The sequence below is a fragment of the Annulohypoxylon maeteangense genome, assembly GCF_022496945.1.
Source record: "Annulohypoxylon maeteangense strain CBS 123835 unplaced genomic scaffold GGS22scaffold_15, whole genome shotgun sequence".
Taxonomy (NCBI): Eukaryota; Fungi; Ascomycota; class Sordariomycetes; order Xylariales; family Hypoxylaceae; genus Annulohypoxylon; species Annulohypoxylon maeteangense.
The window spans coordinates 946,551-1,002,418 of record NW_025953262.1 but is presented as its reverse complement, the minus strand read 5'-3'; the positions used below and the strand labels follow the sequence as shown (position 1 = coordinate 1,002,418).

The following is a 55,868-nucleotide window of genomic DNA, read 5'->3' as shown; positions in this document are numbered from 1 at the left end:
TTATTTTTTTAATATTTTTATAAAAATAAAAAAACTTATTATATTTATTTAATAAATATTTACTTATACGTATTATAATTTATAAGCTTTTTAATCCTTAAATTACGAAACATAGTATATTTTTGTCGTACATTATATTTATATAATATACTTTTTAATACATTAATTAAATTAGCGGGTTAGCAGATTTGTTCTTATGGTCCGCTGTCCGATTAACTACCTATATACAAACAAGGGAATTATTTAATTTCAACCAACAGAATATTAGAACATAACAATTCATATGTTTAACATCCACCACCTCCGCTGTCTCCGCCTCCACTGCTGCCCCCGCTATCACCACCTCCACTATAACCTCCGCTATCGCCGCCTCCACTGTAGCCTCCGCCGCTGCTACTTCCACCACTATGTCCTCCTCCGCCTCCGCCTCCGCTTGAGCCGTGGTGCCCTCCGTGATGCCCTCCGCTGCACCCTGCGCCATATCCGTCGGTATATCCTCCGACGTATCCTCCATTATAGCTTGTCGTGCTACTGGTATAGGTTCCGCCGTAACCTCCCGAGGTCCCCCCTCCGTATCTAGTAGTTGTGGGTTTCTTCGGCTGTGGATCTAGTTTCACGATTTTGGGGATCTTAGGAGGCTCGGCCTTTGTAAGGCGATTCTTCTTTGACTGAAAGACCCGAAGTCCTGTTAGCGACGATCCACTTCCGTATATTTGGTATATAGGATTAGGAATACTCACTCCGAAACACCACATGCTGCCGGATTGTTGCACGTTTTCTTCTAGATGCTTTATTCTAGATATGTGGATATTTGGCAGATAGGTATGTATAAGAGATGAAGTTGTTTGATAATTAAAAGTGAATATTACTAGGTATCACAAGAATTGGCGACATATTTATATTTGCATCTTCACGCTAGCCTCAACCTCTCAGTCGTCATTTTAATCTCCCTCTAGTAAACTACAAGTGTTGAGGCTGTCGATGCCGAACATAGCCTTCCATCCGCCAGGGCATCAATCTACAGTGATGACGTACCAAAGCTTTCAGCTCGGTATCAGATAGCGCATAGTCATTTTGAGTTCGGTATTCCGCAAGGCTGACTTGTGAGCCGCCTTCATATATGAAATTGAAGCTGGGGAGATAGCGTGACCATATTCGCCCTGATCTAGGACGCGAGTTCACACCGAGCTGTTCGTGGAGCGCGTTCAGCCCCGGCTCCGCATTTTCCAGGTATCCTCTTACTAGTATATAATAAGTCTAACTCCTTTAACTAGACGTTGAAACTCGCTGTTGACAGGATCTATTAGCTGAAAGTGGATTAGATTGGTTGTTCGGCTCCGTTCAGCAAAGCCTCACATGCTAAGCCAAATTAGAAGAAATTTAGCGAATAGTGAAGATCACGACTTATCCTGCGCCACTCATGACAACTGGACTTCTACGCGTAGATACCTAGGTAATCACGATATTGCTGACGGCAAGAAGACATCGTGACACCATAACATTAATCCCTTTCCCATACACCCCTAGCTTAGAATCATGGTATTACGTAATCTGGATATTTATTCTATCGGCCACCATTCATTCTCATATATGATCTTTTGATTTCACATCAACTTCGTCCTTCTATAACTGCCCATATAGGTAGAGAATATTTCCTAATTGGTAGAATGCGAACTCCGATTCTCATAACTACCTCTTACATATATGATATTATACAAGTGTTCATATACACCTTATACTCATATCGCACTTTTCCACCTATATAACATCTCTATCGCATATTCGGATGCGCAATACGAATAATTATGCCTTCGAAAGGAGTCGTATTATTCTTAGACGCGAAGAAATATCGGGTAGGTATCACAGATGTGTTGGATAAAGGGTATCAGGTGACCATCGATCTGTTTTAGATCGTCCCGAATTACCGGTAACTAAACCATGCCATAAGCGTTGCATCAACTGACAGTTGGTAAACACCCTCATCCAATCAATTAATAATTCTTTAGGACTTGCAGAGCATTTACATAAAAATAACTACGGTTATACTTGTATGTATCTGCTTAAGACTAATAGACTGCTTGTCAGTTGCGACTTTATACTAAGTACCATGGGGGACGCACCCACGGGCCACCCCCCCACGGGCCACCCCATCTCCCACCAAAACACCTTATGTTTGAATACTCATATTTAAATAAAGAAAATATATACAACTATATGAGTTAAATTAATCGAAAGATCTTTGGAAGCTGAATTAGAAGATATATTGATTTAAGTATGGAGCCGTTTCAATGGCGAGAAAACCGGGATCAAAGTAATATCATGTAAAATATACCTAGTATCTCACTAATTCTTAAAATTTTAGCGCTTGAATTAGGGACCTTCCCCCCTAAAACCCTTACCCAGACCCCTAAGAATCTAATCTCCTCCGATCTTATCATTATAATTATATTTAATGTTTATAAGACTTCTTAATAGAAGTCTAAAGTCGATTAAGTAGTAGTGGTTTTTATCTTGAAGGCGAACGGGTTGTTTTAAGGGTAGGCCAGCTTTTGATCCGAGCTCTCGAAGTTCGAGGAAGAGCAATACATACCTAAGCTCATATCTAAGTAACGACGCTATCTATAATGATATAAATTATATCGTTAAATAGCTAATGCCTAGTATACTATAATAAAAAATTATCTAATCATAATAATCTTTGTACGTTGTATAGTAGGTTGAAGTCTTTGCTAAGGTGAAAATCTGGGAAAATCTAAGAAATCGCTTTTTCGTCCAGTATTTTGTAACCCCATAACTCCTCCCCATGCAGTCATATAAATTATGAAAAAATATCACCATGTAGCCCGCCTTCGAAACTACATATACGAAAAATATTGTTCAAAAACATTTAATATTGATAGATTCTGGTGTAAGTGAAAACAAAGTGTTTTGGTGAGAGATGGGGTGGCCCGTGGGGGGGTGGCCCGTGGGTACGTCCCCCATGGTAGTCTATGAAATAGCGATTTGGATTATATAGGTAGCAGTGTAAGGAGTTGCCCATCTTGGTTGAAACCTTGAACTCTATCTTCAATGTACATGACCAAGACAAGCTAATGCATTTGGATCACTCGGCATGCATCCAACAGTTAGAAGATCTCTTATGTAAGACGATCATACAGCGGGTAATACTAGAATAGAAACAATCCAGTAAATAAGTCTTATATCATCTTACCTGTTATTAATTCTATCAACTCATACCGCCCTTTCTCTTGGAAGAAATAAAGGAAAGGAAAGGAACTCGGAGCGGAATTCGGATAAATTCTTGGCAAGAGAATTGTTGACTCCCTTTAATCCAGTTGCTGGGGGGTGGGGCTTCCTTGGGGGTGTTTACTAAACCTAATATAGCCCTTGAGGCTGCCATAGGCCACGATTATTAAAGCCGTTTCCTTGCTTGATGGCTTATCTTTCCAGTGCTTTATAATCTTAACAAACCTTACAACGGTACAACCGATCTGTCCGAGATTACCTCAAAGTACCCGATAGGTACGCTAGAGACGCATGACCGTATTCCTGTCTTTCTCGACCATTTCTCGATTATTTCTCGTTATCCTTTTTGTTTTGATTGTATCGTGCTCTAATGGATCGTAGTTGATGATCAAATACGTAACCTTAGGGTATCGGTGTACTGTCTCTTGGAAATACCGAACTATCTTCCTAGGACATCCTATCTCTTAACGGTGTACCTGATGTTAGACAATTACGGATTACGGATCACAACATATTAAACCCGAATCGCAACATATCGCGACAGGTAGAAACGATGAGTAAGCTATCACTTTTCTCATAACTCTTTCATTTTTCTTTCATCGCTCTTCATCAACACGTCTAACTTTAACTTCCAGGAAACCTTACTTCGCTCCCACGGAGCCTGCTATTGTTACTTTTAGCTGTTGCGCCTTCAATCGCAGCTCCTCAACAATGGCAGCCAGCTGGACAATCCGTATTACAGCAACAACAGCCATCTAGCTCTGGCAAGAGAGGAGCTGTCGCATCCGAGAGTAAAGTTTGTAGTCAAATCGGCATAGACCTTCTTGCCCAAGGTGTAAGTAGTACTCATAAGATTTACTCATCATATCGCTCATTACTCATTATTTTTTAGGGTAATGCCGTCGATGCCTGGATTGGCACTCAATTATGTGTCGGTGTGATTGGCATGTATCATTCAGGACTTGGGGGTGGAGGCTTTGCTCTTATCAGAGACAGCAATGGCAACTATACAGTCATCGACTATCGCGAATCTGCGCCCAGTGCCGCGTCTGAAAATATGTATAAGGATAACGTAATAGGTAGCGTCTTTGGTGGGTTATCCGTAGGCGTACCGGGCGAGTTAAGAGGCCTCGAATATGCGCATAAGAAATTTGGCGCATTACCGTGGAAAGACGTTGTGTCACCTGCCGCCGATGTAGCAGAACGTGGATTCACCGTTTCGGCGGACCAAGTACGTTATATGGAGTTCGGTCTCTCAATAGCTGGCTGGAACTTCTTGACCGAGGATCCGTCATGGGCTGAGGATTTCGCCCCGAACGGTGAGGACTATCATTTAATATGAAATAATTCATATAGTTTGAGAGGATGCTAATTTCATAATTTAGGAACCTTGGTTAAGCTCGGCGACGTCATGACAAGAAAACGCTATGCGGAGTAAGTTGACAATCTATGCAGATACCCTAATATCATTAGCAATACTAACATCTTAACTTAGGACTCTTAAACAAATTGCGAAATATGGCCCCGACGTATTTTACAATGGTCCGATAGGTTCGTAACTCTTACAATCTCTAGACCCGTGTCATACTAACCCTTCTCTAGCCGAGGCAACGGTCAAGCATATCCAGAAGCACAACGGCACTATGACTCTGGACGATATGTCCAGCTATGAGGCCATCATCCGCGAACCCATCAGCATCTCCTACCGGGGCTTCACACTGGTCTCCTCCGGCACCCCCAGCAGCGGCGCCGTATGCCTCAGCACTCTCAAGACCATGGAAGGCTACAGCGCCTCCTCACCCGACACCAACCTAACCCTCCACCGCTTCGACGAATCCATGCGCTTCGCCTACGGCGCACACCAAGCCCTAGGCGACCCAGCCTTCGTGCCTCACGCACCGGACCTCGAAGCCGTAATGCTCTCCCCCTCCCACGCATCCTCGATCCGCTCACGAATCCACGACGACCGAACCCAACCCGTCGAGAACTACGATCCAGCCCACATCTACGTGCCAACCGACCACGGGACCTCGCACATCTCCACCGCCGACGGGTCCGGGATCGCCGTATCAAGCACTACAACCGTGAACCTGCTCTTCGGCAGCTTACTAATGGTCCCTGAAACCGGCGTCGTGCTAAATGACGAAATGAACGACTTCTCCATCCCAGGCTTCCACAACGAATTCGGATACGCGCCGAGCCCCGCGAACTACGTGCGCGCAGGCAAGAGGCCATTATCCTCCATCACGCCCGTCATCGTCGAGCGACCCTCCCCCAACCCCAACTCCAACACCAGCATCCTAGTAGCAGTTGCAGGCGCAGCAGGAGGCTCGCGAATCATAAGTTCGACAACGCAAGTGCTATGGCACATGCTAGAGCACTCTCTCTCGCCACACTCCGCAGTCTCCGAGCCGCGGTTCCACGACCAATTAATGCCGAACGTAGCCACGTTCGAGTACGGCTTCGACAACGCGACGATCGCGAGTATGCGGGACCGCGGACACAACGTCACTTGGGTGCGCGAGGGGTTCAGTGCCGTGCAGGCTATTCGCGTGGGTGATGATGGGGTGTTTGAGGCTGCGTCGGAGACGAGGCAGTCGGCTAGTGGGGGGTTGGTTTTATAAGGGGGGTGTTGTGATTTTGTATTGTATAAATGTAGGTATGTATGTAGGATGTCGGTGTTATACATAGGTATCGAGGGATATAGACATATATGTGTACAGGTCGCGAATACGGACCATATCATTGATATTACCTAGTTTTTCCTATTCGTAATGGCGACTGTTGAAAATATGAACCATTGATAACCTAGGACTGATCCGGGACCGATCCGAGTCTGATCTACGGATCATAGTACTATAATGAGAACTGAGCAAACGTAACGTAAGAACATAGTCACATTCACGTCGGGGATCGATGTTCATTTTGTACTTATGCGAATTTGCATATACCAGAGCGACACCTCCCCATTGATGGTATCCTTCCTACCTCTTTCTTTCACGGGTAACGCAACGCAACGCAACACAAACTCCGAGCCTGCCTCCCACCGTGTAATCCTGGGGGTATCGGATGTGGGTCTATATCTAATAAGGTAGTAGTAATTGAGAGGAATTGAACTAGCGGGGTTTGTTCACAACTTCATCGCAACAAGTTTCTCCAGCTCAGCTAGCCATTTTCTAGCGAACTCCTCTTCAGTGAATCGCCTAGAAGATAGGCGGGCTCTACGCCTGACTGAGAGTGGGTCGGGGTGCGACAGAGCTTTCTCAAAGCCTTCCGCAAACTCTGACGTCGTCGAAGCGTGGTAACCTAAGATAACTCGTTAGCTATTTCATCTAAGGAACTTGACCATAGACTGTCATACCTGTAGGTTGGCCGTCGACATCAGTGACAATGTCCAGTTTTGGTCCTCCGCTGTTATGGACGACAGAGATCAGGCCTGCCGCAAGGTATTCAACCACACCAATTCCGAAATGCTCATTCCACATTCCATTGACTCCAACAAATGCCTTGCCAAGCCATTGAAGAATCTCAGACCACGGGGCATCAAGTTGGAATATCACCTGGTCCTTGATGTGAAGTTCATTGACGAGAAGACGAAGTTTGTATACACGTCTTGAGTCGTTGTCGTCCCTAACGCTGCCTAGGAGTACTAATTTGGCAGCTTTTGCCGACTCCGTGCCAGTCTTGACAAACTCTGCGAAGGATTGCAGAATAAGTTGATGGTTTTTCTCAGGTCGAAATTGAGCGATATACACCAAATATTTTTGGCGTCTCTTCTCGCTCTCTTCGGAAATCTCGACTGCTCGTTCGATCTCATGAACAGCGCATGGCGGATATACAACGGCGATAGGGTGTTCTCTACCCCTCTGGTTTCGGCGCGGTCCCCATATCGATTGGATATGTGCTTGAGTCCAGGAAGAATTCGTCATGACAACATCGACGGAAGCACCCATCCATGAATAGATATTGGCAAAAATCTTCCAGTAGTGTCTTTTGAGGAAGCCCTTGAATCCAACCCCTTTCCCGGCATTGACACCTTGGCTACCCACCGCGGTCTTGGGGTCGAGGGATTCAAGCATATCGGTAGAGATAGTAGGATAGTGTACATAAGCAGCAGTTGGCATCTTAGGGAATAGGATCTTGCATAACCCAAGGACAAAAGCATATCCCACAGTGTCGACGAAGATATCGGGAACCAGTAGAGAGAAAGCATCCAATCCCATGAATAAGGATCCAACTGATTGTCCGAGTAAGGTCATGTGAGGCCATGTAGAAGCGAGAACCCAGTGTCGAGTTGATATGTAGATGAAGTGGATCGTAGGGGGATGAATGTCGATGCTGAAGGTGTTCTATGGCTCAGTTAGCTATTTTTACCCCAAACCTATCGACACAAAGACCTCGAACCTTGACGCGAGCGAGCATGCTCTCTTTTGTCACATCATGATCGCCTGTGTATACAACAACCTTGGCGTTGGGCCATCTTTTTTGAGTAGCACGAACTGCAGCCCATAAAACTCGCTCACCACCTCCTCCAGCATTACAGAAAGGATGGAAGAATCCGACAATACCATCCCAGTCTCGACTGCCTTTTTCTCCGTTACCAGACGATCCAACTATAGAAGCTTCAATATTTTCCCAACCCTCATCGTCGCTACTAGGATTATCGTCTTTTTCTTGCGCTTTGCTCTCTCTGAATTTGGCCTCGTTTTCGGCAGTGACACGAATGAGTAAAGAACGGCGACCTTCGGCTCCCTTCTTTAAGCACCAACCAAAACCTCTTCCGAATGTTAAAGAGAAGATGCGGAATAAGAGGGGTAGAAGGTAGTTCCACCATATTAATATCGCGAATGGGGTGCAAGCGACGGCGATGGTCGTGAAGACCAGAGTTTGGGGCTCCATACCGAAAGAGAAGGGTGTGTCGTCTTTGCAGGAAGCTGAGCAGCTCAAACCGTCAGGGGATTTAAAGAGGTTTGACATTTGCCTAAAGAGTGACGAAGAAATATTGTTAATCTACCGATTCTACCTAGTAGGTACCTAAGGTAAGTACGCGAACACTTATGCTTCTACGAACGTAAGCATACGTGTCAAGAAAAGAATACTGTATCTGGCCTTGTCAGGCTGCGCGGCAACCCGTCCAGTTGACCCATTGAATGATCCGGTGGTATGGATGGTGTAGGTCTGGAGTTCGCGCTCGTGGATGTTTAAAAGATTGGAAAGATTAAATAATTACGGCGTGTGATCTGAAAAGACAAGAACAAGGTGTTCCATTAAACATCCCACCAAGGAAGGTACGAGCTTGTGCTACGTACCCATACAGTACATATGTACCTAGGTACATACATGCGTCGTACATGCCTCATGCAGTTTCAAGGTTTCATTCAGCCACATGGGACACTGTTAAACACAGTATACTGCCACACAGTACTTATCGATAGAAGCTATAGATTATGCGGGCAGTATGAAAATATCGACCCTCAATTCAACCCACCAATTAACTAGCGACCTTCAAATTGTATACTCCCATAAGTGACCTTACAGTGTCAAGACCATATTGATAGGATACGATGCTTATTCCTTCATAAACTCATTCATACCCCTTGAGCCATACAATCCACCTGATATTCATATAGACCAACGACGGCTCAACATGGTTCATTATGAATTCACTTTACTGGTCTCATACCCTCCGAATAGCTAGGCCTCTCGGCTTACTCTCAAGGACAAGAACTCAAATTCGACTCGCGGAACTCAGTCAAGTTCCACCTCGCCACTATGGTCAACGACCTGCAGTGCGGTCCTTTAGTATTATGCCAGCCGCGGTCGCCATCGTAGACACATCCATAACCACAATTATCAATATACACGCTGCTACACATATACCATGGTTTGTGTTAATCCCCCTCTTGTCAATCGGGGCCCACGCCGTCTTCCGATTACCTTTCCTCTTATATACACAATCGATCAACCGGCATCAAGCTAAATCTTTTCTGGTTATGCGAGGATGGGGTTGGCGCATCCCACAAGCTATTCACAAGGAAAGGATCCCGAAAGATCAGATCGAGAAAGAGGAAAAGAAGAGGATGTCGATGACAGTATCCAGAATAAACCGCGCCTTAGGTACGCAGAAATGGAAGATGTGGTCTAGCGTCTTAGGTTTCCCGGGCTGGATAATCTGTCTCGAATGCATGAGGGAAATATGTGGCGGCCCAAGAGGACTTTTCGGGAGCCTTATCGTGGGAGATACCAACAACCATGCCACAGGTCATGAGGCTACAATTTCGACAGATATTGCATCTGCAGCTACTAGCCAAGGGTCTACGGTCAATCCATCAATATCTGTTGCCACGACCGAGTACGCTCAGGCGGACCTATTAGACCCCAGCATTATGTTTGAAGGTTGTCTTTGGTTTACCGACTTATCCGTTCCTGACCCATACCATATTCTCCCCGTTGCATTATCTGCCATGTTGGTCAAGAACCTGTTGCCGAAGGGCGGCATTCCGGAGCTACTTGGTCGCAATAAATCTAAGGACGCATCTACAATAGTAGGGGCGCCAAGTCCATGGCAACTTAGGCTACGTCGAGCCGCCGTCGCGATAGCTCTTTTCATAGGTCCTGGTACTGCGGATATGCCAGCCGCGCTCCATTTTTATTGGCTAACATCAGCTACAATGAGCTATGTCATCAACAAAGCGCTATCCCGCTATAATCCTATTAAGTTGAGGAAAGTGGACAGGTGCAATGGAGTTGAACCTAACATCATTCAACCGAAACGATTCGGGAAAGACGGTCCCTATACCAGAAAGAATACTGCGCAAACAGATTCAAAGCCATAAAATAGCTCAAAGACATGGACCACGAGCCATATTCATCCGATATACCACATATCATGTAGTAGATAATCTGTAAACACGTACGATTGGTTCAAATGTATGTGACAATACTGTAAAAATATAAGTTTGGCGATCGGATAGCCGAGACATTTCAGGAAACCCTTGCGCCGATGATTATATCAAAGCAGTCTTCAAAGGGGTACGGTCTTCCGTCTGGTCTTTAAAGTGGCACAGTCGAAAAATATATGTTGAAAACCTCAGAACAAAAGGATAGCCGATCGATTATAGACAGCGAATTTCCATATACCAACCCAGTCAAACGTGTGGATATATCCACAATAACTCCATAACGCCCAAAATACCGCTCACGTCCTACTCGAACTTGAAAACTCGACCTATCCAAGGAATACAGCCAGCAGAACGATAGCCATGATGATAGCTAAAACTACGAGCAGACAGCAGGCCTTGCTCCGTGCGTTCTTCTGATACCTTGCAGCACTCCTCAACTCGTAATCAGCACCCCGGGTATCATCGCGCACATTAATAGCATTGCTCTCAATCGTCTCCAATACCTCTCCTTGCTCACTAACGATTTGCGCCACCTGTTGGAACAAGACGTTGAGATCGCCAACGCCTTCCTCGATTTGACGGATCTCCTCTTCTCGCTCGGTGATCAAGGCCTCCTGGAAATCAACTTCGTCTTGTGCAGCTAGGTGGACCTGTTCCTGTTGCTGAAGCTGTAGCTGCTCGCCTTCGATTCCGGTTGGGGCACCTTCGGTTCCTTCGTGATCGAGTGCGGCTTTTGCTGCGGTAACGGAGGCTCGCTGTTTTTCGAGGGCGGTACGCTGAAGGGATTGGAATTCTCCGAGAGCTGTCTTGAACTCGCGCGACAACTTTTGCTGAGAATACTTTTGGGTAGGCTTGATGGTAGATGATAATTAGCAATGCGCAACTTAAAACGGAAGCCGACTACATCTCCAAAATACTTACCGTAGGCTCTTCCCATGTCTGAATCTTCTTGATACCTTCACCAACCTCCTTGAACTTCGTTGTAGACTCTTCAATCGTAGCGTGAACCCTCTCTCGCAATCTAGGATTATCCCGTCGTGTGCCGAGAAGACTAATATCCGACTTAAGCTTCGAGATGTTGCCCTGGATATGGAAAAGCGTGTTCATGAGTCCTTGCGACAATCGAGAGAACTCCGGATCATCCGAGTAGGCGCCATTGTTCTGGCGACGACCTCCCCCGCTGCCGGATTCTATGGAAGATAGCTGATCAAAAGACATGGTTGGAGCTAGACGGATTTCAATCGAACGAAGGGCGAGGAACAGAGAATATAGAAATTTCTAATGGATAAAAGAAAGATTGTAAAGTTGTTTGAAAGATGAAACGATCAAACGTTAAAACGACGTCGGTTGTGATACAGTAAGGTGGCTAAGAAAGCAGGAAGGTGAGGTAAAAGGTGGGTTTGATGTTCGGTACCTGGCAGTCACCTGGACCGACACTTCCCAAATACGTAACAACGGCGAGGCAACCGAATTAGGGATTCAAGTACGCTAGTCGGAGCTAGTAAGCCACAGAATGTACGAAATACATGCATGCTACCATGTAAGACCCACATCAAGTAAGGGATCCACCGTAGTGTGGCTGGTGCGTAAAGCTAGCGCACTGTGACACCTCAAGGTGGACCTTAGAATATTCTCTTCAGTGGTTTGATGCCTGTATTATTTTTTATTTACATTCGACATTTGATAGGTGACCATTTTCTACAGAGCAACCGTGCTCGAACTTGTCATTCCTTTTCCCCCAAACCCAACATCGCGCGTATTCGCATACGTGCTACATCTCCCACTTCTTACGCATAGACAATGCGCTATCTTTAATATTTCATTTCTACAGAGTTGCGAAGATGCCTCCCGCAGCTGCGCGCCGAGCGCCTTACAAAGATTTCTTACAGCCCGCCCTACAGAGACGGTTCGCCTCGACTACCGGATTCTTACTCGCAATCTCCTACATCGAAGCTCTCACTCTATCAAGGTGGAATCACAGTATGCGGATTCTTTCCTGTTCTATATGACTACTTATGCACATAGCTGACTTCATATCAAAGTATTCTGGCCATGGCTACCTATTGGTCTTCCCGGTATTCGTACCTTAGCCATCTTCGGCAGTATTCTCCCCATCATCATATTACGAATTGCCCATTCGCACATCGGTATTCGAACTTCTAATTCGCCTTTCGATACCTTCCGCCGAACTGCGATTTCCCTCGAGACTATCGAGACAATAATTACCTTCACCATCTCAGCGTGGATGTTCAGCCAGATATATCTGTTCTCCACACCTACCGACGCAAATCTCAGTTGGATCACATACTACAGCGGAGATCGCGCACGACTAAACGAGCGCGCCTTGTTCTACACCGTCAATCTCGTAATTCTAGGCTCCGTCCAAGGATTTCTACACAAATTCCTAGATTTTGATCAAATGGTTTTAGGCAAGGTGAGACCGAGACGCGAAGGACAATTGAATAACCACGAATCAGGTGGTTGGGAAAGGCTGGGAGAATGGGCTCCAGTTCTTGTCATTCGGGCTGGGACGGTCTCGATGGCTGTCGGGTTCGTCAACTACCTAGTGACTTACCACTTTGTAAGACGCTCTGCCTGGAGCTGGGCTTTGTCCTTTTTCCGGTTGTTTTATAGTCTCCCGAAGTCCAATATCCCGCCTAGCCAAGCTCCGTGGAGTATCTGGATGCTTGGCCGATCGGTCTGGGCAGGGTTCCTGCTATGTCTCTTGTGGTACTTTGGCGATATTGTTTTCAGGCTTCAGCTTGGAAAAGCGCCGCTCAAGAATAACCAACCTCTTAGTGCCGAGTCAAAAGATCCAAATGGAAGCCTACTAAATGGATTGAAGAGCAAGAAGCCTCGGGTATCGGTAAGTGTCATTTGATTCCTTCTTTGAAGATTGTTACTAATGGTTTAGGCATTCGCTCTGTGGGAATTGGCGTTAATCGCACGGGACTTTGATGATAGACGACGAAGCGTTTTTGAGGATATTGACAGAAAGGATGGTCCTATGTGGTCGCAAATCTACGTCACGTGCTTAGAGACTATTAAGTCGCTTGAGGAGAGAGTTGATAACTATGGGAAGCCACCTGCTCCCCCCGCCGCGCCAGCAGCTGCGGCTCCTCAGCCGGCGGTCCGAGTTGTCCAACCCCCGAAGACTGATAACGTCTGGGCAACAGCACCATCCCAGAATGGCCTCCGGAATTCTCTGGGCAGGGTCGCCAGAAACGTGGTGACATCTCCAGGAAAGACACCCGCCGACGTCTACTTACCCGAAGCAAAGAAAGTGGCACGAGAGGCAGCAGAGCATTTCCTTACGGAAGAGCAGAGAAACGCACTATCGCCGCAGGGAGTTTCCGGTTTAATCCAAACTATATCGCTTCGGATCATAAATCTGCCCAGAGTCGGCCAGTTATTCCAGCAGGTTTTCAGCCGCCGATTAACGACCATCGTACTTGGACAGCCGCACGGCGAACTTAGCATCTACATAAATGCGGCCTACGCCCTGTCAAAACTAGCGGTTTCTAGTCTGACAGAGGACAAGTATGGAAACGTACAGAGAGATGTCCCAGCTATCATACGAACGTTTACCACGGTCATCAAGAAGTTGGAGAGATTCAGAGATAATCTACCGGCCCACTGGACGGACCCTGTACAAAACAGAGAGTGCCCTGAAGTTGACGAATTGTTGGATGCGTTGAAGGAGGGACTGGGCGAACTTATCGCGGCGTTTGGACGGTATAGCAGCGATCTGAGACTTACCCGAGCAGATATGCGGTTGGCGGCAGAGGCGGCGGTAAGACAACAGGCTGCGATAGAGGCAGGTCAGCAAGCACCGACGGGACCTGAGATGCAGCAGGTGCATTAGTGGCGTAACTTGCAAGTCTCGGATCCCAAGAGCGCATTGATGAACGCATCAAATAGTGTGCTCAAGAGTGTAGTCGCAAAGGTGCGATCTAGATTCGCTGGGGACCAGTGAGTGTAAAATGCCTAGTAATACAGGCTGTGTTGTAGTTAGATACAGCTTATGATGCAAAGTCAGTAATGAAAATGTTCAATGGGATGAGTTATTTCGTGTCCGTGCTCTCTCTGCTCCCTAAATTATGGTTGAGTAGTATCGTAACGTCATACTTGTCCTATGGTTCAAGATAAGGACGGATAAGAAGGAGGCTTAAAGTGGCGTACAAGACGTCCAATTAAGGACGGCTTAGAAAAGCGGGGATCGGAGTGGAGAAATAATTCCTCAAATAGCATCATCTAATCTTATTATTCACGTTGACATCACCCTTACTTCCCTTTCTTCTTCATTCATTAATACAGCTTGTTTTCTTTACGGTCATAGCCCTCCATGGAACTTAGACTCGACGAGCCTTTTGGCCATGCTCACAACTTATCGATTCGCCAATAATTAATTGTCACCTAATATGAGCTTCGATTACGCGCCTTCAGATTCATCGCGGTCGCGCTATAGCCCGAGCCTTACAGTGCTATACCGCGCGGCACAAGAATGTGACAACATTCTATTTAATACCTCTTGTACTATTGTAATACCATGACGACGAACAACAACCTTGTATTCCGCATCACCTACACCTCTATTTTCTTCCTCTTATGTCTTGTTCTCATAGCTCTACTTCTTGTTGTACCTGGCGACTTCATCCGTCAAGTTTTATTTACTTCTAAACGATACATCAACTTAATCGTCCTCGCGATAGTGGTTGTCATCACCCTCCTCATTATATTGTTCATCTACGCACTGAGGCTTTATGTTACCCGGACAGTGCTAGCGTCTATACCGAAGACATGGATACCTACGGAGAAGGGCGATGCCCCCAAGGAAGTTCGCAAGATGATTGCCACTGACCTCAGCCGGAGTGCCGCCATCGCCTGGGGTGCCTACCCAAAGGTTATTACGCCGCCTACTCGAGCCCCGTCTCCTGGGGATAAAGCAGAGGAAGCAATGGCCGAAGGCAATATGAAGGATGAAAGGAAATCTCTTCAACTCTTCAGATCGAAGCCGCCCACAACTGTTGAGGAAAAGATGGGAATTTTGCTTCCATCATTAAGACCCGTATGGGGTGAGGTTGAACATGATGGTTGGGGCTCACCAAACTCGCCCGACCTGCCTAATCTCCAGTACAGCAATGTGATCTCTGAGTTGCCGAATCTCATCGAAGCGAAAGCTGTCACACAAGCACCCCCAGATCCAGACTCCATTGCCATCCCGCCGACGCTGGATGCTGACGCCGTTGCCCTTCTTCGGCGTTCTTCCTGTATGACAATGCGAGACTATGTCACTCATCTCATGAACGTCGGCGTGCTACCCAGCTCTCAAGACGCGTTCAGTTTCATTGATAACTACGAACGCGCCCGCTTTTCCACTCGCCCCCTATCTAACGCCCATTTTCGACATCTAATGCATCTCTTTGCTGAACTCTTACGTTCAATCAGGCCCCTGGACACTGGCTCCATATATCATGGTACTGAGGACGCTTATTCCGAGAGTGACGGGCATATCGACGACGACGCGCCTCACACTACCCCCACTACCCCAGCGCGAAGCAATTCGACTTCTATCAGTCTGAGAAGCGGGAGTAGCACGCGGTCACGTGCTCTTAGGCCAAACCTCGGCGGTCGCAATTCATCATCCCATACGTGGAACCAGTACCGTACCGCGCCCACAACGCCGAGGAGTAAAGCTGGCGGTAAGGGCCTTTCACATACGTCTAGTACGAATAGTGGGAGCAGCTTCGCGCAGACGAGACGTATTTATGCCGCGAGTCATACCTCGAGTTCGAGTCTTAGGTCGGCCTCCCAGACGTCTATCATACGGCTCGCGACTAGAGAGGACCGCAGCGACTTGCCTTACGTGCTGAGGATTGGTGAGGCTTACTAGCCTCTTATGGTATAGAATTCGTTGGAGTAAAGGGGTATTAAGGAAAATGATAGGTTGCATCTGACCGGCGTTAGGAATGGTTTGTATTCGAACTTTTGATATTATCTAATGTAATTTTTCATTACCAGATCTCGTTTCGTACATCGTGCATACGCGGCTTACGCATGAGCGGTGGGCTAATCGACATACACGAAGATACGAGCTTTGGTTCCCCCACCTATGCTGTGAACCCCCATATAAGAAATAACTCCTCAACCCCGGCATCTTGATCTTGATTCGATATATCCGACGCCACACCATTACTCATAATAACTCCAACTCTCAAGAAACCAGGTCCACCGTTTCATGTCTCTGGACTATATTGCCTACATCAACATTAGCGCCTTTCATGCTGTGATGTATATTTCCCACGGTACTCAATCGGGTGAGCCCATATGCAGGTCATCCCGACTTGCAGCAGCTATGATGATGACTTTTTGGTTTATGGTTACATTTAATTCCCGACTCCCGAGTGCTAGCTCGTCTTGGACAAGAAATACCATACTCGAGCTGAGTTCTAATTGGGGCGCTTAAACGTGGCTTCCCAGCACTCGGAGACATGCGAAGCCTCTCGTGAAATGGAAACAAGACATACTTTTTTCGACGCCTGATCGAATTTCTTCATAGCATCGCTCACTTCACGTCGTACCTTGGCTTTCCGAATAGCCAGGCGTGATTCAACGGTCCCATTCTGGAGAAGCGCATTGATCGAAGCATCCCCATTCTTTTCAGATGCAGTATGCTTGCGGACGCTTTGGTCAGAGAATGAGATCTGGCCAGCAGGAGCGCGAATGTCAAATCTAAGTCCAGCACCAGCGTCCGATACGACAGCGCTATGGTGTGGTAACATATGTCAGCTGGGATTTACCACAACCTGAAACTTGGTGGCGCACAGGTCGGTGAGGCGCGGCAATAACAGCTCATGATCACATGAACATATTATCCAACCTCGTCCCGACCCGACCACGACCTTCAATAAACACGATAGATATAACGAAACAGCAAGAGAAATTATGCAACACTTACTTATTCAAACTAGATTCATGTGATCGTTGAGACATAGCTATTTCGAGTCGAGGAGAGTAATTAGAATGCAGAATCATGTGTGACTAATGGGAAGAGAAGATACTGAGCTGCATACTTAAAGATCCACGGTATTTGTGCTATCGACTTCGGAAATGGTCCCTCCTTATATACATACAGGTCCGGGACGTCATCGACTTTCTCTACTGAGCATTGATTGGAATTTCAATGTGCACCCCCACACCTCATTATATATAGGTAGCTTTCAAGCTTACGTCTTTGATAGATCTATCCAGGAACGTGGAAGCTAAGTCTTGTTCGCCAATGGATGTCGATGAATCCTAGCTAATGTGAATGGGGGTTTGTCATTTCAAGACTTCGTCAGCTACAGACTTAACGGTTTTGTACCCAGTGTCACTATGCTACATCAAGGATTCTCGGAATCGGCCTCGGGGTTCTCAATCTCCCTCTCACTCACATGCATCTTGCTGATCCAATGGTCGGTACATTCCTAGGGTTTGCTTAAACCGGAGCGAGAAATACACATACGATGCCTAGTCGACGGTAGCTCTAGTCGACAGCAAATACACCTTTGTCAGCTAATCATGACGCCAGATCCGCCCCCCTTATTACCAGCGCCGGCAAAGAATGCCACACTAATAACATGAGGCCGGTTGCTGATGTGGCTCATTACACAAGCAAGGGTTTAATGGTGTGTGGGTCGATATGCCTAACTAGCTAATAGGTATATATATACCTAATGTGTAGTGTATTGGCTGATTTGTTTAGCATAAGTGGCCTTGGGATCCTAATTATTAATATGATCGAACAACATACCTGGTAAAAAGCGTACATATATACCGACCTACCTGCCTGTACATTGCATATGCATTGCCTACCTTGCATACCCTTGTCGGCAGCGTGCATCGATCAACTGTGCCTCAATTTGTGTACAGTGTGAGTGAAGCCGGTAGCTATTCCTAGGGAAGCATGTCCCTCATTGATCTGGAGATCAGGGGACTTCTCCGCGCCGTGTCACGTCAACCATATACATCAGCGTCCCATTTGAGGCAGTGGATCCTGGAACATAGATTGGCCCGGCTCACGGATATAGATTGGCCCGGCTCATGGATATCGCAGAGCCTCATCAGTATTCGAGGCTTATGTCCTAAGTTGGAAAGGCTCCAACTCAGCTCTCGAATGCACATTCACATTGTTCTCAACATATTTCGTGTACCTAAGTATACATCATATTGCCTTACTACCATTGGCCGTAAGGCTACCCATATGGTTCGCATCCAGTCAAGTCTGGTTCTCCCCCCCCCATCCCCGCCGGCATATTTCCATGTTTTTTCCTCGAACAAGTAGTATACACAACCAGTGACACTGAGACACCGTCTTAACGACATTGATTCGCATCTTATATACCTATATAGGCGCCTATCTCGCAGAAGAATCTAACTACCTACTAGTGTCCTTTGTAATTATTTACCTACCTAGGTACGGTAAGCCGTAAATGGAAATCATCTGAAACCGCCTACATCATATTACGTAGGTACTCGGTAGGTATGGAGGCACTTATGTCGACTCATATGTCCATGATAACTTAATTATAACTATCTAGCACATGCAGCTTATCGGAGAATAATGAGATAACGATGCCATTACTTGCTTACAGTATAAAAAATATCTGCCGCCGTATTTGTCCAAGCTAGGTATCTACCTATGCGTGTGACTTGAGAAAATAAAATGTCGTCTTTTCTTGTACGGCAAATTGAGTCATCAAATACCTAGTAGACAAGGTACCTAGATTAAGATGCTAAACAATTGTAAAATAGCGAAACCTTTATTATGAATGGAACATCCGAGACACTTTTCGATTACTATAGTATCATTTATATGGAATCTTGTTGAAATTCGTACAATGATGGGAAGAAAAATTGAATGGGGGGGTGAGGGGTCAGGTCGGGTTTGAGGCTTCTTCTGGGATGCGAACCATGCAGATGCCTAGCATACAGCCTGCCTGACGTTGAATTCGGGTACGATCGGACAGTACCTAACGCTGAGGCAATCTAGATGATGAAGAGTATGTTTACGTTCGATCCTATGGAATTATAGGTACCTCTCCATCGAAGATCTCTGGCAAATTTTCACCCCACTCCATCGACAAGATCCAAAGGTGATTCCGACATGACTTATTTTAGCGCTCCGTTATATTCCCCCAACAAATACAAGACAAATAGGCAAGGCAGACCGTTGGGCAGCATCGTAAACTTGGTATGATCACGCGATTCGATAGATGCCTGTAAGATGGAACGGATGGTTAGGCTGAATGTTTCACAGCGCTGGACTGTTATAATCGTATACCCAAGATCTTCGGAAGCCTACCTAGGTTAGCATGCCTATTCTTTGATGACTACCCTCGCGCCAACGTCTCAATGCCGACCTACCACCCCATATGATGCTCGTATTCCAACCCGGCAATGAATACTGCCTCATAACTTCTCGGCCGGCGGATCTGTGTTGGCTTTTCCGTGCTCACAAACCACCAATAAGGGACCATCTCGGCCATCCTCGTCTACCGATCTCATCTCTCCTCTCAAGGCGCACAGATTACGACCGGCATGTAGAATGTCGCACTTGATGTGGACGGTAGTACCAACGGGCACAGGCCGGAGATAAGTAACGTTGAGCGTCCGACTCACGCCGGAGTACTGCCAAAAACCCGGTTTTGAGATGAGATGAAGTACCATCGTCGTACATGCATCAAAAATAGTCGAAGCGCATCCACCATGCAAGTTATTGAGGCCGTTAGAATGGATGGGATGAACGGTGAATTTGAAAGTGATACTAGGATGTGGTAATGAGGATGAATATGACAAAATGGATATATATGGTGTTATAGCCGACATCCATTCCTAGGGCGAAGTTAGCACAGGTGGCTATTGTTATGACTAAACACTGTCGGAGTAGAACCACTCGATAAGGAAGTAGAAATGAGTACTCGATCTAATATGAGATAGATATTTATGAGATTGAGCTTACGTGATTCTTTGGGTCCTTGTATATCTCCGGATCCCATTCCAAAAAAGCCTTGACTTTCTCGATACCTTCGAACGACTTTGTATTTTCCAAATGAGCTAATCCGGAGGGCAATCCCTTTTCTTCGGGGGATTTAGACATTGTTTGGGAATGCCCTATGTAAGTAGTAGCCTAAGTGCTGGAGAGTAAAATCCGGCGAGAATTGTAGTCTGAATCGGAATGGGCTTGACACGAGATTGAAGTATTTGGAAGACTGAAATTCAATTGATCAATATTTTTATATCATATTGAAACCAAGGTAGATGCGTAACTGTTCCTGCAGTTATGGTAGACGAGGATAGGCACATAAAGGATACCTGGTAGCCACATGGTAGCGATCCATAGAATGGGGAAGCCCTAAATAACAGCCTAAATGAACCTCGGTTGTGGCGTTTGGGCATATGCCTAGGTACAGAGATGCATATTGGATCTGTAACGGTTACCTGCTAGTTAGTAGTAGCTCCGCTATCTGGGTAATATTTAGGTAATCATGTAACCTCCAGCTTGATTATTGATAATTGGTCTTGTAAATAGTAGAGCCTCGACATAGTCTCTGGAGGTTGGGATATCTTAATAATTAGGGCATTGAATGAGCCAGCAGAGTAGAATACCTACCTAGTAGCTAGGCTAAACAAAATAAAGAGATGCTGACCTATCCTATTAATAATGAATTGATGGGTTAACTGGCTTGCTTCGATATACTTATATCAGTAGTTGTCTGAAGTTGTCAATGGATTGTAATTTGTATTCTTGTAATTTTAATATTGTGGACGTACTAAAGTGAAATAAACGCGCATACAGAGTTGACTGTTGAAGAACGTATGATTACGTAAGCACGAACCATACCTAATAAGCAAGGAACATTGGACAAAAGACGTAGCGTGGCTTTAGCTAGGGATGTCTTGGAGCTTTGATAAATGGTGGTCAATGCGTCTAGAAGATAGCAACATTGAAAAGATGCACAGCTTCAGGGGAACTTTAACCTAGCCTCGCGTGACATTATGTTTTGATTGGTTGAGTACCGTTGGGTCGGGGCGGCAATGACCTAATTTAGCAGAAAGTACAAGGTACAGTGTACATAACAAAAGTATGGGGGTCCATACCTTTGGTACGTATTTGTCCTCTTGTTCCAAAGAAGCAGCGAGCCAGCAGCAAGCCACAAGACAGCAGACAGCAGGACCAACCTAACAGCTTTCTAAATCCATCACGTCTCGAAATCTCCCAACTTCTATCAATCTCGAAAAAAAAATACCACAATACCCCGGCGAAACCTTCAGTTAACATAATCACGCGTTCACGACAAACTAAACGAAATTGGGTCGCTAGCCAATTTAAGATATTTGTACTGCGTCGCATTTTGTTTTCCAGTCAAGTAATTCTTTGAACCATCTTGATTCTCTTCGCTCATTATTCGCCCTATTTAATCACTATTTTTTCTTCTGATTATCCACGAACGAAGCTCCTTACGTACTTCACTTATCGCGACGAATCAATCATTTCATTTCAAAAACAGAAGATATTTCTGTTACGCCTTTCGATCCTTCGTGTCCCACTCTCGAAACGTCGGGCTAATTGATTTCCCGCCATTTCGCATCTCCTTATCCCGGATACAACATCGTATCTCCCGTCAGTACTTACAACGCAAATGCGCATGTCGAAAAGCCAACCTCAGCTTAAACGGTGAAGACGGCAGTGAGGGCTGAAATACCGTCAATTTGGCGTGCCAGATATTAACTACCTCATGAGCTGGCCACAGGTCTCCGCCATGGGACCCGGTGGGAATGGATCTGGTATTCCGGGCGCCGGCGGTCAGGAAATGTCCGGAGGGGCATCCGGGAACCACTCAAATCAACCACATGCCACCGAGTATACGTTACAAGGTACGATCTTATCATGGAGAAATGCCTACACCGTGTTTCCTAGACCCCTCTTAGCTAATCTGCACGTGTTCAACAGGCGTTATGCGCTTCCTTCAAACCGAGTGGCATCGTCATGAACGAGACAGAAATGCTTGGGAAATCGAGCGTCAGGAAATGAAGGGAAGAATAGCCGCCCTCGAGGGTTCCGCCCGAAGAGCAGATGCTACACAGAAGGCACTTAAGAGATATGTTACCATTCTGGAGAAGAAAGTGAAAGACCAGGCCGCCCAGTTGAAGATTGCTGCCTCGTCTTCTGTCGCGGATCATTCTGTGAAGCAGCCTCAGAAGATCGATAGGGCTTCTTTGATACAGGAGAAGTTGAAGCGTATGTACAGAGCTGGGATACCTATGCAGGAATATGTGCGGGCTTGAAACACTAACTTCGTTTATAGCGTCTAGCGAGAAACCGAAAGAACCCGTGCCAGGCCTAGAAGGTCTTGTAGGCGAACGTGTGCAGGAAGACGACGAGCGCGAGAATCTTAGGGTCTTCCTGGATCAGTGCCAATCTGAGTTTACTTATCTAATGATCACTCCCGCTAACCCTATGCCTCCTCGAGAATCTCCGCCTTTGCCACTAATGGAAGAGGGAGACTTCGGGCTTCCTATGAATCAACAACCTCTTGATGCGGCCTTCCAGGCATTGAGGCTTAACCAGAATCATGTTAAGGACCAGGGCGCGCGTCCAGGTACAGGCAATGCTAACAACCACCATGTGCCGGCGATGCAGCAAGGTCATAACGTCAGCTTACCCCCAAAGAATGCCGACTTGCAATCGGCACCTATGGTCCGATCCGGAGAAGGTCCTGCTCCAATGTACCCGCACCCCGGCGAGTGGTCCGTCTCTGGACCACCTGCGGCTCGTATCCAGGAAGATACGAATGCAAGGCCTAACCACTCGAACGAGTCTGTGCGCTCTGAATTTAGTGAAGCTCCGTTAGAGAAGCGAGGATCAACCGATAATGACGCTTGGGACTTCGGCGAAGGCAATTTCTCTGATCCAGCATCTACGCAGCAACTGCAGCCTCTTACACATCGCCCAGATACTGACGCTTTCCCTAACGCCGAAAATCTCCCCAAGTCTCCTAACCGTGGTCCTGCTTCCCATAGACGAAAGACTTCTATGTCTCGTAGGAAGAGCGCAGACCAAGAACTTTCGCTCAACGGCGTGTCACAGAAAACGGAGAGTGGTAGTTTCAAACTCCGATATGGGCTACGTGGGCATCTCAACGCGGTTCGCGCCGTGATATTCTCAGGTGGCGGGAGCCCAGGCGAGCCAGAGATCTGCACGGCTGGTGACGACGGCTTAATCAAGCGTTTCCACATCCCGCGCGAGACGCCCGGTCATCTCGGGAACATATCCTCCGATCTCGACGTACCTGCTGATTTTACCCACCGTGGACATACGGGTGCCGTTTTATCGCTAACGTCGTGGTCTCCGTCCCCCAATTTCTCTACTGGGGGCCGTGCTCAGGGGGATGGCTGGATCTTTTCAGGCGGCCAGGATGCGACTATTCGGGTATGGGAGCGCGGCAGAGTAGATCCCAAAGCTACTCTCGACGGTCATAGTGATGCCGTCTGGGCCATTTGTGTGCTACCTGCGACTCTCGGCTCCGTTTTCGGCCAAACTAATCCGTATGGTACACCGGATCGCATTCTTGTCGTTTCTGGAGCTGCCGATGGTGCTGTCAAAATTTGGGCCGTTAGTGCGCCGCCACAGTTGACATCGCCGCAGCCGGCTCCACCTCGCCGTGGTACGGGAAGTGGAAGAGTTAGAGGCAACTCCATGAGTTCCGGATCGCAGTTTCCAAGTTCACCTCAGCCTAACATGGCCTCGAATTCGCCATTCCATTACACATTGGTGCACGACATCCGCCGATCTAATGGGTCACAAGCCTCACCGACGTGTATTACGCCACTATCAGTCAGCGGAGAAACCTTCGTTGTTAGCTATTCGGATGCTAATATCGTAGTATTCGATACAAGAACAGGCGAGGAGATCGGTTCTATGGCTAGTCTCGAGACTTATGACAATACGATTGGCACAAGCGTCAACTCTGTCGTTGCAACCACAGCGGGCCTCGACCAGAGTTCCGGACCCGGTTTAGGTGATGATGATGCGAGTGGGCCTACAGGTGGTAGTGGTACGGCTAGCAGTGGGATCGAAGGTGTTATTATATCTGGGCACGAAGACCGCTTCATAAGGTTCTTTGATGCTAATAGCGGTAAGTGTCCCCAACTGGTATAACCTCGGAATACATGTGTCTAACTTATTCAAGGCCAATGTACATACAACATGCTCGCGCATCCTGCATCGATATCGTCCCTTTCCCTTAGTCCTGACAGCCGTGAGCTCGTGTCTGCCGGTCATGACGCAAGCCTTCGATTCTGGTCTTTAGAAAAGCGAACCTGCACCCAAGAGATCACTAGCCATCGTATCATGAGAGGGGAGGGCGTGTGCTCTGTTGTCTGGAGCCAAGACGGCCGATGGGTTGTCAGCGGTGGAGGGGACGGGGTTGTAAAGGTATTTGCGCGGTAATGCTAGCCGTCTGGGGATGTTTGCGGGCAACACTTGAGGGAAAACTATGGTAATGGCATGAACCTAGCCGAGGAGTTGGTGGAATTATCCTGCGACAGAACGAATCTCATACTAGACGGATGATCCCATCCGACGCTCTCGACTACTTTTTGAGATACATCCACGAGTTTGGGGAAGTCAACTAATGCATGAAGGGGTTTACACTTGCGGTTCACGTTCGAGTCTAAGGTGGAACGGCTCGTGTATAAAAAATTATGAAATTTCAGAATAATAGGAGACGGGTGTTGTTACGTTGTACGACTTCAGAGGTCGCTGCAGATCTATACCCACTACCAATAGGGGACAGGATAGGAAATCAGTCTAGTTCACAGTTGAGGTTCCGATCGGTGGACCCGGATGGGTCTACCTAGGTAGGCATTACGGGATGGGGACGAAGTGGGAAGGGGCCGCGAAATTCTTGACGTGTAGATACCTAGGTGGTGTATGAACGCAGCTCGATACTTTGCGGAGCATAGCCCTTCCGAGGTTACGGATGTAAAAACAAAACAAAATCTTACTAAGAGACCGAGTTGCATTCTAACTCTGCATCCGACTTTGGAATATTGCGAATGAGCTTTACAACGTGATTTTTAATTAATCCGTGTTTCTCGTGGGATATAGGACCGAGTGAATCTTGTTAGAATCAATCTCGCAATTGCTCTTGATGGTTATTATCGGGTAGGGCAAGAACGTCATGACAGCCAAGCTACAGTTCCATCATACAGGCTAGTCCCACTATTCGATGCAGTGTACTATACAGCTGGTCTCTGATTGGCCAACTCTGTATCTTTAGCACTTTAGCAAATAGTGTTAACTAACCGAATTTTTGTTATCGAAGCGGCCTACAAGGTCCGCAGTGTCCGAATTGGTGTAGTGGCTAACATTTGACGCTCTCAAGATTGAAAGATCTGAAGAACCGTCAAGCCCGGGGTTCGATTCCCCGATTCGGAGTTTATTTTTGACGTTTTGTCTTCCTAGTAATTATTTTTCCCGTTTCGCTATCATGCTCAATCCTATCGCGAAGCATTGGATTTGATTAATAAGAAGTATTCTCTATATGGACCTACATAATTGTGTGGCAGATTTGGATGCTTAGGTAACTTACCTCCTTAATGTTAGGCGCATGCCGTATGTACTAGTAGAAAGCTGTACATATGAAATACGAGCATACCATCCCACAAACACTTTTACACATTCACACATATTTGGAAAATACATAGCAATGACGTAGGTATCTAATTTTTTATTTTTATATTTCGACCTCGTAACAGCTCAAGTGTACTACGTCGGTCTGTCCCCCTTTTCGATCAACCAGATCTTGTCTAGTGGCCGCAGAAGCAGCACACAATCCAGATTATCCAGATGCCGGTATCTCGTGTGCCCTAGCACCGCACCACCTTGTCCTTGTGCTATGGTAGACATACACAGGTACTATGCAAGTCTCTGTAAACGCGCAGACATTGTATATCAGGAGACCTTTGCAATTCCTTCTCTTATCTCATCTCTTCTACTCTCTCCTTTATTTCAGCTTCTATCCCAAACCACCACCCACCCATCCCTTCTCACCCATCTTGTCCATCCCATCCTTCTCGACCAACAATACCTACCGAATAGGCAGGTATTCAATATAACTCAAGTTTTTTAAATAAAAAAGTGCAAGGAGGGGGTATCATGGCATGCACGCAGATGCAGGTCCAATCTCTTCATCTAAGACAAAAAAGAAAACGCACACAAAAAAAGACCACGGTCCAAAAAAAAAAAATCAAGCAAGCAAACCAACCACCACAAGCGCGCACACATACCAGGAAGTACGTATTATAAATCAACAACACAAGAAGACGCTCCTCTATGTGTAAGATTCGGTCGATCGATCGATACTCCGCGCTGCTAAGACAAGGTATATTCTTTCAATTCCAACTCCGAGGGTATAATTCCCCCTTATCCCACTTTCCTTGATTTTACTCCTCTTTGCTCTGTTTTTATATTTCTACTCCTTCCTTCTCCTACTCTTATATCAACAACCGCTCATCCCAGTCCAAACGAAGCCTCTTCCTCCGTCGGCAATGGCGTCGACGCGCTTACGCTTCCCCTCGCACCGACGTCGTCGTCGTCGTCTAAGACGCTCAGTGCGACGATACTGCTACTCTCGCTATCCTCTCTCGGACGAGGCGCCGGGCTCGGCAGCGCTGACACGCTCTCCTCGGTAACAAGGGCCGGCGCCGAAAGACCCTTCTGTGCGCGCCAAGCGGCGCTACGTTCCTCGCGTTCCTTCATCATCTGCTTATCAGCCTCGATCGCCTTAGCGCGTCTATCCTCGACTTCTTCTCTGCGGACGACTCTCCTGAGCCCCTCGGACGCTTGGATTAGGCCATCGATGCTAATGGCGTGGTTGGTCATCTGATGGTTGATGTATGTGTACACTGAAGCTGGGGTTTCGCATTGGAGGAGCTGTCTCTCGTTGAGTTTGAGGAGTGCGAGCGCGACTTGGAATAGGAACGTGCTTCCGTCGTTGATGCAGAGAACCACGTCCCAGACGCGGAACAGGGCCTCAGCTGAGAGGCAGTCGGTGAACACGCTGAGGAACCATTGGAAGGTCAAGGCTTCGAGCTCGATACTCAGCACGTCGAGATGCTGCGATAGCTTCGGGAGGACCTGGGCGACGTATTGGCGTAGGACTTGTTGGTCGGCGCGGGATGCCATTAAGCTGTGGTCGTAGTATCCTTGCGGTAGGATACGTTCGATGAACGAGACGAAAACCCAGAAGACATCTTCGGCAGACGGCATGATAAGCAGCAAATTTGCAGCTATCAGATTCATTCCTTGGCAGTATCCAACTTCGGGATTATGTCTAGCATACGCCCGGAGCACTTCGTGTAACTTCTCAACTCCAGGGCCTTTGCGGAAGAATATGTTGTCGGTTAACGTACGGTTAATATCCATTTCAATCTGAGAGATCACAACAGCGTCGTCGGTCTCGCTAGATCGAGTAGCAAGATCGTGGTAGTAGCCCGGAGTTCGCTTAGAAAGAGCACCAGAGCATTCTGCCCAGATCTTTGGACGATTCGCCACAGGAATACCGCCAAGCACCAGGTTTCTGAATTCGTTCCATTTCGCGCGTCCAACTTTACCCTTCACTCCGAGATCCGCAATACCGATGGTCTCACCGTCGGTAAGTTTGGCCTCCGGGATCATAACGGGCGCAGTTTGGAATCGAGCTTCGGCTGCAGCTGCCGCGTTAGCTGCCGCAGCCTCACCCTCGCGTCGACGCTCGGCACGCACTTTTCGTAAAAACTCGTTCCAGCGGACGGATCTTTCTCTCTGTAGATTATCATGAACATCGTTCAATTGTTTCAATAAAAGCTTCACTGCCTCGACATCCTCGTGCACCAACGTAGCAATAGCAGACTCTCCTTCCGGCTGCGGGCTTGTCTCTCTACCTAAAGCCGAAATGGTGGTACTCGCGGATGGAACAAAGCCACGCTCGTCTGAATTTATCATGCTTGGAGACCTGGGATGCTCCGTCCCTTCGAGTACTTCTATATTCGAAGCCATTATTGAGGGAGTATGTGACAGAAGCTCTGTCGGGAAAGTTGCAATCTTAAGATAGTCCTGCCATCTCTTCGCTTTACCTTGTTCAATCGGGCCTTCGATCGATGTCGGGCTCTCTGGACGATCATCGTTCCCGGCATCACCATTAGACCCTGGCTCTTCCTCTAATAAATTGGGAGAGATGCCAGATCGTCCACCAGAAAGCATTTCGTGCCCTTTCTTCATTTGAAGAGCGACCTGAGCTGCTTCACGCTGCCTCTTCTTTCGACGCTGGTCGTAAATGAAGCCGAAGCGATCGATCAAATGTTCGCTATTGTTGTAATTATTGTATAGTTGCGACAAAGCCGGCGGCTGGCCTTCGGGAGAAAATATTGTATCCATTTCTACAGGGCCAAAGTTATCCGATCTCGTCGCTGACGAATTCTCGGGATTAGCGCCTACACTATTCCATCTCTCACGTGGCTGAGAATATTGTATACTCGGAGGTTTAGGAGTACTACGCCGCATTGACATGAGCGATTTAGGCCCTCCTTGCGTGGACACTCCGCGGTTCGAGGCACCCGTCTTGGCGCTAGCATTCGATGATGACCTCACAGAACCACCCTGGCCCGCTGAATCTGACCGTCCCCTTGTAGAATCCGAATCGCGAACTGAAGTCCCCTTCCCAGCGACTAGTTGCAAGGCCATACTTGCAAATGAAGCTGAAGGTTTCCTCGTTGTGTTCTCAGAATAAATACTCGAAGCGCGACTAGAACTTCGAGCTGAATCCACGTTGAGCGGCACGAACAAATCCTCCTGTATAGGAGGTCGGCGATCCACGGGCGTAGGTGCGTGAATGACGGTCTTTCCGATTTCCTCGTTAATGCTGCCTGCTCTGCTCGGCTTTCTGCTCGTTCCACCCCAGAGATATTCTTTCCAAGCCTTCATGGTGCCTTTACTTGTAGCATTGTCTCTTGGGACGGACAAACTACTCGCTCTAAGTGTGGCATCATTTACGTCATTCAGACCCAACACATTGTACGATAGCGAATCTTGTATCGCGTCACTCATCATACCGGAAACGTCTCCAGTAGATGGGCATTTTGACTTGTCCTGCGCCTGGAGCTCCGCTTCGACCGATCGCAACTTAGTTTCGAGATCCAAATTTGATAATCCACAGCCTAGTATGATCTTTCTCAGCGCTCTTTCCCTCTCGTCTGCTCTTCTTCGTATTTTAGCGATCTGGAGGTCGCGGTGGGCTAGGTCCTCTGCGACTTGGCGCACAAGGTGAACGGCACCATGCTTCGCAATTAAACGTTCGATATGTTCGTCGTTGGCGTGGTGAAGAGCACCCGGTATCTTCTGTGTCGTTAAAGGGGTGTCGTCAAATAGCGCATTGCGCGCCGTCTTATGGGTCTCGGATGAGATTAAAGTGTCGACAATCGAAGTCTTGATGGGAGTCTCGGATATCTTGCTCTCGATGTTATGCATTGAAGCATGGTTGGACTCGGGAGTAGCGAAGGAGTGTTCGTGGCGCGGAGACTGAGGAGAGAAGGAAGGGAATGAAGTGAGGGACTTGTCCGAAGCGGCGACAGACGAAGCCGAACTTGAAGGCTGTGAGATCAGTTTCCTAGGCTTAGATTTCGCGCGCGTCGAGTGGTTCCGAGAGATCCTAGCGGAATTTGAGGTTGTAGAGAGTTGTGAGGTCGATCGTTCCAGGGACGCATTTGACTCGGGGGAATCCATATTGTTGTCTTCCTAGGAATCATGATCTCTCTTTCAAGGCGCCTATCCCTCTCCCTTCTTCTATCACAGGTTCCCTCTTTCGCTTTGCAAGTTAGAACAAGACACGTTGGGCCATAGAAGTTTAGCACATTGGGTTTGAGCGAGAAGAGTGTGTGAGCAGATAAAAACAGGTAAGGTAGGAATTTCAAAGTAAGACTGATGATACGTTCAAAAAGTAAAATGGAGTGACGATATAATATTATGGTTATGATTTATGCAAGAAGAATGGATGATGCATGTGGTATGTGGCATGTCCAATACGTATCTAGGTACCTACCAACTATGTGCAATAATAATACACGTACATATTATTATGGATTCCAGCTAACTCCATTCATTCCAATCTCCATATTAATTATCCCCACCAACATGATGCAGTCCCTTCTTTATCGTTATCAAACATCTCGACGCGCCCATATCTAGCCGAGGATTAACCAGAATACTAGGTACCCCACCTAGCTTATGTAAGTCAGTAACTTCAAGCCCCTTTTTCCCTTCCCCTCCCTGCTGTCCTATTTTCTTTTTGACTTCAAATTCGTACCTAAATATTTTCGGAAAAGATAAATTCGCCATTATCGAATCGCGTAATACCCAAAGGAATAAACAGAATATTAAATACAACTCTTTATTACGCTCTTGTCTATCCAATGTTCTAAGAATCAATAATTGATTCAGTAGCCACTTTTGCCATCAGCCCTTGCATCCATTTTGATAGAGCAACGGAAGGTTCAAGCTGACACCCAATAGTACCATTTGCTTTTGGCGTGAGGGTCGCATGGAACTCCATTTCTTCTGTCTCTTTTCCTCGTACGTTATATGCCATTTTTACATTGAACGAGAAAAATATAGGATCCTCTTCCTTTTGACTCTCTGTCATCTTGCTTTCTTGAGCGTTACATGCTTCGCAACCATGAGGCCTTTGGTCAGTATTCTCTTGGATGTCATCGCTTTGTTGCCGATCAGCATCACCTTTTTGGCCTAATTCCTCAGGCTTCTCTGCTTCTTTCTGCTGGACGGTCTGACTCGCCGAGTTTAAATCGTTTCGCGTACGATTACCCATATTTTGAATAGGTTCTCTCCAATTTCCAGATTGTAGACGTTCCGTTCGAGAGGCGTGAGGTTGAGATTTGGCCGCTCGATTTGTTTTCTTTTTACCCTCCTGTGAAGTAGGCGTTTTAGTATATGATTGAGACTTGGGTGTATTCTCACGACGGGCCTTAGGCTTGTTCAGACGTGGCGACTGAGCCCCCTGTACTGAGGATGTGAGTGGCTTTTCAGCAGCCCGTGGCTTTCCATCAGTCGATGCCTTTTTATCAGCTAGTGGCTTCTTTTTCTGCGGTGGTAGTCGTACAATTGGCAATTCGGAAGGGTCTTCAAGCAAGGGTGACAGTGATTTAGTCGGAGAACATGTATGTGAATGAACTTGGAGCTGAGGCTCGAGTCTTGGTTCAGACATCGGTTCATTTCTACCATTCTATGGTTCCGATTCTGGCCGAGAAACATCTACAGGGGGTGTGGGTGTTGAATAACATCGAGACTTCTGTACAAGTACCTGACGCCCGGTCGGTAACGATTCTTCGTTGACCTTGCTATCGGGAAGGGTCTCGTGCGCTGCCGGGGCATCAGAAAGAAAGGATGACGCTCCAGAACTCGATACAGAAAATTCATATTCCAGAGCTGAATCACTTGTGTCATTTATGTTGCTTTCGGATTTGGGGGGTTTTCCAGCCATTTTATCTGCCTGTGGGTCCTTCTTCCGCGACTCTATGCGACCGTATACAGCGTCCATTTGTTGACCAGCCCTTAAGATCAGGTCAGGGTTTCGGGGGTTGCCTTTTACAAGCTGCAGGCGCCGGGTCGGATACCTGAACGGCAGAGCCGGTGCGTTGGAGAAAAGACTGGTGTAATGTTCTGATAGGGACCCAGCCTGCTCGAAACCTGTCTTGTCTTCTCTTTCGTTACCGCTCTCTCCAGGGTACCACAACTTGGTCTTCTGGTCGTTTTCTTTACTTGGTATCTTATCTTCGTTTACTTCGACTTGGAGAACTTGATCAGGCTGCCCGCTGTGCTGCGATGTTTGCTCGATCCATCGCCCCGTTCGCTGATGATGATCGAGCTCCTGGGTTTTGATAAGATCCGAAATAGTCGCGACTGTGGAATCAGTTTTTTGCGCCACCGAAAGCTTCTGGGCACTGTTACAGGATTCCTCGCTATGGGGGTTTCTGATTCCTCCCCCACCGTCGCTTCGGATTCTCGTCGGCACATTTGCTTTTATCGCTTCAATCTCCCTAGCCTTTTGAATCTTTCTCTGCTCAGCCTCCTGTTGTTCTATTTTTCTCTTCTCCTTCAACTCCCGTTTAGCTTGTTCCGTTTTTGCTTTTTTCTCCCACTCAGCTGCAGCGGCCTTCCTTTTCCTCTCTTTCTTCTTGGCATTCTTCTCTCTTGTCGTAACTGGCGCCACCCTTTGCACCCTTTTATTATCCTCAGGATTCGAATCTATGTCTATCTTCTTGGAAGAGTCTGGGACCATCGGCTTCATATTAACTCTCTCGTTCGTCTCCTTTGGACTTCTTGCATTTCTAAGCGTAGATTCGTCCAAAGGGCTTATGTTGTCTTGACGAGGCAGATTTGGCCGTGTCACATCGGCAGGGTTCATAGTCTGAGCATCATTATCCCGGGACAAGTTATCTTCAGTCGGGTGCATGGTACTAGGCTGAGCAGTTTCCACACCTCCTTGTATTGTAGCTTCTGTTGCCAGCGTCACATTCTCCTCTTGAAGCGCTCCCACGGCCGCCGCCACGAGCTCATCCCATGGACTTCTAGGAGTATCGTCATTTCGGTTCGTCGGCTCTTCTGCTTGGAGTGTTGCAGAGCTTGGAACAGATGCAGCACTCTCTGCTTCTGAGTGGGTTTCTTGAGGGTCTTCGATCTTTTCGTGATCTGTGTCTGCTATTGGTGATTCGATCCGGGCAGTCATTTTTGGTAGCACAGCGCTCCCAACTTTGAATTTCACGGCAGTTGCTTCATTCTTTTGCGCGGTGTCTGCTTGTGTGTTTTTGGCTCCAGATGGCTTCTTTTTGATGTCTCCCGAGACTAGTTTGCCTTGAACCTTTACGTCCGACTTCCCTGTACCTCTCAAGCTTGCAGAATGCGGATCGATACAGAATTGAGTATATTCTGATTTATTCATTGGACGATATGGGGGATCTTCCTTCTCGGTGTCTTTGGATTTCTTGTTCTTCTTTTGTGCCGCCTTCATCTTCCACCGAGGCATATTCGCTTTTTCTGTCTGAACTTGTCGCTTCTGTTGTAGCTTCTCTAGAGGCGACAGAATCTTTGCGGGCGTGTCTTTGGCTGGGCCCGAGGACTCAGTTGACGTCTTACAGGCTACGGCTTTCTGACTTGGCGCGTGATCCCGCTCTACGTGCTGGTTTTGGGAATTGGCGATCGCCGGGTCACTATGGGTCTCATATGCGGTGCTTTTTTGGTGCTGTGGCGGTTCAAGTAGATGTTCTGGAGGTACACTGTTTAAATTTCGGGTGATAGGCCTCTTTTCAGGTTTCGCAGATCCATTATTGATATGGGAGTTAGAACCACTAATATTGTTGAGTGTTTCGACACCGTTCTGCTTCATCTGGGTTATTGCCATCTTTTCGTCCTCGCCATGTTCCTTTCTACCAGATTGGAAAGGATCTTGTTGTGGCAATTGTACACTCTCGCTTTGCAGGTTCGGGGCAGCCTTTGGTGATGTTGTAGGTAGTGAGAATGATGACGATGCTGAAACGGTTGAAGACTCTGATGGCCTCCTCTTCTTGCTTTCATTCGACATGCTGTCGGTAGGCGGAGGAGTGTTGTTATTATTATCCGTCGCCGAACGACTTGATGAAGTAAAGAAGAACCGATCAAGGCTCAAGAAGTTTTTATAGTTGAAATCCGATACCGGCATCGCGTTACTTCTCGCTGGTGGGTAACTCTTAGGAATACTTCGGTTGAAAATAACGAGAGGATGTAGCTATAAAATAGCTCAAGATGCCTCCTAGACAGGGTGGGAGGTTTGTAGAAGGTATGTCTTACCAGAATCCACTAGTTAGCTATGCCAGTATCGATAGGATAGTAGATGAATAATAGTTATCTAAGGTGATGCTCTCATGGATGTCACAAGGGGCAGGGTGTCACAGCATCTGATGATTGCGAAGGAAGGGGTGAACTTGAGTTGCACATCTAGGTTGGAATTTATATTGAATGTACGCCGTAGTGTTCATATACTGTGTTAATTTATATGTTTGGCAATCACCTTTTCTCTGAAGAATACCCAGTCGATGGCGCCTTACTCTCAATTCTAAAGTTAACTATGATTTCTAACTCGAACAGCTTCTGAACTCAATTTAAGCCTAGCACAAAATACCTAAGCAGATGTCAAGCCTCATTGGCGATAAACTCCGTATTTAGCTTCAATGTTGTTTAAATGGCTGCCTAGGTAGATGTCTAACTCATTCTGCGATGAGATTTTACGGGGAGAAATTGATATTGAAGACTTAAGTATTTCATTTAATTAAACTAGGTGTGTGGCGCTGTTAGGGATCGTCTAGCCTTCTAAGGTAATCATTCTAGGCCCTTTTTACTAGCTCCATCATGCTAAAACAACGTTAACTGCACCTGCGCGAAAATAGAGAATATAGTACCTGTAGGTAGGTGCATCGTCGTAGATTTGAATCTCAACTTATCACCTTAGTAATCAAAGAAAAATTGCACCCGAGGTAGGAGTCATGAAAATATAGAAAGCTTCAGATAATTTTAAGGGGAACAAGCATAGACACGTGTACAAATTGAGAAGCCGGATGATCCGTAAGTCAAACCGCTACACGGGTGTCGCTAGTGTCGGCAATGGGTCCGTCTGTTCAAGACGGGGCAATAGATTATGTAGGTGATCAAACCCGGCGCGGCCAGGTGACGCCGATTGAGAGTTTTTGGTAAGATGATGCGTCGAAGAGGTCGAATCCGGGAAATCAAACTCGACCACAGGCAGGTAATCTCAAAGGATCTGGGATGACGTGGACTGTCAAGTCTGGTATTCTGAATATGAAGTAGGACGACGCTTAATGTAACAATCGACAATTCAAGCTTTTACAAGCTTTTCAGTGCGCCATATGGGCCATATCATAGCCTAACAACATTGATGAGTTTGTTACAAGACGGGGTTTATACTGACGTAAGTCAATGCAAAACTCGCTATCGATCTAAAATCAGTTACCTGCAGGAGTATTGTGCGCAGGTAGATCTTGATGTCCCCTATTTGTACGCCAACTAGGACGGGTAGATGGATGGGCAAAAATGGAGAAAAAAAGATCGTCGCCGTGTTCGACATATCAGCATATGTACGCTGTATATGATCAATTCATGGAAATCGCAGAATGGAGGCCGCCCTTTAAGGATTTTCCTTTGAAAACGGAATCTGCGGTTGGATCCGCAACTGGGAAAGCCAAAACGAAACTAAGCCAGTCTATTCTCCTATTCGCTGGTCCTCTAGCTTTTATCCCTGTTAGCTAAACATGCCACCTGCCCAATATCTACCAAGCTTTTTTGCCAAGGCCCAATCCTTGGCAATGTGAAATTTGGGCGCGTTTTAAAACTTTTAAGCTAAGGGAACCCGAAGATCCCCTCATCCCCTGTCCCTTGTTCCCTGTTCTCTGTTCTCTGATGCCCCCCCTGATTGAAAAACCGACTGGTCAAAACCAATGCGAGAAAACATCACAGCCTGACTGAAGCTTCTCTGGATAGCTCGGAATTGTGATCAATTTCAAATCTCACGATTCATCATCCCTTGTTCCGCCTGTTCATGCCTAATTCTTCTTACGTACTTCTCATGTAGGAGTACGAATACCCGTGAAAAAGGGGGCAATGGCAAGAATGGGAGGCCTGCTGAGTCGGTCGTATTCACCGCCACGCCTCTTTAACCTGCATGTATGATGTCGGTGTGCTAATTGAAGGCCTAGGTCGAGCAGTTAAGGAGATTCTGCATGTCAAGGATAGTGATTCACTAGCTTTATTACGTACGTACCTACCTACCTAGGTATGTATATAGTACAGTTCCGGCAAATCAGCTACGCCAGCTACCTGCTATGAGATGCCTCAGCAACTAAGCTACCCCGCATAACGGATTTCATCCCATCCCCGTCTCATCCCTACTAAGTAGAATTTAGTACCTGTAACCTGTGAGAAACGCTGCGCTGGAACGTGGGGTTGTACAATTGGAGAGTTACCGCACTCAATTCGTATGTGTAGACCGGCCTACTACTAGGAAGGTACGAGAAGGTATTTAAGGATACAATATCCTCTCCCTTTCCTAACATTTTCATCTCCGTTACGAGTCTCTTCTAGTCTTCTCTCTTTGTGCGACATATACTACTATATTACTCTATATATCGAACCTCATATTCCCGCAAAAATGGTGCATCTAGCCAAAGTACCCAACGCGGCTGAAATGGCGGAAGGCAGTTTACCCGAGGTCGTCAAGAAAATCAGTCTGCAGCTAAGTAACGACGAAGACAGCTTCACGACTAGCGTCTATGGGTCGAAGTTCGCGGCCGAGGACCTCCCCAAGCACGAAATGCCAGAGGGCGAGATGCCCAAGGAAATCGCTTACCGCATGATCAAGGATGAGCTAAGCCTAGATGGTAATCCGATGCTTAAGTAAGTTATGACGTAAACGTCTCCTGACGATGTTTCGATGCCGTCTTCTAGAATCTCCGCCTGGAAAACGAGGCGAACGTGGGCTGATAAGCTAACCACTTATTTTCTTCATTATAGCCTTGCCTCATTTGTTACCACATACATGGTACGTAACACCCCTTAATATTTGTCTTGGCATTGGGGGTCTCGTGGTGGCGTTACATCGTATGGAAATCACCCGCAGTTGACACTAACCCTTTCGATCAGGAAGAAGAGGCTGAGAAGCTTATGGCTGAGAGCTTCTCTAAGAACTTCATCGACTATGAGGAATATCCCCAGTCGGCCGACATCCAGAACCGATGCGTGTCTATGATTGGCCGGCTATTCAATGCCCCCACTGAGCACGAGGAGGGTGGCGGTGCTGTCGGCACCTCATGTGTCGGAAGCTCTGAGGCCATCATGCTGGCTGTGCTAGCCATGAAGAAGCGGTGGAAGAACAAGCGCGTTGCCGCTGGCAAATCTACTGACAAGCCTAACATCATCATGTCATCGGCTGTTCAGGTATGTTGGGAGAAGGCCACGCGTTACTTCGAAGTCGACGAGAAACTGGTCTACTGTAGCCCCGAGCGCTTTGTCATCGATCCTAAGGAGACCGTCGACCTGGTAGATGAGAACACAATCGGTATCTGTGTTATATTAGGGACGACTTATACTGGAGAATACGAGGATGTCAAGAGTGTTAATGATCTGCTAGTGGAAAGGGACCTCGACATCCCTATCCATGTCGACGCTGCTAGTGGTGGCTTTGTAGCCCCTTTCGTCGTTCCGGATTTGGAATGGGACTTCAGATGCGAGAAGGTTGTGTCTATTAACGTCTCCGGACACAAGGTGAGTCGGAAAAGGTGGACATAGGCCACAATGTTGCCCCCTATTGTGCTAGGCTAACAACATCTACAGTACGGCCTAGTATATCCTGGTGTCGGTTGGGTGGTATGGCGAGACGCCAAATACCTCCCCCAGGAGCTTGTCTTCAACATAAACTACCTAGGCGCTGATCAGTCATCCTTCACGCTAAATTTCTCCAAGGGCGCTTCCCAAGTAATCGGACAATACTACCAATTAATCCGGCTAGGCAAGAAGGGCTACAAGGCCATCATGTCCAACCTAACGCGTACGGCGGACTACCTATCCGACTCTCTCACAGCTCTCGGATTCGTCATCATGAGCAAGAAGTCCGGCGAGGGCCTACCGCTCGTAGCCTTCCGACTCGCAGACACAGAGACGGAGCGCAACTACGACGAGTTCGCGCTGGCGCACAAGCTGCGCGCGCGGGGCTGGGTAGTACCCGCGTACACCATGGCGCCACACACCAACGACCTGAAGATGCTACGCGTAGTCGTGCGCGAGGACTTCACGAAGAACCGCTGCGACTCCCTCATCACCGACATCCGGTACTGCCAACAGCTGCTCGACCAGCTCGACAAGGAGTCTATCCTCAAGCAGGAGGAGTTCATCCGCAAACATGCCATGAACAGCGGCCAGGCAAAACACAACCACCCCCGCTTCCGCGTAAGTCTTATACCCCGTACCCCGCCCCCTATTACCCCTTTGTTTGCTTAGGTCTGTCTGCTGACGTGTCGATAGAAAGAGAAGCATTCCATCCAGGGGAAGCATGGGAAGACGCATTCGATTTGCTAGAATTCGTTGGTGTGGTGGATATCTGTGTCTGATGTTTATTAGCAATGTAGTGGGAGGGTGGATGATATAAGGGGGTGGGTATGGTTAGACAGATGTATAGAAACCTTTGCGGATACGGTCGACGGTGATGTAGACGGGCTTCCTGGTTATGACGAATGGTAACTCATGATGGGTAGGGTAGGCGGCGATGACGTTTCCCCTATTTTACTCGGATTTGTTTGTGCTTGGCGCGAGAGAAGGTCTATAGAATTGATTATTCATGATATGAAGAAAATGGCGTGTCAAATTTTCGTGGTATGTGGTTAAGGATGAGGGCTTACCTATTGATCGCCGAGCAGGTATGGTGCTTCACCAAGGCATATAAGTTCTGGGTAGTCGTTCCTAGAAAGGCGATATTGTAGAATATGGTAAGTACCAAGGAAGCAGAAGGAAAATATCGCGGGTCTCGGTCATCACTGCGATCGGGGGTCAGCACTGCTATTGTTTGTAGGGGGAAATGCGTTCTTGGTGATTATGCGCTGAGTGGCATGGTGTGTCAGTGATGGGGAGACGTTGATCCGTATCGTGATCGATGCGACTACGGGCGCGTAGAGATTAATAGTGCTTTTGTAGGTGGTAGATAGTTGGAATAGTGACACTATGCGTACAGGATACTAAGAAGGTATAGGTGGGCGAGCGGATGGACTGCTCTGTCGGTAAATATAAAAATATATTTCATGGCGTACTTAAAGATGAATGTGTATGGTGGTTGTCAGGCGGGATTCTAGGAATGGGAGTATGAAAGGTGTAGTGATAAAAAGGAGAAAAAGGAATTGCCAGGTGCTGGGATCGAACCAGCGAGCTTCCTCGGAGCATTCGTCATCTATGATCAGTAGGTGGATGTGCAGCTTGAAAGCTAGAATAAATTCTTTGTAATACGCACGGAACCTGCTACCGGCTACTTACACCATATCGGAATATTCTTGGAGCGACTCCTTTAGTCGTACCTGGTTGCCTGGCATAATTTTATAACGGTATATAAGTTCAACGCACTGGGTAATTATCGGCTATCATGAATCAACCGAATTACTTGCATTCATACATACGGTGCTGCTTTGAGTTAAATATTTTGCTTGCATACTTCGAACCAATGTCAGTCCGCTAGTTCTGCGTACAGAAACCTCCTCACATGGCTTCTTTAGCTAGGATTAAGAGGAAAACCCTCTGACAACCTAGATGAAAAACCTCATATTCCTATAGAACTCCAGGATTCCTGCGTTACATCTGGTCCCCTTTATATCCGTAGGTAGGAGTTCCATACCTCACCGTATGATACCTTAGGCCACGCTAAGGGGGCTTCCTGCTTTCTCTTGGTTGATTCGGAGGAATTTCTCTGTGCGTTTGTTAATAATAGAAAAAGAAAAAAAAATTAAATTTAAAAAAGGAAAAACAATAACCAGGTGCTGGGTTCGAACCAGCTGACTTAACGGAGTTCTTTCTTCATCTGTAATGGGTTATCTAGACGAGTTAATTTAGAAGCTACAACCTTAGTACCACACCACATCGTAAAGACTCTGAAAAGCGAACGACTCTCCTCCCCTGTCGTACCTGGTTACCATAAATGACTTTACAATGATATATAAGTTCCATAATCCAAACATAGCAACCTGCAAAATGGCCGGAATAGTTACCAGGTAGGTTAGGTACCCCGTTGATAACCAATTTTCCTCGTACACAAACACCACACAATATCTATCTGGTGCACCTCAACGCACAATATCAAACATTTATGAACTAGTCCTAAATCCCCTTCATTAATAATTCCACTTCACATAGTGTCATTCTCTTGTTATTATCAAGATATGTACCTACTGCCTTGGTACCCGATATTACCGCTTTCCATAGAAACATCTGCCATTTATCTCTATTAGTAGGTAATTACTGGCCACACAAATGTACCCCTAGAATCCCCTAAGGGAGTGCTACGCTTTAATTAACAAAATGGGTAGGATTGGCAATCTGCTTTCAATTATTAGGAGATATTCTATCTTGAACTCAAAAGCCTTACCGACATAAAATTAATACCTGGTACTCTTATATGAACTACATAATTTTTTTTTAGAGATCCATATGGATATGTTGTTGAATACGAGTACCTTCTTTTACCAATTTAATCATATCACCCCTTAGGGGACTGTCGGGTGGGTGTTCCAGTAGCTAGCACTATTAATGACTAGATCTCACGACACTGGAATCTCATCACGAAAAAGTAGACTATTTTTAATATGCCCTGTAAGTGATTGAATTCAGAAAATCACCTAACTAATTGTTTTCGCGCAACCTAATTCCCTCCCCCTAGACGAAGTCCATATATGCATGACGTCTCTTTGTACGAACTTCTTCGTTCGTACCAGATCCGCCACCTTGGTCTGGGTTCTCGTCATTCTCGGAATCACCACTGCTCTCCGTGATCCAGCCACTACCCTCGGAGTCACTATCGTCCTCTGAGTTGTCAACCTCGACTTTAGCAAGTTCGTCCCTGATCGCCGGGGACAGGAGCCTGACAGTCAGATGCGGAGCGTCGGTTACCACCTCAAGCTTCTTATCCATCTTTCGGCCCTGTCGGAGGATAAATCTAGTTACCCCCTTCTCTGCTTGAGCTTGAGCCTGTTCTTTGATTTGGCCCAAGATGCGGTGGAGTAGCAGAATGGTTTTCTTGATTGGTTTCTTCTCTGTCCACTGATCGACCTTCGTCTTTTCTTCAGGATCTTCGTCATCGGAGCCGCATTTGGGATGGCTTCTCTTCCTGGAGCTGGCATTGAAGAGCTCGAAGTCATCAAAGAACTCGATACGTCTAGCCTCTCGATTGTGAATATACTTGTAAAGAAATGCTTTTTGGCTTTGGGAAAGCCACAAGTAGGACATCAATCTAACATCTCCAATGTAGGGATTAGCCTTGCCAGAACGTTTGCGAGGCAGCATCTGTGTCTGCTCATTTGCGAGTCCCCGTGTCAGGACTGCCGTATAAGCCGGTAGGTCGTCGTTGTGGGGACGGCTGGCATCCTACTCCAAACCGTCTGGTCCCTTGATGACACCATGGTCAAGTGATTGACATACGTGATGGGCGGACAATGCTTGCTTCTCATCTTGGATAACCATTCTAATATCTCCGATGGCGTAAGAAATCACCCGTTTGAATGTCTTGGTTTCCTGTGGCTCTTTCCAGCCACCTTGTACCGCCGGGCCATAGCACCAGTGCGTTGCTTCCTTTCTCAGATATGTTGCCGCGATTTTCACGTCCCAGTCATCGCAATTATGAAGATTCAAAATCTTCATGAACACCGTACGGTCGATAACTTCCACAGCAATAAAAAGGCCTTTGTTCCTCTTGTACTTATCTCCATGTTTCTTGTTAGTCACTTCAGTGTGCAGGGTTGCGAAAATGCCCCACATCGTATCAACATCCGTCACGAACTTGGCCGACTTGATGAGATTAAGCTGCTGTTGTTCAATAGCGGCGCAACAGAGGTTCTCAAAATAGAGCTTCGGTCGATCAAAACCGACCGGTTTCACCACATCTAACACACGTTTCTCTAGGTTGAGGTTCTGGGCCGATGGTGGGCATCCTTGAAATTTTGTTAGCTTTGGAACCTTTCAATGAAAGATTGATGTCGGTTATTCCGGAACTATTGCTTACCAGACACAACCACGACACGTGAGTCGGCGGATAGCTCGTTGTACTCATATTCCTCCTCATCATCAGAATCGTCCACGAAGAGGCCAAGGTCTGGCTGACTAGGTACCGACAGCGAAGAATTGGCCTCACTGAACATGGCGCTGAATTGAGCACCGGAGACCATGGACTCAGCAGCAACTCGATTGTCTTCCACATCAGGGTGGTCCTTGGTGGGATCTTCAATGTTGTTTCTATAATCAATGAACGTAAATAGCTCCTTGAAGGCCGAGATATTGATTGGATCATCGTTCTCGTTGCTGGATGGAACCAACGAGATTTCGGGTCTACCCACTGCCTTAGATCTAGGCATTGTATCTAGACTTGACCTGCCGGCTTGGAAATATTTAGTAAGGTGATTATCATACTAGAATGAAAGGGAATTGATATGGCGAGACTCAAATAAAATGCTATATTAAAGTGCAGCCAGGTGAGAGTGATGGGCGTGTGGGAGAAGAGGTAGAAGTAGGAGAAGTAGGAGAAGAACAATACTTGATTGATTGGTCCTTACCGATGAACAAGTTTGAATATGGATTGATTGGTTTGGGTTTTCGGAAGTAGGATAGATGGAAAAAGTAGGGAATTTAAGAATGTGTGAAGTGGGAGGTGGAAATGTGGATAGGTGGGAGTGGCGGGAGCGGGAGAGGTGGGTAGAATATTTGGTCAACTAACTGACGCGTAGAGGTGCGGAAGTGAGAGGTGAAAGAAGAAATAGAAATGCGCTAGGTGTGTGTGAAATGGGAGGTGTGAGAGAGGTAGAAGAGTGCATACTAAATCAGCTGGCACTTACTGGTACAGGGAGTTTAGGTTGGTCGAGGATTTCAAGTTGAAGGGATTCGAAATCTTGGAGGTGAGGATAAGATGTTTAGTTTTAGGTGAGGAAGTTTTGTGTGTATATATAGTATTTCAAGATCAACAGGCTCGACACCTTCCAGACAGCTACATAAATAAAAGGCGGCAGGAATACAGTGGTAGGCGACGACAGATGGAATTAAGAGTCGTCCTGGTTACTAAGTACTAAGTACTAGGTACCTAGGTAGATAGGTCTGGGTCTAGGTACAGCTAATACTGGAGTTTAGGACTGTTTTCTAACCTGCCAGGTGGAGAGACTACCTAATGACCTAGCCAACATGGCTGTGCACTTACCAACCCTAGGGGTTATCCGTGGGCGCTTAGCCAGACCGATACGTACCACGACGATGATCTTCAAAGTACCTAGGTACCTAGTAATACTTATAATACAATCATTTCTAAGGAGTCACAAATCTAGCCCTATCAATATAATGCAAATTTTGGCGAGTAACATCCATTAAAGTATATTGTGCTAATAATATATCAAATAATATATTGCGGATACATATATAATGACTACCTAGGTACCTACCTAGTACTTATGTACCTAGGTATACTACAAAACAGAAGCACAGCCCATAATAGAATCACATTTAGACTACGCATACTTTGTATTATCTTAGTGATCAGTACCAACGCAACCTGTATGTACGTCGAAACGAAGTGCTTTTCCACCGGTCAAGAAAGGGCAATGGAACCTAGGTACCTAAGTATCATCTCAAGTCTCAGTCAATATGTGGCTGATGACTTTGGCTCCCGGGAACCGTGTTCTTGATAGCGTGATATCACAGATAGACCCAAGCCGTGTACATATATAGGTACTACCCGACCATAAACCCTACTCCTTTTCGATGGTGGCATCAGCCCAACATGTCACGAGTGCTTTCAATTTTATCTTTAGAATAATAGTAAGACGTCGTGTTGCTAGAAACGCACACAACCGTACCATAATGGTTTTTGAGGACACTAATCGTAGTAGCGTCTCTGGCACGGGGGATTTGGCGCGTCTTGTAGAGCTGATCTATCGTAAAAGGATTATAACGCAACAAGATCGCCCAAGTTCGGTTCGTGCTTCAAGATACGTGTACTAAGTATAGTACGAAAGTATTAATTAGTAGTATCTTCGGCCTCCAGCAACGATATTAATCATATAAACAAGATGGGTGACATACTATAGAGCAAAAACTGCACCTATATTTATGAGCCGCCTTTTCAGTCGGGGCATTAACTCGGCAGGCCTACCGCGCTTTTTATCGATGTAGCCATAGATCCACTGTAGACCTTATATCTACAGAAAGCTATTCTGCACAGGATCTTTCATAATTAGATACTTGTAGAATTATCTACTAGGTAATTAAAAGGGGAGGGAAATAGGTAGAGAGGCGGTTGTATTAAGAACTTAGCTATGCCAAAAAGGGGAAGAAAGGTCTCCAAATTAATATGTGGGGCGGTCCTGCTTCTACAAAGTTAGGTACCTAACCTTAGGTACCTACCTAATTACCCATCACTCATACAAGGCTAGGTAGGTTCGGAAGGTGATATCGACTGCACAATATGATGACATGGGGTTGTGGTATTGAATATTCAGGGGTTATTTTGCGTGCAATATCGTCTATCTCGCTGATTATCGTGATTGGCCATTTCGCCTCCTACCTCCAGATTTGCTCCTCTCGATATGATTTTTCAAAATATTCCTTGTCGTTACCAGACTTCGCTTCTGCTTCGACTTCGCCTTGCCTAGCGTCATCATAAAGTTTTTCCTACGTGCTTTCTCCTTGTTGGTTGTGGATTTGCCCTCGGCGTCCTTCTTGGATTTGCGTATAGCCTGCGTGGACTTGTGCTCCTCACGATCCGGCTTACCCTCTTTGGCCAAGGCTATCCGCTCCTCCTTGGTACTCTTGCGAAGTTTAGATGGAGCCTCGATCTGCTCTGCCGTCAAGCCTTCGTCAATGTGTCGTGATTCCATCTCTTGCTTGCGTTTTCGATTTCCCATAGCCTTGTTGACGCTGGCCTCTAATCGCAATTCGCGGAGCTTAGCCAAGTCGGCTGGGGTCAGAATTTGGGTTGTGGCCAATTTCAAGAAATCGATAGCTTCATCTCCCGCATTCTCTTTGTCCTCTCCTCCTAGGTCTTCCGATCCGGTCTTTTGCCTCTTCGTGTCAGGCTCAGGCTCTGCTTCATCCTCTGAATCGCTCACTCGAATCCATTCGCCAGAATCACTGCTATCCGATGATGCTACCTCCCAGTCATCTGAATTCCATCCATCCTCTTCGTTTTCGCCTTTAGGATTTCCAGCACCTTCTTCCCCTTCAGGTATACCCCGTTCCGCCCGTTTCCGCACTTTTTGCTCTTCCTTCCATTTTGCCAGAAGTTCAAGGCCATCGATTCCACCAACCTCCTCCTCACCAAACCTAAGCTGCTTCAAATCGCCACTCTTGAGTCCTATAGTCGCGTCCTTGCCACGATCTTTTTTCCGTAGCATGTCTGCGCCCTTTTCGCGGTATAGCGAGAGCAGACCCTTCGCAGCCATCATGACACCCTTGTCTTTACTCTTCCTATACTCGACTAGATCTTGGAGCAATGTCTCATTCATAGCCAGCGGTTGTCGGGCACAGATCTCGCGGATCGCATTGAGACCTGCAGAACAAACTTCTGAAGCGGACGCCTCAGACACGAATTCGTTCGCAATCTTTTGTATCAAAGGCTCAATTGCGTCTGGTGGTACCAGGTTATGCGTCCCTTGGGCGAGTGACGCTAGGAAAGATGAAGCTGACTGTTGTCTTGGAGTGAGATGTTTGATGAACCAGGAGTATAAGGAGATGACTGTAAGCTTGTGTAACCCAACTAGACGTGTGACAAGCTGTAAAACCAGGAGCTTGCTCTCGAGAGCGATTTTGGACTTTGAGTTTTGAAGTTGCTTCTCGAAAAGGTTCTCGCTAAATCCTTGAGGATCTTGTAGTAAGTGCAAAGCCGAGAAGTTGAGTGGATGAGACGCATTCTTCTTGCGTTCCTGTCTCTTAACTCGATCGACGGCCCGATCAAAAGCCTTTTTAGACTTCTTTGTCTTCTTGTTGATCTCAATCAAGTGCTTAACCTTCTTGATATCAACCGTTTCCTCGTCGCTACTTTCATCCTCAAACTCATCGCGTTCCTTGTCTCCCCCTAAAAAGAACCTTACGCCCCCAATGATCACCTTTTCGCAATCCGCTAAACATGCTTGGCGCATAATATCAACAGTCCTAGCATCCGCCCAGATTTGGCGACGCCATAATTCTCGTACTAGCTTCACAGCCCATAAAGCTTTCGGCGATGATCTATCCGAGGTGACAAGATTGTAGAGCACAGTCTGCATGGTCCGATTCACTTTATGATTTGTCGTCTTCGTGTTCGTATTCCGTATGTCGCTTAATATTTTCTGGTAGAGGATCATGCGTAAAGACTTCGACGGAGTGCTAATGAGGATCGGAAATAAGGTGGTGAGTAGGAAGTTGCTGTCGATAACATCTTTTCGCCTTAGTAGAGTAAGGCTGGAAACAATTTTCTCCCGTAGTGTCGGTTCTAATACGGCATGATGTTTGGTAAGGACATCTTTAAGAGCGTCGGGGAATGTTGCGGTGATCTGAGGATACAATTCGGCGCAATGGGCAACTATCGGTACTTGTGAGCTTGAGTACGCAAAAGGTAAGGAGGGAAGGCCGCCTACTTAGATCTATCTGCTCACGGAAGGTTATCAGGGAGTTTGAGTCGGCTCCTACGGGAGCGGCAAGGAATTTTTCATGCGCTGCATCAAATTGTTGCCAATTCTCAATGAACTCTTTTTCGTATGCCCTGTAGACGGATTGTTAGATAATATACAACAAGCGCAATGCGTATATACGCACTCTGGGTCTTTCCGAATCTTATACTGGAGACCAGCAAGATCCGCTTCAATCTTCTCGAGCGCCGCGACTTTTCTCTTCCCCATGGCGCTGTCTTCGATTGCGCAATATAGGACGGTGCTGGTTGTTGTAAGAACCAGGTAGGTATTGTACAACTGCAACATAAAAATCAATCTTAGGAAAAGTGGAAGATTATCGCAATCGTTATCGTTATCTTATCAATTTATGGGTCTGAAGTACTAGGTACTTAGCACTCTGTAGTACATCTCGAGATTAAATTCCTCCCTTCCTTCAATAACATTTTGTTAGTCACTTGCAACATGTCGGTTTTCATGTATGGTTTGTCTTGTCTCATTTCAATATCCTTGCTTAACTACAGAATATCGCAAGTAACGAATTACTATTAAAATACTACATAGTACTAGCACGACAACACTGTTGGCTCAGATTAAACCACAGATGGCTTTTTTTATTCTCTATCCATATGCCTCTATATTTCTTCCTCAAACATTTATATACATCTATCATCAATCTCTTCTAAGAAGAATGTGAAGCAAGTTTGGCATCCTTCAATATTTCATCTGTCGCCTTTTCCGCGAGCATGAAAATAGGGCACACTGGAAATGCACCGGGCACTGAGGGGAAAGCAGACGCGTCGACCACGCGCAAATTCTTAACACCATGAACCCTGAATTTTGAGTCTAGGACCGCCAATTTGTCATCAGCAGGTCCGATCCCACACGTACTCGTGGCGTGGTGTGAGTACGTCTGCAACTTTAGGAACTCCTTCTGCGCTGCATCCGTGCAGTTCTGATTCTTCCCCGGACACGGATGTTTCTCGTCAAAGGGGCCAATAGGCTCGCCAACAGCCGTGATGGCCTTACGGAATATCTTAGCCGCGTCTAGCATCTCCGTCAGATCCTCATCCTCGCCGTGCTCGAAGAAGTTGAAGTTGATCTCCGGAGGCTCTTGCGGATCATTAGAGCGCAAATGAACGTAGCCCGTCTGTGAACGGGGGTTCATGTGTACAAATGCGCACTCGTATTCCGAAGGACCATATTCGGTTGGAAATCCGGGCCAGAACCCTTCGAAGGAGAAGGACTTGCACCATCCGTAAATATTGCGGTTCTTGCGAGCTGTGGGTGTCTTGAGCAGCACTGCAAACGGTCCCGAAGATCCGTTCAGTGGCTTACTAGCCAGTGCAAGCACGCCTCCTTCGTAATTGTCCGCCAATTTTTCGCCAACTCCGGGAAGGTCCTTGACAACGGGGATATTAAAATTTTCTAGTTCTTCAGCAGGACCGATACCGCTGAGCTTAAGAATTTGCGGCGAGTTAAACGCTCCACCCGCGATGATAATTTCCCTATTAGCAAACAACTGGATGACCTCTCCCTTGGTACCGTTATAGCGTGGGTCAGCCTTGTACAGAGAAGGGCCACGAATAACTTCAACTCCGATTGCGACGGGCTCTTCAGCGTCTTCGGAAAAGAGCACCTTGGTCACAAGACTCTGAAGTTGGACGGTTAGAGGAAACTTTTCTGGGTCATCTAAGGTTGCCCGGATGTAGGTGTTTGTCCCAACGCGATGTCCATTAAGGTCTGCATGACTGGCAAGTCCAAAGACTCCCGTAGATTGATCTCGATCCGCGTCGGGGGCGTTGATATCTCGTGTTACCTCGCCCCCAACCACGTTGATGATACCTTTTGCGATTTCCTGTATGTCGGAGGTTTGTTGCATGAAAGCAGGATCACTAATTGTCACGTTTAGGTAACCGTTATATCCATGCCCAGGGGTCCCAGCTGGTACATATTGAGCCGTCTCAATTCTCTCGAAGTACTGTCTCATATTCTTTGCCAGCCATGTCTCGTCCCCGGTGCTCTCGGCTATCGCGTTCCAGTCGTCATCGGAAGGTAAGTTACACACTCCGCCGTTATGCACTTAAATGATAGAAAGTTAGCAGGTACTTCTTAGATAATTATCTATAGGAATTGCGAGCGCGTTTCTGAAGTAATGATATCCAAAGCAACTAAGCCTTCATGGAAAGCAAAAGGACTGGATTTTACATACTCGCACAACCCCCGAGAGTGGCCGAACGAGGGTAATATATTCCTAGTCGTTTAGATCCAGCCGGGGGATCTAAACCGACGTAGAAGGAACCGTCAGGCTTACGCCACGTTGTGTGTTCGTATTTCCCCTCACGTTCTTCGTCCGAAGAATGCTTAACGAAGAAATCCCACCGCGATTTTTCGTCATTCGCTGCGAGATTGAAATTGATCATCTCCGAGTAATTCTTATTATTGCCTAAGTCGTCACCCGCCTCTAAGAGTAGTGTTGGGTAACCTGCTCTCGCAAGATTAGCTGCAAGCGGCGCCCCACCAGGACCTGATCCCACGATGATGTAGTCATAGCTGGCAGTTGTCTTCGCAATGACTCCGGCGAGGGCTAGCAGCACTAGGGCAAGGGCTTGTCGGACCATATTGGTAAGACGAATCTCCGTCTAGGTACCTAAACTACACGTTGGACAGATTGAACGATGGATGCCCGCATGAGGTGAAAAGTATCCCTTTATACCAATGGAACGAGTAACACTAAATTCAACACTTCCCTAGGGGAAGCTCGAGCCCATGTTCATCGTCGCTTTTGGTGCGGAGTAGATGATAGCGGTATGCCCAATATGATAGGATATGGAGCTATGATAGCGACCGCGACCGATCCGGCTAAATGGGTAGTTGGAGAAAACCTCGGAATTTCGCAGGACGACAGATTCGGGGACGTTCATGGTGCGTTTTCATTATTATCCGGCATGCCAGAGCCGTTGCGGCTGATTACGAGCAACCCGGAAATTCTATTCTTTCCCACCCAAGGACTCGTATGATCCAGATAACCATGCGCTCGTTTAATGCAATGATAATTGATGGTTCTAATCTAGCCCTCAGAGGTGTTCTTTCGCCAAGGCCTTGCCCGATACAACTTTGATAATCACAGGAAGCGCCATTTTCTCGTTGCGTATAGCTACTACAAGTAATAACTTATCTATATACTATACTTTCGAAGATTTTTAATTCTATAGAGAAGCGACCCGTTTCACATCCTAGTTTTCCCAATATTGTTAGGGCTGGATGAAGCAGCAGTTGAGATGGACTAGGGCCATACCCTGAATCCAATCAGCGTGGGCACAGCCCCCTGTCGCATCCAAAAGAGGAAATTTCTAGGACAACCCGATGGGTAGGAAGCTACGGCCGAGACATATACTCAGGCCCTTACTTCTCTACGAGTCGGGGGTGTTGATTCACGGAGTGGTTTGACGTCTCGTACATCCCGAGCCTGACCTCCGGTTCTTCGGATGAAGACGGCGCCTTCCCTAAAGCGAGAAGCGTTCGTGAAGTTTCTCGGAAGACATTCAACAGTTAAATCACAACATCTTATTATATCTCCATCTGGGGTCTTTATACTTAACGAGACTTAAGAGGTAAATATATATATCAGATTCGTTTCCTGTTTCTTTTAGTATTAAACCTCCGAATCTGTTTCTTCATAGCCGCGACACTTGAGATTCACTCGTGGTATGCATTTGGCGCAGGAGCCTCTGTATACTCAATTCATATTATTCACGAGGCTAAGGCTACATAACCAAAATGAATAGGTAGTAGTCACGTCTTTCCATATATAAGATTATCTAGATGAGCAGTAAATAATCTTGACATCTTTATGTGAGACAGCGGTAAGATGGGAATCTGGGCTCACTAATGACTGCCTACAATCAGTAAGTAGTTTTCTAGGCTACTATAGTAGTAGCATATGAGGAAGTGCTTTAGAATACCATCTTTATTATAACATATGCTTTTTGGGGCGGGATGCTCTTCAGAAGAAATTTTGCGAGGCAAGAGTTAGGAGCAAGTCTCGTCGGAACATCGGGAGGTTGGCTAGAACCTGGTGGGAGAGCGCTAAGACCACCTAAGTTGTAGACAGGAAACTAATGCACCCATCTCCATCGGCAAGCCTAGAATCTACATCCATAGTAGACCAGCGATCTTTGTCGTAGCGACCGTGTAGAAAACTCTAATCCGACCGATGAATGATAAGCCGCAATCTACTCTCCAATCACGAGAGGTAGTACTCTCTGTTTGCCACTTGGACATATCATGCCTTATCGTGCGTTCTTGTCACGCTTCAAGCTCGGTAAAGAAGGGAAATGTCGGAGTGACACAAACGATAGCACCGATCGGTACGATCTTTTAGTCGGTTAACATTGAGTTCTATTTCATACTCTACGGTGTTATGTCCATGGTACGACTAGATGAATACGATAAATGCCTGATTACCTCATTAGCGTAGACCAAGACGCCTGACAAGTTGCTCGGTCGTCCTACATGGAACCGCCGCCGGCCTGTGTAGCAATCACAATGGAGCTGGCCAACTTTTAAACACTCGGCATCACGTTGGCCAAGGACAAGCACATATTTGGGGAACAGTTTCATGTCTATCAGATATTAGTGCCCGCTAGATGCCGTACATACACCTACATACATCGATCTCGTTTGAGATGTTACGCTGCATAATAATACTCGGTAGCTACGTACCATATCCATTACAAACGAGTGGATTCAATTTGTATCCACGTTTAGTAAAAAGATCCATAGATAAGAAGACGGGGCACTGGGGAATGATCCTAGCGACTGTGGAGTGAGATTTGAAGGATGTGCTAATAGTATGGGCTTTTGAGATTTCATCCTCATACTACGCACGGTGCGATTTTGATGAGCCAAACAAAGGCCATGCATTTTATCTTACTCCCTACCACCTAGGTATGGTGTGCCTCTATTATTAGCCCTGAATTAGTGTGAAAATGCAACAGTTATCTCCGTCCATAACCGCGAATACTACGTTGGACAAGCTTTTTATCATTAGGATTTATATATACCGAAGTAGGCAGTGACGAAGCAAAATACCTATCCAGAGGTAACAAAATAACGATTACCCAACTACCCGTGTCCCCCAGAATCGAGGGTCAAATTTACTCCAAGATCTAACCTGATCTCTTCCAACCTTTTGTCCAGAAAAGAGGTTCTACCCCGACATATTTATGTAATAGAATAAGAAAATGGGATTAGGCGGCTCCATGCACAATACCACCCGCTCCACAAACGTACCGGGATCCGAAATGATGACATATCGCATAACTCTACACTAATCACAGCATAGTTATCGAAAACAATGGCCTGACGAATGCGTGACTGGGATGATTATAGGAATGCAGCATAAACGATGATAAGATATTATCTATATCCTATAACGAGCGCGAGAGCAGAAACAAAGAAAGCAATGTCTCAAAAGATGAGTACCCGTCATAACAAGCTTCCGTTCCTGTCTCGGCGGTGAAGGAATGGCTAGGAGCCGCTAGGAATCACTAGGAGTCGCCGCGAAGTGGAACCCGTTAGCAAATAGAATAACTCCGACTGCGCTTGATCTGCAACGCTAAGAAATCTCTTCTTTTTCTAGAAGGCCTAGGGACGTACAGGACCAGGGGGTCATGGTGACGTCCACGGGTTCGTGGCGCTAGCGTCGGTAGCTGGGCCAGGCGTAGCTTGGCGAACATCCTGCTACCCATGGATCTTGGTAATTTTACGTGTGCGTGTGTGGTCGAATTCGGCAATGCCTTTTCCGGAAACCAACGACCTTTTTTATTATTACGGGACCGTCCTTCACGACCTGAAATGCTTGACAACTCGACCACGCGAGACCCTTACCTCACTTACATACATCTCGGTATCCTAGGAGGTCTACCGCGGATGGGACCATAACAAGCTAGTGCTTTCAGCCACCAACGTCGACCAGTCGACCACGTAATGTAATGTAATCCCGCCGATCATTAGGGCTTTCGTCACGATACAGAACCGGGGATGCCGGTGTGATTGGCTTACCCACAATGGGGTGAGCCCCATTCATCAGGGCTATCCGGGCTATCTAGCATGTATCTCAGTCTATGTACAGTATGGATGTATGTATGTATGTGCATAGGTCTGAATGAGATGGGCTCGTATACTGTACCGTTTTGTACCCGGTATGGTTTTTTCTTCGGTGGAAGCAAATCCTAATCCACCTGACTACTTTCCTAGTGCGGGTTGTCTCGCCTCACTGGTCAGTCTGGTCTAACTGGTCTAGTTCTTCGGCCGCTTATATTAAAACCCTGAAGCCATCGCTTTCTTTTTTAACTTTCGGCCGTGACCCTACCACCGGGCGCTTTGACTATCTGACCAAAACCTTCCGTCGTCAACCTCATCGTCAGCATCACCTTCGTAATCAATTCACATCTACGACACGAGACGGTCGGTTACCCGGACTTTGCAGACAATATGGCGGACACCAAGAACGAGAAGAATGAGAAGTTGTTCGGCTCAGACCTTCCTTCGGAGCAAGAGTCTAGCAACGAAGTAGTCGGCCAAGTCAGCGATATTTCGGGATTCGAGCAGCAAAAGGCGGCACTTGGTAACGCTCATTTCAACAGGTTAGGATGGAAACGTCTAACGGTTGTGCTCATCGTCGAGGCCATCGCCCTCGGTAGTTTGAGCATGCCGGCTGCATTCGCTACTCTAGGTATGGTTGCCGGAACCATCCTCAGTATCGGTTTGGGCCTTGTCGCTATTTACACCAGCTATGTCGTCGGCCAGGTTAAGCTGAAGTTCCCGGAGGTGCAGCATTATGCGGACGCGGGTCGTTTGATTATGGGCAAATTCGGATATGAATTGGTCGGCGCTATGTTTGCGTTACAATTGACTTTCCTTGTTGGATCCCATTGTCTTACGGGAACTATCGCCTTCCTGAACATTACCAACAACGGCGCTTGTTCGTTGGTTTTCGGTGTTGTATCGGCCATAATCCTCTTACTTCTCGCCATCCCACCATCTTTCGCCGAGGTCGCTATTCTAGGTTACATCGACTTCGTGTCCATTATGGCCGCGATTTTCATCACCATCATCGCCACCGGTATTCAGCGATCTGAAATAGGTGTTGCCTCTGATTGGTCTGCCTGGCCGCAGGATGACCTTTCCTTTACTAAGGCTTTCATCGCCATCACCAACATCGTTTTCGCTTACAGTTTCGCCATCTGCCAGTTCTCCTTCATGGATGAAATGCACACTCCGAAGCACTTCGTTAAATCCATCTGGGCTCTCGGCTTAATCGAAATCGTGATATATACCCTAACTGGAGCGCTGATCTACGTCTTCGTCGGCAGCGGTGTCAAGTCTCCGTCTTTGCTATCCGCCGGTTCTCTTGTCTCCAAGGTCGCTTTTGGCATTGCCCTACCTGTTATTTTCATCTCTGGATCTATTAACGGCACGGTTGTGGCGCGGTACATTCATGGTCGCATCTACAAGAACTCGGTTACTCGTTTCATCAACACCACGAAGGGCTGGGTTACCTGGTTAGCACTTATCACATTCATTACGCTAATCGCTTGGGTCATTGCCGAGGCCATTCCATTCTTCTCCGACCTCCTCGCCATCTCCTCGGCTCTGTTCATCTCTGGATTCACTTTCTACTTCCCGGCTCTCTTCTGGTTCATGCTCATCCGGCAAGGAAAGTGGTACGCTAGGGAGAACATCGTGAAGAGCATCACCAACGGCGTAGTGTTCATCATCGGAATGATTGTGTTGGTCGGCGGTACATATGCCAGTATTGTTGATATCGTAAGTACTTACAGATTCAATTCACCATATTTTATTTTATTTCTAGAGCATATAACTAACAAATCGCAGATTGACCAATACAGAGAGGGTACAGTTCGAGGTGCATTCACTTGTGCTCCATTTGAGTAAACGTACAGGAATGTATGGAAAAGGGGGAAGACGGCCTCTTCAACAATCCCTCGAGGAATAAACGACCACGTCTCTACCACGACGTAATGGCTCTTTGATGACATTATGATACATTTTTTTCGTCGTAGTATCTCATACGAGCATGAGTAACTATGGCATAACGTTTGCTAGAGCGCTGGATAGTACCTCATGTATAGAATCTGATTCACGGCCTTGCAAAGGAGTTAGGTGCATTCTCTAGGACTATATACCTTTGTACATTATTGTTTAGTACTATTTTACCACCTACGACGGTATATCGCATGATGAATAGCAGTCTGATCGAAGATCATTCTTACGGCTATCACATTCCGAACTCTTCGTCATTTGTTCTTTACCCTCGGCATACTTTTCCCGTAAACTGATCGATTTACTGATCGATTTCACCCACAACCGTTTTGCAACTTACCAAGAGGCTTAAATTCAGCGTCCTGCGTCTAATACGCTATATGTCTTGGTGGTTTGTAATGAATATTGCTGGTTGGTTAAATAGTCGGGTTTTAGTCCTAGAATTTTCACCGAGCGCCTGTCCATTCCCTGATCATTAAGACTTCCATCGTATGTTTCACTACCCATTAGGCGACGAACTATGACCCGATAATAACCTAAGAACAGACGGGGTGAACCTAGACTCTTGGTGAATCGTTGCGAATACGTAACGACTTCCGTCCACCCTCGTTGATTGGCGTAACTCTAACCTCTTACGGGAGTTTCCGTATACACCCTACATTAGGATCGCACGTATAGCCAACTCACGGGATTGTGTCTGTCCCGAACTCACGAGAATGACTCGCGCTTCGATATGTTTCTACTGTATTCGAAATAGCTTATACCTCAGGCTTTGTAATAGATCCCGAATGAGCTGTTACTAGCCTCATGCCATACATTTCGTCTGGCAATTCTTCATAAGGACATCTTCCTTCTCCACTTGATGCTTGTTTTAAGCATCATCCGAAAGGTTCGGGTCGAAAAGCGCTCCGATATATAAACCACCTGGTAGTCAAGCAGGTCAAGAGAGTCAGTAATGGACTAGACAGTCCACGATGAGCTTCGGATGCACTGATGTAATGATCGCCTTTAACTATCTACCTTGGGACAGGTTAGTATGTTATAATTGACACATCTTTCCTTGAAATGTAAATGAATGCTAGGTACTTGGTTTACGTGTAGTTGACTGTTACCAAGTTCCTGCATCCGGATTTTGAATGTGGT

General features: G+C 46.7%; 19 protein-coding genes and 1 non-coding gene across 20 annotated transcripts; 9 read left to right on the top strand and 11 right to left on the bottom strand.

Moving 5' to 3' along the window:
* Nucleotides 1–287: 287 nt before the first annotated feature.
* On the bottom strand, nucleotides 288–755 carry GGS22DRAFT_191263 (uncharacterized protein; the record flags this gene model as incomplete). The annotated part of the gene is made up of 1 exon (XM_047965091.1): nucleotides 288–755. One exon carries the CDS (start codon nucleotides 753–755, stop codon nucleotides 288–290), a length of 468 nt encoding a protein of 155 aa, XP_047816506.1.
* A 2,845-nt stretch (nucleotides 756–3,600) lies between these two features.
* Nucleotides 3,601–6,025, top strand: GGS22DRAFT_47698 (gamma-glutamyltranspeptidase). The gene is made up of 6 exons (XM_047967182.1): nucleotides 3,601–3,803; nucleotides 3,882–4,081; nucleotides 4,139–4,565; nucleotides 4,632–4,680; nucleotides 4,742–4,797; nucleotides 4,849–6,025. The coding sequence occupies exons 1-6, from the start codon at nucleotides 3,800–3,802 to the stop codon at nucleotides 5,868–5,870; spliced, it is 1,758 nt and encodes a 585-aa protein (XP_047816505.1). The 5' UTR covers nucleotides 3,601–3,799; the 3' UTR covers nucleotides 5,871–6,025.
* A 98-nt stretch (nucleotides 6,026–6,123) lies between these two features.
* GGS22DRAFT_47708 (glycosyltransferase family 4 protein) lies at nucleotides 6,124–8,486 on the bottom strand. Its single transcript, XM_047967183.1, has 3 exons — nucleotides 7,651–8,486; nucleotides 6,608–7,595; nucleotides 6,124–6,552 (listed from the first exon to the last, which is right to left on the bottom strand). The coding sequence occupies exons 1-3, from the start codon at nucleotides 8,221–8,223 to the stop codon at nucleotides 6,377–6,379; spliced, it is 1,737 nt and encodes a 578-aa protein (XP_047816504.1). The 5' UTR covers nucleotides 8,224–8,486; the 3' UTR covers nucleotides 6,124–6,376.
* A 258-nt stretch (nucleotides 8,487–8,744) lies between these two features.
* Nucleotides 8,745–10,565, top strand: GGS22DRAFT_47694 (uncharacterized protein). Its single transcript, XM_047967181.1, has one exon. It carries the CDS (start codon nucleotides 8,904–8,906, stop codon nucleotides 10,080–10,082), a length of 1,179 nt encoding a protein of 392 aa, XP_047816503.1. The 5' UTR covers nucleotides 8,745–8,903; the 3' UTR covers nucleotides 10,083–10,565.
* GGS22DRAFT_47691 (t-SNARE) lies at nucleotides 10,279–11,575 on the bottom strand. Its single transcript, XM_047967180.1, has 2 exons — nucleotides 11,070–11,575; nucleotides 10,279–10,999 (listed from the first exon to the last, which is right to left on the bottom strand). The coding sequence occupies exons 1-2, from the start codon at nucleotides 11,364–11,366 to the stop codon at nucleotides 10,475–10,477; spliced, it is 822 nt and encodes a 273-aa protein (XP_047816502.1). The 5' UTR covers nucleotides 11,367–11,575; the 3' UTR covers nucleotides 10,279–10,474.
* A 251-nt stretch (nucleotides 11,576–11,826) lies between these two features.
* On the top strand, nucleotides 11,827–14,222 carry GGS22DRAFT_47687 (nucleoporin protein Ndc1-Nup). The gene is made up of 3 exons (XM_047967179.1): nucleotides 11,827–12,128; nucleotides 12,191–13,014; nucleotides 13,063–14,222. Exons 1-3 carry the CDS (start codon nucleotides 11,990–11,992, stop codon nucleotides 14,011–14,013), a joined length of 1,914 nt encoding a protein of 637 aa, XP_047816501.1. The 5' UTR covers nucleotides 11,827–11,989; the 3' UTR covers nucleotides 14,014–14,222.
* A 378-nt stretch (nucleotides 14,223–14,600) lies between these two features.
* GGS22DRAFT_47639 (uncharacterized protein) lies at nucleotides 14,601–16,093 on the top strand. Its single transcript, XM_047967178.1, has one exon. It carries the CDS (start codon nucleotides 14,698–14,700, stop codon nucleotides 16,039–16,041), a length of 1,344 nt encoding a protein of 447 aa, XP_047816500.1. The 5' UTR covers nucleotides 14,601–14,697; the 3' UTR covers nucleotides 16,042–16,093.
* A 376-nt stretch (nucleotides 16,094–16,469) lies between these two features.
* Nucleotides 16,470–17,638, bottom strand: GGS22DRAFT_47637 (uncharacterized protein). Its single transcript, XM_047967177.1, has 2 exons — nucleotides 17,107–17,638; nucleotides 16,470–16,913 (listed from the first exon to the last, which is right to left on the bottom strand). The coding sequence occupies exons 1-2, from the start codon at nucleotides 17,181–17,183 to the stop codon at nucleotides 16,598–16,600; spliced, it is 393 nt and encodes a 130-aa protein (XP_047816499.1). The 5' UTR covers nucleotides 17,184–17,638; the 3' UTR covers nucleotides 16,470–16,597.
* A 1,335-nt stretch (nucleotides 17,639–18,973) lies between these two features.
* GGS22DRAFT_170026 (HotDog domain-containing protein) lies at nucleotides 18,974–21,031 on the bottom strand. The gene is made up of 4 exons (XM_047962407.1): nucleotides 20,800–21,031; nucleotides 20,149–20,753; nucleotides 19,554–20,021; nucleotides 18,974–19,487 (listed from the first exon to the last, which is right to left on the bottom strand). The coding sequence occupies exons 2-3, from the start codon at nucleotides 20,284–20,286 to the stop codon at nucleotides 19,599–19,601; spliced, it is 561 nt and encodes a 186-aa protein (XP_047816498.1). The 5' UTR covers nucleotides 20,287–20,753; nucleotides 20,800–21,031; the 3' UTR covers nucleotides 18,974–19,487; nucleotides 19,554–19,598.
* A 716-nt stretch (nucleotides 21,032–21,747) lies between these two features.
* Nucleotides 21,748–24,822, top strand: GGS22DRAFT_47599 (WD40 repeat-like protein). The gene is made up of 4 exons (XM_047967176.1): nucleotides 21,748–22,064; nucleotides 22,141–22,428; nucleotides 22,496–24,325; nucleotides 24,380–24,822. The coding sequence occupies exons 1-4, from the start codon at nucleotides 21,926–21,928 to the stop codon at nucleotides 24,637–24,639; spliced, it is 2,517 nt and encodes an 838-aa protein (XP_047816497.1). The 5' UTR covers nucleotides 21,748–21,925; the 3' UTR covers nucleotides 24,640–24,822.
* A 715-nt stretch (nucleotides 24,823–25,537) lies between these two features.
* On the top strand, nucleotides 25,538–25,629 carry GGS22DRAFT_t108. Its single transcript has one exon. It is a non-coding gene; the product is annotated as a tRNA-Glu (tRNA).
* A 335-nt stretch (nucleotides 25,630–25,964) lies between these two features.
* GGS22DRAFT_170019 (TBC-domain-containing protein) lies at nucleotides 25,965–30,189 on the bottom strand. The gene has a single exon (XM_047962406.1). The coding sequence runs from the start codon at nucleotides 29,950–29,952 to the stop codon at nucleotides 26,704–26,706; it is 3,249 nt and encodes a 1,082-aa protein (XP_047816496.1). The 5' UTR covers nucleotides 29,953–30,189; the 3' UTR covers nucleotides 25,965–26,703.
* A 347-nt stretch (nucleotides 30,190–30,536) lies between these two features.
* GGS22DRAFT_47581 (uncharacterized protein) lies at nucleotides 30,537–31,586 on the bottom strand. Its single transcript, XM_047967174.1, has one exon. The coding sequence runs from the start codon at nucleotides 31,445–31,447 to the stop codon at nucleotides 30,644–30,646; it is 804 nt and encodes a 267-aa protein (XP_047816495.1). The 5' UTR covers nucleotides 31,448–31,586; the 3' UTR covers nucleotides 30,537–30,643.
* GGS22DRAFT_47584 (uncharacterized protein) lies at nucleotides 31,220–33,899 on the bottom strand. Its single transcript, XM_047967175.1, has one exon. It carries the CDS (start codon nucleotides 33,818–33,820, stop codon nucleotides 31,466–31,468), a length of 2,355 nt encoding a protein of 784 aa, XP_047816494.1. The 5' UTR covers nucleotides 33,821–33,899; the 3' UTR covers nucleotides 31,220–31,465.
* A 2,399-nt stretch (nucleotides 33,900–36,298) lies between these two features.
* Nucleotides 36,299–38,441, top strand: GGS22DRAFT_47550 (glutamate decarboxylase). The gene is made up of 5 exons (XM_047967173.1): nucleotides 36,299–36,681; nucleotides 36,799–36,826; nucleotides 36,928–37,548; nucleotides 37,618–38,229; nucleotides 38,305–38,441. Exons 1-5 carry the CDS (start codon nucleotides 36,437–36,439, stop codon nucleotides 38,356–38,358), a joined length of 1,560 nt encoding a protein of 519 aa, XP_047816493.1. The 5' UTR covers nucleotides 36,299–36,436; the 3' UTR covers nucleotides 38,359–38,441.
* A 2,170-nt stretch (nucleotides 38,442–40,611) lies between these two features.
* Nucleotides 40,612–42,383, bottom strand: GGS22DRAFT_195882 (uncharacterized protein; the record flags this gene model as incomplete). Its single annotated transcript, XM_047965736.1, has 3 exons — nucleotides 40,612–41,400; nucleotides 41,455–41,963; nucleotides 42,035–42,383. The coding sequence occupies 3 exons, from the start codon at nucleotides 42,381–42,383 to the stop codon at nucleotides 40,693–40,695; spliced, it is 1,566 nt and encodes a 521-aa protein (XP_047816492.1). The 3' UTR covers nucleotides 40,612–40,692.
* Nucleotides 42,384–44,329: 1,946 nt separating this feature from the next.
* On the bottom strand, nucleotides 44,330–46,921 carry GGS22DRAFT_47539 (SDA1-domain-containing protein). The gene is made up of 3 exons (XM_047967172.1): nucleotides 46,804–46,921; nucleotides 46,626–46,750; nucleotides 44,330–46,570 (listed from the first exon to the last, which is right to left on the bottom strand). Exons 1-3 carry the CDS (start codon nucleotides 46,884–46,886, stop codon nucleotides 44,547–44,549), a joined length of 2,232 nt encoding a protein of 743 aa, XP_047816491.1. The 5' UTR covers nucleotides 46,887–46,921; the 3' UTR covers nucleotides 44,330–44,546.
* Nucleotides 46,922–47,264: 343 nt separating this feature from the next.
* On the bottom strand, nucleotides 47,265–49,816 carry GGS22DRAFT_170002 (putative GMC oxidoreductase). The gene is made up of 2 exons (XM_047962405.1): nucleotides 48,868–49,816; nucleotides 47,265–48,737 (listed from the first exon to the last, which is right to left on the bottom strand). Exons 1-2 carry the CDS (start codon nucleotides 49,274–49,276, stop codon nucleotides 47,338–47,340), a joined length of 1,809 nt encoding a protein of 602 aa, XP_047816490.1. The 5' UTR covers nucleotides 49,277–49,816; the 3' UTR covers nucleotides 47,265–47,337.
* Nucleotides 49,399–49,816, top strand: GGS22DRAFT_47515 (uncharacterized protein). The gene has a single exon (XM_047967171.1). The coding sequence runs from the start codon at nucleotides 49,522–49,524 to the stop codon at nucleotides 49,774–49,776; it is 255 nt and encodes an 84-aa protein (XP_047816489.1). The 5' UTR covers nucleotides 49,399–49,521; the 3' UTR covers nucleotides 49,777–49,816.
* Nucleotides 49,817–52,864: 3,048 nt separating this feature from the next.
* On the top strand, nucleotides 52,865–55,093 carry GGS22DRAFT_47506 (transmembrane amino acid transporter protein-domain-containing protein). Its single transcript, XM_047967170.1, has 2 exons — nucleotides 52,865–54,488; nucleotides 54,558–55,093. The coding sequence occupies exons 1-2, from the start codon at nucleotides 53,154–53,156 to the stop codon at nucleotides 54,615–54,617; spliced, it is 1,395 nt and encodes a 464-aa protein (XP_047816488.1). The 5' UTR covers nucleotides 52,865–53,153; the 3' UTR covers nucleotides 54,618–55,093.
* The last annotated feature ends 775 nt before the right edge of the window (nucleotides 55,094–55,868 follow it).

Coding starts and splice junctions, on each gene's coding strand:
- GGS22DRAFT_47698 (XM_047967182.1), top strand. Junction 4,082..4,138: donor TAGACCTTCTTGCCCAAGGT/GTAAGTAGTACT, acceptor ATTATTTTTTAG/GGTAATGCCGTCGATGCCTG. Junction 4,566..4,631: donor TGAGGATTTCGCCCCGAACG/GTGAGGACTATC, acceptor TTCATAATTTAG/GAACCTTGGTTAAGCTCGGC.
- GGS22DRAFT_47708 (XM_047967183.1), bottom strand. CDS start 8,223: ATGTCAAACCTCTTTAAATCCCCTGACGGTTTGAGCTGCTCAGCTTCC. Junction 7,596..7,650: donor GCATGCTCGCTCGCGTCAAG/GTTCGAGGTCTT, acceptor ACTGAGCCATAG/AACACCTTCAGCATCGACAT. Junction 6,553..6,607: donor TGTCGACGGCCAACCTACAG/GTATGACAGTCT, acceptor GAGTTATCTTAG/GTTACCACGCTTCGACGACG.
- GGS22DRAFT_47694 (XM_047967181.1), top strand. CDS start 8,904: ATGAATTCACTTTACTGGTCTCATACCCTCCGAATAGCTAGGCCTCTC.
- GGS22DRAFT_47691 (XM_047967180.1), bottom strand. CDS start 11,366: ATGTCTTTTGATCAGCTATCTTCCATAGAATCCGGCAGCGGGGGAGGT. Junction 11,000..11,069: donor AGACATGGGAAGAGCCTACG/GTAAGTATTTTG, acceptor TCTACCATCAAG/CCTACCCAAAAGTATTCTCA.
- GGS22DRAFT_47687 (XM_047967179.1), top strand. CDS start 11,990: ATGCCTCCCGCAGCTGCGCGCCGAGCGCCTTACAAAGATTTCTTACAG. Junction 12,129..12,190: donor TCTATCAAGGTGGAATCACA/GTATGCGGATTC, acceptor TTCATATCAAAG/TATTCTGGCCATGGCTACCT. Junction 13,015..13,062: donor GCAAGAAGCCTCGGGTATCG/GTAAGTGTCATT, acceptor CTAATGGTTTAG/GCATTCGCTCTGTGGGAATT.
- GGS22DRAFT_47639 (XM_047967178.1), top strand. CDS start 14,698: ATGACGACGAACAACAACCTTGTATTCCGCATCACCTACACCTCTATT.
- GGS22DRAFT_47637 (XM_047967177.1), bottom strand. CDS start 17,183: ATGATTCTGCATTCTAATTACTCTCCTCGACTCGAAATAGCTATGTCT. Junction 16,914..17,106: donor CATGAATCTAGTTTGAATAA/GTAAGTGTTGCA, acceptor ACCACACCATAG/CGCTGTCGTATCGGACGCTG.
- GGS22DRAFT_170026 (XM_047962407.1), bottom strand. CDS start 20,286: ATGTCTAAATCCCCCGAAGAAAAGGGATTGCCCTCCGGATTAGCTCAT. Junction 20,022..20,148: donor ACAAGGACCCAAAGAATCAC/GTAAGCTCAATC, acceptor ACTTCGCCCTAG/GAATGGATGTCGGCTATAAC.
- GGS22DRAFT_47599 (XM_047967176.1), top strand. CDS start 21,926: ATGAGCTGGCCACAGGTCTCCGCCATGGGACCCGGTGGGAATGGATCT. Junction 22,065..22,140: donor CACCGAGTATACGTTACAAG/GTACGATCTTAT, acceptor CGTGTTCAACAG/GCGTTATGCGCTTCCTTCAA. Junction 22,429..22,495: donor GATACAGGAGAAGTTGAAGC/GTATGTACAGAG, acceptor CTTCGTTTATAG/CGTCTAGCGAGAAACCGAAA.
- GGS22DRAFT_170019 (XM_047962406.1), bottom strand. CDS start 29,952: ATGGATTCCCCCGAGTCAAATGCGTCCCTGGAACGATCGACCTCACAA.
- GGS22DRAFT_47581 (XM_047967174.1), bottom strand. CDS start 31,447: ATGTCTGAACCAAGACTCGAGCCTCAGCTCCAAGTTCATTCACATACA.
- GGS22DRAFT_47584 (XM_047967175.1), bottom strand. CDS start 33,820: ATGTCGAATGAAAGCAAGAAGAGGAGGCCATCAGAGTCTTCAACCGTT.
- GGS22DRAFT_47550 (XM_047967173.1), top strand. CDS start 36,437: ATGGTGCATCTAGCCAAAGTACCCAACGCGGCTGAAATGGCGGAAGGC. Junction 36,827..36,927: donor CATTTGTTACCACATACATG/GTACGTAACACC, acceptor CCTTTCGATCAG/GAAGAAGAGGCTGAGAAGCT. Junction 38,230..38,304: donor ACAACCACCCCCGCTTCCGC/GTAAGTCTTATA, acceptor ACGTGTCGATAG/AAAGAGAAGCATTCCATCCA.
- GGS22DRAFT_47539 (XM_047967172.1), bottom strand. CDS start 46,886: ATGGGGAAGAGAAAAGTCGCGGCGCTCGAGAAGATTGAAGCGGATCTT. Junction 46,751..46,803: donor AAGATTCGGAAAGACCCAGA/GTGCGTATATAC, acceptor ATCCGTCTACAG/GGCATACGAAAAAGAGTTCA. Junction 46,571..46,625: donor CCGTGAGCAGATAGATCTAA/GTAGGCGGCCTT, acceptor AAGTACCGATAG/TTGCCCATTGCGCCGAATTG.
- GGS22DRAFT_170002 (XM_047962405.1), bottom strand. CDS start 49,276: ATGGTCCGACAAGCCCTTGCCCTAGTGCTGCTAGCCCTCGCCGGAGTC. Junction 48,738..48,867: donor CACTCTCGGGGGTTGTGCGA/GTATGTAAAATC, acceptor CTATCATTTAAG/TGCATAACGGCGGAGTGTGT.
- GGS22DRAFT_47515 (XM_047967171.1), top strand. CDS start 49,522: ATGGGTAGTTGGAGAAAACCTCGGAATTTCGCAGGACGACAGATTCGG.
- GGS22DRAFT_47506 (XM_047967170.1), top strand. CDS start 53,154: ATGGCGGACACCAAGAACGAGAAGAATGAGAAGTTGTTCGGCTCAGAC. Junction 54,489..54,557: donor ATGCCAGTATTGTTGATATC/GTAAGTACTTAC, acceptor AACAAATCGCAG/ATTGACCAATACAGAGAGGG.